Source organism: Arabidopsis lyrata (assembly GCF_000004255.2).
Source record: "Arabidopsis lyrata subsp. lyrata unplaced genomic scaffold ARALYscaffold_1, whole genome shotgun sequence".
Classification (NCBI taxonomy): Eukaryota; Viridiplantae; Streptophyta; class Magnoliopsida; order Brassicales; family Brassicaceae; genus Arabidopsis; species Arabidopsis lyrata.
This window is the reverse complement of record NW_003302555.1, coordinates 31755506-31826632: the sequence shown is the minus strand read 5'-3', so window position 1 is coordinate 31826632 and position 71127 is coordinate 31755506. Positions and strand designations below refer to the sequence as shown.

Here is a 71127-nt window from a genome sequence, read left to right as displayed (position 1 = left end):
TGGCTTCGTGAATGGCCAAAAGTTCTGCATGGTTTGATGAAGTGGTAGTGATTGTCTGCTTCATCGATCTCCAAGAGATAGCTGTTCCTCCATGCGTGAACACATAACCAGTTTGAGACTTGGCATTGTGCGGATCTGATAGATATCCTGCATCAGCAAAGCCAACTAGTCCATCCTTGTAGTGGTTAGTGTAAAACAGTCCTAAGTCTTTAGTACCTTGAAGATATCTTAGGAGGTGTTTGATACCGTTCTAGTGCCTCTGAGTTGGACATGAGCTGAAGCGAGCTAGGAGGTTCACGGCAAAGCAAATGTCTGGTCTAGTGTGACTAGCCAGGTACATTAACGCTCCTACAGCACTAAGGTATGGCTTTTCTGGACCGAGAATTTCTTCATCGTCTTTCTTGGGACCGAGTGGACACTGTCCAATCCTAGGCTCCGAACAACCATTGGGCTGGTCAATGGGTGGGCCTGGTCCATGTTGAATCGCTTGAGTACTTTTTCAGTATAAGCCGCTTGATGCACAAGGATTCCTCCTTTGACGTACTCAAGTTGTAAACCCAAACAGAATTTAATTTTACGTAGGTCTTTCATTTCGAATTCTGCTTTCAAGCAGTCGACTGTTTGGGAGATTTCACCAGATGTTCCGAGGATATTTAGATCATCCACGTAAACTGCTATGATTACAAATCCTTTGTTTGAGTATTTCGTGATGAAAATGCATGGACTGATGAGATATTCACTTAACCGGTTATACCACATACGTCCACTTTGTTTCAGTCCATACAAGGATTTGTTCAGCCTGATGCAGTATTGATCTCGAGATGCATGCTTATCTTTAAGCTCTATGCCATCTGGTAATCTCATGTATATTTCATTGTCCAAGGGCCCATAGAGATATGCGGTGGCAACATCCATTAATCGCAAATCTAGATTTTCTCTTATGGCCAGACTTATGAGGAATCGAAAAGTAGTTGCATCCACCAACGGAGAATAAGTCTCCTCATAATCGATTCCGGGTCTCTGTGAGAATCTTTGTGCTACAAGCCGTGCTTTATAACGAACGACTTCACCGAGTTCGTTTCTCTTACGCACAAAGACCCATTTATGGCCCACTGGTTTGACATTGAATGGTGTCCGGATGATCGGACCAAACACATTCCTGAGTTTGAGACTCTTTAACTCCACGTTTATGGCTTCTTTCCATTTTAGCCAGTCTGTTCTATGAGTGCACTGCGTGATAGACGTGGGTTCTAGATCCTCTTGCGTGTTCGCAATATCAAGTGCTACTTTGTATGCAAAGAGTGCATTCAGGTCGACTTCTTTTCTGTTCCATTGGGTTCCAGACATGTTGTAATTGATAAAGATCTCATCGTTATCGATCTCTTCAGAACCTAGAGATTCGGCGTCTCGAACCTCTTATGGTGTTCATTAGAGTGACTCTCAGCCGCGGCTATGTCTGTTATATTGGGAATCCCGGTTTCACTATTGCACATTTCTTTGATTTTCGTGGATTCTTGTCTTTGGAACCTAGAGGTCTGCAACGTTTATTTCGTGATGCAGACTCTGTAGCAACATGAACTTGTCCCGTTGGGACAGTTATTCGTACTGGTGCATTACAGGCTGGTATGTACGATTTGGTTACTTTGTTCGGGTCAGCAAAGGAATCTGGCAATTGATTAGCTAGCTTTTGATAGTCTTTTGGATCTCTGAATCACATTCTAGAGTCCGAGGATCTTGCCAATTTAAGGATGTTTGATTCCATGATAGCTCTTTGACCAGCTTGTGTTTCTCTCCACCCAATGTTGGATATACCGATTCATCAAATTGGCAATCCGCATATCTGGCCTTAAATAGGTCTCTCCAGTGGTCGGCTCGAGATATTTGATGATGGTGGGAGAATCAAAACCAACATATATTCCCATCCTCCTTTGAGGTCCCATTTTGGTTCTATGTGGTGGAGCAATGGGTACATAGACTGAGCACCCAAATGTTTTGAGATGGAAGATGTCTGGCTCATGACCCGTTAATAATTGGGATGGGGAATATCTATGCTCACTAGATAGTCGGATGCATATTAATTCAGCAGCATGTAATACTGCATGTCCCCAAGCTGAGACCGGGAGCTTCGACCTCATGAGTAATGGTCGAGCAATCCATTGGATTTGTTTAATGAATGATTCAGCAAGTCCATTCTGAGTATGGACATGTGCCACAGGATGTTCAACGGTCACCCCCATGGCCATACAGTAATCATTAAACGTTTGGGAAGTGAATTCATCAGCATTATCAAGACGTATAGTCTTTAGTGGGAAGTCTGGAAAGTGGGCTCGTAATCTGATGATTTGAGCCAATAACCTAGCAAAAGCTTGGTTCCGAGAAGACAATAGGCAGACATACGACCAACGGGTCGAAGCGTCTATTAGTACCATGAAGTACCGGAATGTCCCAGAAGGTGGGTGAATGGGACCACAGATGTCTCCTTGGATTCTTTCCAGAAAATGTAATGTCTCTTTGGACACTTTTACTGGTGAAGGCCGGGTGATCAACTTCCCTTGGGAGCAAGCTGTGCACGTGAGGTGCTGAGGGAAGACTCGGTTTTCTCGAAGGGTGTGTCCTTGAGAACTTTGGATTAATTTACACATCATGGTTGTACCGGGATGAATAAGCCGGTCGTGCCAAATAGTGTAGTCTTGGAACCGGGCTTTGAGAGCATTATTAGCCTCAATCATACTGACCTTAGCATAGTAAAGGCCAGTAGATAATGCGGGTATAGTCTCGAGGACTTGTTTATGGCCAAGTGTGATCTTAGTGATCAGTAGGGATTCTTTGTTCCCTTCACCCTGGGTTTCTATGTGGAAACCATTAAGTCTGATATCTTTAAAACTTAAAAGGTTTCTTTTTGAGCTGGGTGAGTATAATGCATTTGGAATGTCCAGATGTGTGACGTTTGATAACAACACATGGGCCTGGCCGTGGCCTTCTATTAAGTTCGAGGTACCCGCTATTGTGCTAATATTCGCGGTTTGCATGATTAAATTTATGAAATAACTCTTGTCTTTGAGGATAGTGTGGCTGGATCCACTATCCACCATTATGATATCCATTTGATTGTTCATATCTTTAATTAAACAAGAGGTATGATTTAAAATTGAGTAAATCATAAAATTCATAAATTAATAAAATATCAAAATGTCTGAAAATAAATAGCAAATGAAAAATAAAACAAATCCCCAAAATGAAAAGAAACAAAATCAAAATAAGCAAGTGTTCAGATGATAGAATTAATCGAGGAGATCTGAGATCTCGTAGTCCATGGGATCGATCGGCTCGGTGGTGGTGTCGTCAGCATCAACTTGCTGGGCCATGTTAGCTTCAGCAGGTGCTTTCCCATGTTTCTGATACAAATCGCAATGAAACTTGGGAGTACGACAGTTCTTTGTCCAGTGATTGAACATTCCGCATCTGGTGTAGGCAGACTGATTGGTTGGGTGGGCAGGGCGGTTTGGTTTAGAGATACCACGGCCCTTACCGGAACCATAACCGAGGTTATGTCGGTTGCCACGTCCATTTCCACGTCCACGCTTTCCACGTCCATTCCCACGTCCATTCCCATGTCCACGGCCACGATCTGAAGATCTGTCTTGCTGGACATTGTAGGATTCTTTGAGGGAATCTGGTACTGGAGCCGATCCCGGGGGCCTCTAGGCACTGTTCCTCATTAACAGCTCGTTGTTTTTCTCGGCCAAGAGCAAACAAGATAACAAATCTTCGTACAATGTATGTTTCATTGCACGATATTGCTTCTGAAGCACAATGTTTTGGGTATGGAAGGTGGATAATGTTTTCTCGAGGAGATCATTATCAAACACCTCTTCACCACATAGTTTCATGATTGAAACTATCCGAAAGATTTCGGAGTTGTAGTCATCCACAGATTTGTAATCTTGGAACCGGAGTTCCTTCCAGTCAAACTTGGCTTGTGGCAAGAGCACCGTTTTCTGGTGATCATACCGTTTTTTCAGGGCCACCCAAAGTTCGAGTGGGTTCTCAAGAGTGAGATATTGCTGTTTGATGCTCGCGGCCAAATGATGGCGGATATGAAATATCGCATGGGACCGGTCTTTATCAGATGCGGTGTTATCTGCTTTGATACACTCACCCAGTCCCTTTGAGTTGAGGAAAATCCTGGTGTCCAGGGCCCATTCGAGATAGTTTTCCCCGGAGACCTTGAGGGCCTCGAACTCGACTTTCTGAATGTTTGACATCTCAAAACATGAAATTGATTTTTGATGTCAAAAAAAAAAAAACATGAAATTGATTTCATTAGGGGTTTGTTAAAATTTATTTGAGGAAACTTTATATCTGAGGAAAGTTTCTAATTTGGGAAACTTTCTAAATGAGGAAAGTTTAGGAAACTTTCTATTTTTAGGAAAGTTTTCATTCCGGGTCATTTGCTATTTGAGGAAAGTTTCTAATTTGGGAAACTTTCTAAATGAGGAAAGTTTCTATTTTAGGAAACCTTCTAAATGAGGAAAGTTTATATTTGAGGAAACTTTATATTTGAGGAAAGTTTCTAATTTAGGAAACTTTCTATTTTTAGGAAAGTTTTCATTCCGGGTCATTTGCTATTTGAAGAAAGTTTCTAATTTGGGAAACTTTCTAAATGAGGAAAGTTTCTATTTTAGGAAACCTTCTAAATGAGGAAAGTTTCTATTTGAGGAAAGTTTCTATTTCGGGACACTTTCTAATTTAGGAAACTTTCTCGGGAATCGTAAATTTTAAGGATACGGTTTTTTGGTTTAATGGTTTAAAGTTGAACCGGAATATTATATTCCGGTTTAGGGATTTTTGGTTTTTGGGGTTGGGCCGAATTGATTTCCGGTTTAGAATAACCGGTTTGAACCGGTTTACCCAGATTGAGATCCGGTTATTATTTTCGGAACCGGTTTGATAATCGGTTTAGATATATAACCAAAATAAATTTTTTTGTTTAAATTTATGTTAACCGGGTTGAGATCCGGTTTATTAGTTAACCAAAAGTAAATTGATTTTGAGTCGGTTTAAATGATGAACCAAGTTAATATATGTTTTAATTGATAACTGGTTTAACCGATGAACCGAATTGATATTCGGGTTTAGGAGTTAACCGAGAATGATTTCCGGTTTAGGGGATACACGAAAATTGCGGTTTTGGACATAGAAGCGGTTGAGCCGCGATTTTACAAAAGTAAGCGGTTGAGCCGCTAGGTTTCAATCGGTTTTAGGGTTTATGTTTCGATGATGAGAACGATTTGAATTCGCGATTGTAGACATGCGGTTGAAAACGTTTGAAAAAACGCATTAGGGTTTTCGTTTCTCTTTGAGGAAAACGATTTGAATTTTGCGGTTATCAAACGCAAAACCGTTTTTAGGGTTTCATATGGCAAAATCGTGAATGGTATTGAAAGGGTTTTCAATACAAAAGCGATGAAAATGATTCGGTTTTCAATACAAAAGCAATCAAATCATATCAACGCCGAGCCGAGGTGCCTAGCAACTGGACTAGACCTTTCGACCGACCTAACGATGTGGTCACATTCGAAGAAAGTGAAACGAACGGGCTCGACATGCCTCACAACGATCCTCTTGTCATTACGTTAGCGATAGGAGACCACGACGTATGTCGAATATTGATCGACATCGGTTGCACCATCGACGTGATCTTCCGCGAAACACTCTTGCAAATGAACATCGATATGTCACAGGTAACTCCGACCCCGAGGCCTGTTCTCGGATTTTCAGGAGAAACTTTGATGACGCTTGGAACTATCCAATTACCAGTCCGAGCTGGCGGGGTAACAAAGATAGTCAACTTCTCAGTTACCGATCAACCTACCATCTATAACGTCATAATGGGGACGCCATGGCTGAATCTGATGCGAGCTGTCGCGTCGACGTATCATCTTTGTGTAAAATTCCCAACTCCCAATGGCATGAAAATAATCTGGGGCAGCCAAAAAAATTCAAAGATGTGTTACATGGCAGCGCACAAACTCCGGAACCCTGTCACTGAGTCAAAGGCCGAAACTGATCACAAGAAATTGAAACTTGGCCGGAATGAAGAGAAGGCTATATCTAAACAGTTATAGCAATTACAGATCGAGGAGGCACGCGAGGAGAAGAAGCCTACCTCGGATCCAGTAATCTCCATCAGCCTCGATGACGAACGACCTGAACGATGCGTGGAAGTAGATGCGCAGATGCTGTGAATGCCGAAGTAGAGAAACTCCTGAAGATCGGCTCGATCTCCGAAGCAAGATATCCGGACTGGTTAGCGAATCATGTCGTGGTAAAAAAGAAGAACGACAAGTGGAGAGTTTGCGTCGACTTCACTGATCTGAATAAAGCTTGCCCTAAAGATAGTTTCCCGCTCCCACACATCGATCGCTTAGTGGAAGCAACTGCGGGGAACAAGTTGCTATCGTTCATGGATGCTTTCGCAGGATACAACCAGATTCTCATGCACCCCGACGATCGCGAGAAGACAGCATTTATCCCAGACCGAGGTATCTACTGTTACAAAGTCATGCCCTTCGGACTCAAGAACGCTGGCGCAACGTATCAACGGCTCGTCAACAGAATGTTCTCCGAGCAGCTCGGGAAAACGATGGAAGTTTACATCGACGACATGCTAGTCAAATCCCTCGAAGAAAACGACCACATAGCCCATCTACGCGACTGTTTTCGCCAGCTCAACAAGCACAACATGAAGCTCAACCCGGCAAAATGTCGTTTTGCGGTAAAGTCGGGTGAGTTCCTAGGATATCTCGTAACCCACCGAGGCATCAAGGCGAACCCAAAGCAAATCGATGCCCTACTAAACATGCCCTCACCACAGAACAAACGTGAAGTTCAACACCTCACCGGGAGAGTCGCAGCCCTGAACCGATTTATCTCGCGGTCCACTGACAAATGCCTGGCTTTCTACGATACTCTGCGTGGAAACAAAAAATTCGAATAGACCGATCGTTGCGAAGAAGCTTTCCAGGAACTGAAGAAGTATATAGCTAATCCACCGGTGTTAGCGAAACTAGTCCCGGGCGAGCTGTTATTTCTGTACATCGCCGTCTCGGATACAGCAATAAGTGGAGTCATCGTTAGAGAAGATAGAGGAGAACAGAAGCCAATATTCTATGTCTCGCAAACCTTCACCGACGCAGAAACGCGCTACCCGCAAACCGAAAAGCTCGCCCTCGCCGTAGTGATGTCAGCTCGGAAGCTACGGCCGTATTTTCAGTCTCACTCAATTGTCGTCATGGCGCCCATATCACTCCGAGCCATCTTGCACAGTCCGAGCCAATCAGGACGCCTAGCCAAATGGGCAGTGGAACTCAGTGAGTACGACATCGAATACAGAAACAAGACGTGCGCAAAATCTCAAGTCTTGGCAGACTTTATCATCGAGCTTCCGTCAGAAAGTGCCCGAGAAGATTCACCCAATGCCGTCTGGATCCTCCACGTTGACGGTTCGTCCTCAAAACAAGGTTTTGGCATCGGGATCCGCTTAGCATCACCAGAAGGTGAAATTCTCGAGCAATCTTTTCGGCTAAACTTCAACGCAACTAACAACGTGGCAGAATACGAAGCGCTGATAGCCGGACTAAAGCTGGCTCGGGGACTTAAGATCAACAGGCTACGAGCCTTCTGCGATTCCCAGCTCGTGGCCAACAAATTCAACGGAGAATACGCAGCTCGAGATGAACGAATGGAAGCGTATCTTGCTCTCACGCAAGACTTAGCAAAACAATTCGGAGAGTTCGAGTTAACCAGAATCCCGCGAGGCGAGAACACATCGGCCGACGCCTTAGCAGCTCTAGCTTCAACCTCTGACCCAAATCTAAAAAGGATCATACAGGTTGAGTTCATCGAAAAACCGGGCATTGAAGACAGTGGCAACGATCAAATACTAACAGCTCGGGAAACGGAAGAACCGGAAGAAATGGACACCGAACTGCTAGACCAACAGACTAAAGACACAACTGAGCCCGAATACGGAAGCGATGCCAAATGGATCGGAGCCATCCGAAGTTATATAGCCGATGGAGAAGTTCCTACCGAAAAATGGGCAGCTCGGAAGCTTAAGACGAAAGCAGCTCGGTATACTCTGATCGACGGAGAACTCTTTAAGTGGCGGTTCTCCGGACCCCTGCTAATCTGTGTCGAAGGAAACGAAGCTCGAAGAGTCATGGAAGAAGTACACTGCGGATCTTGTGGAAGAGTCAAGACATCTTTACCTAGCCATAAAGATCAAACGCCACGGATATTTTTGGCCGACGATGGTCAAAGATTGCGAGAAGTTTTCTCAAAGATGCGACAAATGCCAGAGACACGCACCAACTATCCATCAACCCGCCGAGCTCCTCTCTTCCATCACCTCGCCTTATCCCTTCATGCGCTGGTCCATGGACATTATCGGACCTCTATACAACTCCAAGCAGAAGAAACTCGTCCTTGTACTAACAGATTACTTCTCCAAATGGATCGAGGCGGATTCCTATGCCAGCATCAAAGACGCACAGGTCGAGAACTTTGTCTGGAAGAACATCATATGCCGCCACGGGATACCTTACGAGATCGTTACGGACAATGGATCGCAGTTCATTTCGGCTCGGTTCGAAGGATTCTGTGAAAAATGGGGAATTCGCCTCAGCAAGTCTACGCCTCGGTATCCCCAGGGAAACGGACAGGCGGAAGCAGCAAACAAGACGATTCTCGACGGAATAAAGAAGCGCCTCGATGCAAAGAAAGGCCGCTGGGCCGACGAATTGGAAGGAGTACTATGGTCGCACAGAACCACGCCACAGCGGGCCAGAGAAGAAACACCTTTCGCCCTCGTCTACGGTACGGAGTGTGTGATTCCCACCGAAGCCGAGATCCCGGGAATAAGAAGACGTCTGCTCCCCGAGCAAGAAAATTCAAACACTCAGATGATGCTGGACGAACTGGACTTAATTGACGAAAGAAGAGATTCGGCTTTGGTCCGTATGCAGAACTATCGGAATGCTACAGCTCGGTACTACAATTCTCATGTTAAGCATCGCCGCTTCCACGAAGGAGATCTCGTACTGAGCAAAGGTTTCCAGAATACTGCCGAACAGAACGCCGGTAAGCTCGGCGCAAATTGGGAAGGACCTTACACGATCGCAAAGGTGATCCGTCCTGGCGTCTACGAACTCATCAACATGAACGGCAAAGCGGTACCTAGATTCTGGAACGCAATGCATCTAAGGAAATATTATCGCTAAGAACCTAAGGTACGCATGTACTTGAACTACGGGGTGGCTTGATCCCTGAAAAGGGTACGTAGGCAGCTCATCCTCGGATGAGTTCAGCTACCTCCCCTAATCAAAAACGGGGGGGGAGTGGCTCCGTATACATATACTCCCACTGAAAACTTTAACAGAATTTTTTCTAAGTTTTACCCTTCGGGTTTTCAATTTTATCCACCTCGACATCTATCCCGAAATTCATCTCGGAAACCTTTACGGTCTTCTTATCAACCCATAAAGCCGACAGTTCGTTCGGACGATGGCCACGTCCACGAACAGAGAGCTCATTTCACCGCTTCGGTTACAGCGCGCTATATAAGCATTCAAGACAATTCGGTCGGAGATATCTTGCCATAAAGAAATTGTCTTCAGAAAACCCGGTTGACTTCGACACTGGTACCCCAGTTCGCTTCTAAGCACTAGCAATCGACTATATCAGCTCGGGTCGCAACCGATAAAGATTAGTCCCACGTGACCGAAACTAGAGGTGTCAGACAGGCCGGCCCGCGCCCATCTAGCCCGCTCCGCCATGGGCTTTTTCTTTTCTGGACCGCCGCGGGCTGGCCCGCTTAGGACCGCGGGCAAAATATACATGTCCAAGCCCGCCCCGCAAAGCCCAGCGGGTATACGGGCCGGCCCGCGGGCATTTCTCTTTGTTAACAAAAAAACATTGATTATAATGTAAAAACAAGTTTGGTTTAAAGCTTTTGATTCATGTACAATGCGTTATCTCTATTACCTTTTACAAGTTGTGAATTGTGAATTTGTAATCAAAGATTCAATAAGTTATATAATCTCACTAGAAAACAAGATACATGAGAAATCAAACGGGAGCACTTACTTAAACTGAAACAATAACATTGATACATGAACTCAATCCTGAAACAAAACTAAAATATAAACTTAAATCAGAAACTAAAACTGAAACTCAAACCATAAACTACAACTGAACTCAAGCTAAGCAGAGAACCTGCAACTTAAACTCAAAATGAAATATGCAAGTCAAACGCAAACCTGAAACATCAATACAACAACCTAAAAATATACAAAAACGAAAACCAGTAACTTAGAAAACCAAAACTTGAAATTTCTCAAACCAAAACATGCGACTTAGATAACCTAAAGCTTAGAAAACGAGCAATTTTTTAACCAAAAACTTGAAAATTCACTAAAACTGCAGCTTAGAAAACCAAAAACTTGCTACTTAGACAACCAAAGCTTGCACATTCAAAAACCAAAACCTGAAAATTCCAAAACTAAAACCTGCAACAGGAAATCAAAACCTGCAGTCATCAATCTCAAAAGCTAAAATACACTTCCATAACAACCAAAATCCATAAAAATCAGACTCCAATCATGGATCAAGTATGAAACATTACCATTACAAATCTGTAGTTTTTGGATGAATGTGGCTCAGTTGTGACTCACAAAAGAATTCCCTGAAAATTCTTTTATGTTCTGACCAACATCGGCGGTAAAACACACAACTTCAGAGCTAATGAAAAATAAATTGAACAAAAGAGAAACAAGAACCTACTTAGTCACAGTTGGAATCAGTGATATTTGATTTGCCAGACCCATTCAAATTGGATACGTATCGAAACAAGACACCACCGTCCCCGTCGTGTGTGCTATGAAACCCAACTCCTCAACACCACCAATTTAGCTCGAAGCCAGAGATTCATAAAATCGAAGCCAGAGATCGTAGAAGAAAGGTCAACACTTAATTTTTGCGGGTCAACCCGCAAGCCCATAAATCCGCTACCAGTCAGTCCGCTTAACCCGTAATCCGCATGGGCCAAGCCCGCGAGGCCCGCTATTTTATGGGCTTCAATATAAGTGTCCAAGCCCGCCCCGCAGTGGTACTAATTGGGCCAGGCCCGCGGGTTTGTGGCCCGCTTGACACCTCTAACCGAAACCCAGTTACCTTAACACTGGTGAACGATCTATTTCACTTTCAGCTCGGAAGTTGAAACGGTTCGGGAGAATTAACTTCTTAACGTCACACTTGCAAAAACCCAGTTACCTTAACACTGGTACGCTATTCATCGTCACGGTTCGGGAGTTAAAATAGTCCTGAAAGTTAACCTCTACTGAACCGAAAGTCATTTTTACCAAAACCCAATTACATTGACATTGGTGCGTAATTCGTTTTCTCGGCTCAGAAGTTAAAACGGCTCGGAAAATATTAACTTCTCGATGAACAAGTCAGATTTACGAAAACCCAGTTACTCAACACTGGTATCGAATTTGGTTCGGAAACATCTCAAGATAAACGAAAACAAATCAGGCACTTGAAAGGAACATTCATATTAAATGGATAAAGCCATCCAGGCGTAAGTTTTTACCAAAAGAAACTTAAAAAAAAAAAAAAAAGAGGGAGCGCCTCGGGATCAATCTTCCTTCTCTGGAATCTGCGTGGCCTCGGAGGTCAAAATTGGCCCGACCGGATCGACAACTTCGGTCTTGACCACTTCGTCCTCTACCGACCTATCCCCAAGGACATTCTGAACAGAGTCGGGAGACATCGGAGCAACCTTCAAATCTCCAAGAAGCTCCGCCCCAAGTTTGGCGTATTGAGCCTCGGCATCCCCGAACTCTTCTTTCCATTTCATCACCTCCTCTTTCTCCTCCTCAATCTTCCCACCGGATTCAAGTGCCGCGATCAGCTCAGCATTGGCCTTGGCTTGCGAGAAATAGATGTATCGCTCGGAGACCTTGTCAAACAGCCCCAGCTTCGCCTCGGTCGCCTTAACCTTCTCAGCAAATTCTTCAGTGAGCTCTCTCTTGGCAGCCTTCTTGGCTCGGGCCACTTCAGCCTTACGAAGGGACTTCTCCTCGGTCAGCAGGCGGTTAAAGCTCTCAATCGCCGCCTCAGCCTCCCGCTGGGCACGAAGATGCTCCTCGGCCATTTTTCGCCTCGCGTCTTGCTCAGCTACGACCAACGCCTCGGCGCTCTGTATCGCCAAAGCCGCCTCAGCTGCCTTCGCCTCGGCCTCAACCCGGGTTAGTTCCAGTTGCTCTCTAGCCGCCTCGTACGCGCGAGCCGCATATCGTAGGAATGAACCATCGTATTCATCGAGGAGAAGGCCTGGAGGACTAAATAACGAAGACATATTAAGACATGAAACAAGATTATCTTATGCAAAAGGGACTCACACACGCACCTTTAAGAAATTGGCCGCGGTCTCACCGTACCGCTCCGCCTCGACTAAACCCTCTGGGGCGGGAAGCAGCGGCCAGGCGCAAGAAGCAATGAGGTTGGCAGAAGCAACCTTGTCTTTATAAATAGGCCGAGAGGAGCTGTGAGCTCTCTTCGACCTCTTGCGCGCATCCCCAGAATGTTCTCCTCGGGGACGTTTTCCCTTAGACTTGGTCTGCCCTCCAGCAAGCAGACCAACCACCAATGTATTCTCCACCTCGGGAGCTCGGCCGGCAGTATCCCCAATCGGGATACCCTCGGGCACCTCGAGGTGAGCCGCAGTAACGGCAAGGTCGACCCCCGATCCCACTGGATCGACTATCACCTCGGGGTCAACGGTTGTCTCGTTCCCCCCAATCGCCTCGGGCGTGTTACAGGCCCGAAAGCTGCTCTGATCATTCGCTCCTCTTCGCGCGCCTTCTTCTCGGCGTCCTTCTTTTCCCTCACAGACATCTTGACTCCTTGCATTTCTGTCAAATAACTGAGCCTCTGGTCGGAAGAAGATGAGGAAGTAGAACAGGACGCACCGTGAAGAATCCTCAACGCCTTTTCAACCCTTGCTTGAGAAAAATGCTTGATCCAATGACACTTCCGAGCAGCCAACTCCTCGCGTACACTGAAAAGGTCCTCGGGAATACGATCCAAGAAGCTCGGGCCTCGGTCTACAAAAAGAAAAATCAGGACGAATTAGTTGAAGCAGTCAAGCTATAACACAAAACAAGCAGAAATCTTGGATAAACTACTAATCTTTCTCCATTTCCCAATCATTTTCCCAAGGCAGCCCTCGGGAACACAGTCTTCGTCTAGGGCACCGAAGAAAAATGATCAATGTACTTCTCATCTTTGCTCGGGAAGCCGCCTATAACCCTCCGCTTCGAGCGATGAGAAATATAGTACCTCTCCATCTTGCAGCTCGGAACACGGCGAATCTCAAGCAAATTTCTCAGATGATCAAGGCCGAAGTTATTGTACGTCTTGAATCCATGTACTAGGATCCCAACCAAATGTCGAAGGCCTCGGGTTGTGATCTGGGCCAGAGCAAGCTTGTACGACCACAAGTACTCGATGATCGGCCTCGGGATTGGGAACCATAGGAAGCAGAAATAGAAGAATCCTTCGAACAAGGTGAAGAACCCCTCGGGAGGATTGTCGGCTCTCTCATTAGGGGTCGGTAATCGCAGAGTCACCCCTTCGCCGAAATTAAAACGTGACTTTAAATCGTGAAGCGAGTCTGAAGTCGACAGAGTGGAACCGGGGGGATCAGGTTTTTTCACTTTCTTGGCTCGGGTTTTCTTTCTTTGAGCCATTGCACCTTGAATTGCCAACTAAAGGAGCCTGGCACCCTCCGCGGGATCATAAGCAACCATTTCACCCTTCACCTCGGGTAAAATCGGCAGCTCGGGCACATCTTGCCAGCGAGAAACACCAGCCTCGTCCGAAGCCGGAGGATGCGTCCTCCTATTCAAAACTGCCTCGGGGTCGTTAAGGAGATCCTCATCCCAAGCTATATCAGCAATTGCATCTTCCCGAGCCACAAATTGGCTCAGATCTCCTCGTTGCTCAGATGACGACTCCGCTCCGCCGTCCGGCTCGGGTCGACCTAATGAACTGGCCTCGGATCCATCTGAGCTGCTCCAAACCATCTTGCGTTTATGAACAGGAATACTTTTGCCTCGGGTTGAAGCACTTGAATCTGAAAGCGACATTTTCTGGCTCGGGAAAATCAGAGGATGATCGGAAAAACAAGATCTAGGAGATCGGCAAAATCAACCTAAATCTAGCAACGGTGGCGCAACGACGAAAATAAATCGGAAAAGAAGAAACGTAAAGGAAATCAAGATCAGAGCGAAAGAAACAAACCTTGAGATTTTTGCTCGAGAATTGCAGAACTGAAGAAATGAATCGCGAGAGGAGTATTTATAAAACGCTTCGGCACGTCGGGCGCGCGTAGACTCAGAGATAGTTTCACGTCCGCCGAAATTCTCGGGAATAAGCGAAAAACTTTTCCACTTCTCGAGAGGGAAATTCAATCGTCATACGCAAGAAGAAGATGAAGCGTCAAAGGGATTCGAATCGTCAAGAAAATTCAGATCACCAAAGGATTCAAACTTTTTGATAGCCTCGGCGTACAAGGGTAAGCTCGGGACAAAGTTTAAACTGCTCGGACTAATGATCATGAAGCTCATCACTTGCTCCTCAAGACAACGAGCTGGGGGGCTAACTGTTGGGGTCGGATTCCACCCGCATTAAGTCCGAGCTAAGACATAACACCTCGGGACGTATCACCAAACCGGCTCGGGGTACTGCCAAAACAGCTTGGGATCAGTCACTGAACTAGCTCGGAGAATGCCGATTGATACGGCTCGGGTCATCCTATACCGGCTCGGGGACGTTTGCCGTGACAGCTCGGGAACCCATATGTCACCATTCCCGAGTTGAGTTTTCCTTTCACCCCGAGCCGACTTCGCAGAATTGCCCGAGGCAAAAGGACTACACCATCATATCCGAGCTGGGTTCTCCCTTCGTCCGAGCCAACTTCACAAGTCGCCCGAGCCGCCTCCCCTCAAGTACCCGAGCTCAGTCGACGAGAGTATCCGAGCCCAATCTTCTCAAAGTCTCCTCAACTCGGGTCGAGCGTCATGACATCGTCCATGCTGCCCGAGCCGAAATCATCAAGACACCCGAGGCAAGTACTTAGTAAATATTCGCCTTCAAAAGTATCATTTCTAAGCAAGACATCATTTCCGATATACCCGGAAATGATAAGAGAGAATCTAGAAGGATCGACTCAAATCAGGAAATCTCCCAAAGACTCCAAAGAATAAGGAAATTATCCTAATCCGCGATATTCTAGCCGACTTCAAGATAAATGGAAATCTTTCGAGAATATCGCTGGAGAGGCGGTTTACCATCCCTATATAAAGAGGCTCAAGGCTCTCACAGAGGGGACAAGCAATAACGCTCTAGATTTTAGACTACACAAAGCTCTTAAGCAAAAACACTTTTCTTTTACGATCTAATTCTTTTACGATCAAAGCTATTATTTTCCTTAATAAAGTCAAGAACACCATCATCGGTTACAACTCTTTCTGTTGTTCTTTGAGAATTCTTGCATATTATATCCCTAAATTAAAACCCTAGACAAATCTCGATTGTGTTAGTTTCGACTTCCACAGTTATGCAGAACTATGTGTAACCCATAAGCCCTTAACGACCCATAGCATCCATACGATCGGAGATCACCAAACCGGCGTTATCCTACGGATAGCCTACCTCCGATGAATCTCAAGTCTCAAATAGGAAACTTCTTATGATCGTTTTTTTCTCCAAGATGGCCTGGAGATTATGCGGTATGTTTCGGTGTTTCCGTGTGTGCTAAAAATGCGACCCAAGACTTGTATTTATAGAGTTTTCGGTGGAAAACCGTTTCCAACCGTTTTTCCCTAAGGTGTCTCTTCGCTTATGACCGTTCCTTGACACCCATTCGGTCACGTGTGGTAACCATCACCCTCGGCAACCGTTCGGCTAGTAGTCACTCGGTTAGCTGACCTTCACTCCGTTCAGTCTAGCTGAGCTTCCGAGTAGCTGGTCCAGCTGACCCGAGCTACCGAATAACCGTCCCAGCTGGTTAGCTCACTTACTTCAGCTCAATATACTTATCCGAGATTCCTACTTTCTTTCCCGGACTAAGTCTCATCCGGCGATCCTATTAAGGATCGCGGACGCTACAAGTTTGGCAGTAACTTCTCTCCTCTCGTTCTCGAACAAAACTCTTCCATTCTCTAGTTCCCTAATCAGGTCTAGGTTACTCTTCAGCTCGGCTCGATCGGTTTGAAGTTTAGTCCAGACCTCTTTGTCTTCGACAAACCTCACGATACCTCTTTGTCTTCGACAAACCTCACGATAGACTGAATAAGTTGCCTACCAAAGCACCTTATCTCTTCTCGTGCATTATGCTCGGCTTCGGCGATCTCGCGAGCCCTAGTCTTAACTAAAAAATCGGTCTTGTGGCTCGCTTCTTCGGACAAAGCCGTGGCCTCTTCTAACTGAGCCTTCAAGCGAAGAGCGTCGGACCTCGCAGAATCCCTTTCAGCATTCGTAATTATAAGGCGTTGCTCGTTAGCCGCCAAAGTCTTCCTCATATCTTCAAAAGACGACTCGAAGGTTTTCGCCTGATCGAGTCGGTCAGGTTGATTGACAGATTTAAGTTCGTCAATCTCCTTCTTTGCCTTTGCGGTTTCTTTCATTGCTTGGTCAAGGAGGTTCTCGTAATGGAAGATCATTCCATTAGTCTCCAAAAACGCCTTCGAAGTAAAAAAAATGTCATTCAAACAAAAATTTACTTAACAAGGAAGGTTTATTGTAGTAAAAAACCTAAAGTTCCAAACCTGAGATAGGTAGCAAGCTCGATTGACATACATCTGACGGATGTTCGGCCTCCAAACTGAAAAAGGGGAAAGGAATGCACCTGCCCTGGTTTGGAAACTTCGGAAGATGTCTCCGATCTCTTCTCCGCCTACGAAACAAAGGGGAATAGTAGGTCAATAAAACAGCTGCAGTCTGTAACAATTTTGCTAAGGCTCGCGTTCTAAAAAAAAAAAAACAACTTACCTGTTTCTGAAATCGAAGCTGGTGAAGGGTTTTGAGTACTAACGCCCAATCCTTGAGACGGAGGAACCTCCAATCTCAATTCAGCGACTTCTTTTGGAATTGCTCTGTCACTCGGAAGAGGGAGTTCAGGGTCTAAAGGTTCCGAAGAAGGGAGAACAGAATGCGAAGGGCTAGGAGCTTGTAACGAAGAACTAAATCTAACAGTTTTGAGTTTCTCGTTTGACAAAGTATCTGAGTCTGGAACCTTCCTCTTTGTGTGGGGAGAAGAAGTTACTTCTCTCTCTCTCTCTTGTGCAGAAAGGCAAGTAGCGGAAGCGACTAGAGGGTCGTTAGGAATCTCGGCTCCGTGAGAATCCACCGCCATTGACAAAGCTGCTTCTAAAGAACCGTCGTCGACGAAGAGGGTCTTCCTATAGAAGTTACCAACCTTGGAGATTGCAGCGATCCGTTTCTTTTCCCAATTTTGGATAATTGATCCTTAAGAGCTTTAGTCTCGGCTAGGATTTTTCTCTTGTCGCGAGCATTCAGGCTCGAGCCATCTTTCTCTTCAGGAGGAGGATCGAGGGGGCGAGTTTGACCATTTTTGATAGCGAGCCCCGCATCATGAATGCGTTGAAGGGTGAAGGAATTCCAATTTGTTTTACCCTCGGAAACGATTCGAAAGAAAGATAAAAAATCAACAGTTGGAGGGGGAATAGTTTGGTTCCCTGAAATAAAATGTTGAGTTAAGAATTCTATTTCTTTCAAACAATACAGTGATAAATAATAAAGGTTGATTCTAACCAAGTTTAGATGACCATTTTGGGAGAAAAAGACCGGAAAGACCTTGAACGGAATAAGGATTAACTCGGAAAAAAGAACCAGTATTTCCTCCAGGGCCCATCATGCGAGGGCATTCCGTCAATCAGGTTACGGTCAAAGATAGGATTCATAGAAAAAATACCTGCTGCTTTGGACTCACGGGCTCGAAATAGCCCTAAGAGTTCGCTAGTGGTGAGAGAAAACCCTGCTTCTGCCGAAACGGTCAGGGTGCTCAGGACATATCGGAGAAAGTTGGGAGCCATTTGGGGAAAAGCGATCCCTAAATGTAGGAGATACAGCGTAAAACATGGAGAAATTCCAGAATATTAAAGATCTCGATTCATTAATTACTATTTACTTAAGTCTTCCAAGCCGAACACTCAGCTCGCAAGACTTGGGGGGCTAAATGTTGGGGTCGGATCCCACACATTTTCGGTATGATCCACTTAGATCTGTCCACGTCATTATTACATAATAATCTTCTCGGAATTCAAGATATTTTATTGAACTTAACCGGTCGGGAGTTCGATTCAGTCCAATAGGAGAGTTCGATCTTTGCCAGTATGGAGTTCTCTCTTATTCGATATATAGTTCGCATAGAGAAAGGCCGAAGCGAGGAGAATATTGTTCGAGGCTCGCAGTAGCATCAAAGCGCGGGAGTTCGGAGTCAGCAAGAAAGAGTTCGGAAGGCCCATGTGAACCCCAAGATAGTTCATTCGAGCCGTTTCGGTCAAAATTGTAACTTACATGATTAATGCCGATCAATATAATTATGAGCAGTGAATGACCGCATTAATCATGTTTTCTCTATAAAAACAACCTCAAACGTATGTGTTTGAGGGACAAACTTCTCACAGATTATTACACCATACAACTAAGCAATACAACATACTTTCTCTCTTACTATTTCGCAAGGCTTTGCATACTTTGTTCTTATCAAATTTCTTTACTTTTTATTCTTGGTTAAATTTCCTTTCAAATTCCTATATTCTTTTGTTGATTTTAAGAGTTTTTCTCCACTGAAATACTTAAAAACAATTGAGTGTGAATCCTACATCCACATATGCTTGATTTTTTTTTTTTAAAAGAATCTATAATTAGAGTTATATGTGGCAAGTATAATAACTGTTGTGATATGATTTCGTAAACTAAGATTTGATTTAATCGTAAACAGTTGTATTTTTCTATTTTTATTATTTCGAATTTATTTTTGTCAATTGTTATGAAAATCTTATTAAATCATAATAGTTAAAATTTAGTTTGTTTGAGTTTTGGATAGAAAAAACAAAAAAATCTTTTTGAATTTGTATTGTTAATGCTCCAACGAAATAAACATATATACTTTTTGAATATATATTTTTGCCAAAAGAAAAATGCTCAACAAAATATATATATATATTTTGCCAAAATATATTTTGCTCAACAAAATATTTTTGCCAAAAGAAAAAAATTCGAAAAAAATAATATATATATATATATATATATATATATATATATATTATTTTTTTCGAATTTTTTTCTTTTGTTTTTTAAATTCAATAATTCTAATGGCATTCATTGTAATTAATCTACCAAAATAAGGTTTGTTAGTTTTGAGTGATTCCCAATTAATAATATAGATAGAAAACTTAATATGAGGTGTTGCTATTATGAGATACATCATCATCCACCGAATCTTTTTCTCATAGACATCCGACCAGATGACTATTCCAACCAGAATACATTTTTCCTGTTTTTTCGAATTTTGAAAACTCCAGAAATGACTGCAGCTGTGTGAAAATCAGTTAACATTCACTAGAATTTAATCCGCGGTATACCGCGAGGCTATATTTTTTTAAAAAATGTAATGTTATTTTTTAAAAGATTAACTCAAGATATATCATATTAATTTGTATTTTTAAATATAGATATCTATCTATCAATTTTTGAAGTATAGATACGAAAACATACATTTTTTTTAAGTAACGATGTATGGTGGATTTTAAAATTTTGAATATTTTACTCTAAAGTATACCGTGGGTCGGTTTTTTTATAACTAAAAATTTTAAATTTAAGTTGGATTTGTTTTGTTAATATTGTTTCTTTTGTTTTGTGTTTAAGATTGTATAATTGTATTTTGATTGTTAATTTTAGGATTTCATCCGTGATATACCGTTATTTATTAATATCGACCCAAACCCGTCATCCCATATAAACCCGTATATATTATATCGTTAGCTAAATTATTAGTATTATAAAATCCAAGAAAATAAATTATTATTGTTATAAAATCTAATAATTTTAGGATCTCACCCGTAGTATACCGTTCTTTGAACGATTTTAAATTTATACTACTAATATATATTTTAAATTTATCATATAAAGTATATGATTTCAAGTTTTTGTGTTTTTTTTTTTTAATTTAAATTAAGAAACGGCTTAAATGATGATAGATATAGTTCTTTTTCCTGTATGTGTATTTGATTTTTCTATGTGAATATTTGATTATTATAAATTAGTATTTTTATTGCTATGCAAAATATTAATATATATATTTGCTATAAATTTTTTTGAAGATATATGGAAAGATTGTGTAGAGATTTTTAGAAATAAATTAGGCAAGATATTGTTTGGTTAATATCTTTTATTTAAATTTTGTAAAAGTAATAATAAATGCCAATGGCATTCTTTGTAAATACTGCCCAACCCCAGGATTTATTTGCTAAAAGTGTTCCAAAAATGTATATATAGACTAGATGTTAACCCGCGGTACACCGCGGGCCTATAATTTTACTAAATAATTAAAGTAAATTTTTTAAAGATGATCTATAGATATATACTATTGTTTTGTTTGATTTAAATGTATGGTACACCGCATGACGATATTTTATAACTAAAAAATTAAAATAAAATTTTTATTTGTTTTGTTAATATTGTTTGTTTAGTTTTGTTTAGTGTTTAAGATTGTATAGTTATATTTTGATTGTCAATTCTAGGATTTCACCCGTGGTATATCATACAATATTAATATCTACCCAAAATTCAAATAGTCTTTTGATTGTTATATCTAGGATTTCAACCGTAATATACCGTTCCGTATTAATATATTTTGTAAATATTTATAATTTTTAAATTTCTGATAAATTCTTAAAAATTCAAATATTTATTTTATTTGAAAGTTTATAAAATTCTTAATATTATAAATATTTAAAATGAAAAAGAAAATTAACAATATGGAATATTTATTCATATTTGTAGATAAAGTTTTTTTTATATTAACTAATAGATAAAAAATTGTAGTAATGGCATTCTCTATGATTTAACCCGTAGTAGAACACAAACAACATTATATTTTATGCATTTTGTATCATAAAGAACATCTCTTTACGATGTTGTTTACTTTACTATGATTATGCAATCATTACTCTAATATGAAGTTTGGTTTGTGTTCGATTGCTACCAAACCTTATCGAGATTCATTTCTTACTTATGCGGAGTCAGATGTTGAAACTGTTATAGTTTCAGATGGAAGCTTGGGACAAAAATCATAAATGTGATCAGCCAACAATTATACATGAACTCCACCCTCGAATGGTTTCTAGATAGAAAATTGTATAGTTAAAAAATTTATATAATTAGCTTTGTAAAAGTATTGATGCTGGATTCTTTCGTATTAAACAAAAATCAAACTTAATACAAAAAAAAAAAAATTGAAACTTTACTTAGACAATGTCTCCAACACCCATTTTCGAAAGAAGCGCATTGACTGTAGTGGAGGATAGAAATAGGAGGAGACTGAAAAGCCGAAGAAGAGCAAGCCTCCAACAGTTGCAACCGTCCGTTGTGAGATCCTTAAAGCCAGCATGCTTCCTCCAACAACCGCTGGTGAAGTACACAACGCATTTGTCCAATAGTTGCCCCGATGGACAATCCTATAGCGTTCTTGTGAGTCGCCAACTTCAAAAAAGATAAAAGTCATTCACTGGTCAATTTTTTTAAGAAGCTAGATTTGAAAGATGACTCTTACATCTATTGTAGCGATCTTGTTACGGTCACCCCATTCAGCTAGAAAGGTTAAGTTGAAGGACTGCAAGAAAATACAACATAAAGGACTTTTTAAACAGTTTACGGCTAAATTACAAACTGAAAGCATCACTATGCCCAATAGACAATTACCTCTAGAAATATTGGGGTACAAAATCTTGAGAATAAGCGACGGAAGGCTGTCTTCCCTTGGCATGACTTGAGCTTCTCTTAAACCTTTACCAATGAAGATGGGAAGTCAGATAACTTTGAATGTTAATAACAAATAAGAACGTCAGACATAATCTTTTTTAATTATAAAAATGCAAACAACTACCAAATTGAAGCCCGTTGACGTTTGGTATTTATAGATGCATTGTTCATGTAGGGTTAAGGTTGAGTCGGTTTTAGAATATCCTGGAAATCAAGTAGAAAATCTATTTCTTCAACAGATTTTTGGATTATATGATCAATCACGATTAATGATAGAATTTTTTGTAAGGTAACAATATAGTTACGATGGAATATTGTAAAAGATTGTAGACCCCTTGATTTAGGCAATATTTTTATTTTGGAATATGTAAAGAATATGCTTAAGATTAATATTTTAGGGAGTAACAGTGGATTGATTTGAGGGAGAAAATCTTTCGAATTAAATATGGCTAATTATAAGAAAGTGAAGAGATATAGTCATATGAACTAGGCTAAGATAATGGATTATTGCATATATTCTTATTTCCTAAATCTTTTGGTTAATATTTCCTAACTATATATGCGATAAGGTATGTGGAGAGTAATTAGTTTAGATTGTGCAAATATTCGTAATCAATTTGATATAAAAACGATCCGGAGCCGATTAATGTGGCAAATATTTTAGGTAATATCATTAAACCGAATTGTTAGAGTAATTAAAAGATAAATATTCGTTTGTTTTAAGACAACATTCCTAAAAATCCTTATCCAAGATCCGGATAGAGTTAAACCCGGATAAAACCCGGATCCAAAAAAATTAATGCAAAAAAAACCCTGTAAAAATGTATATGTAGATTAGTTTTTTTTTTCTGGGCAAATACATTCATTAGTTCTATATATTACATTTCATATATAGTCATATTCACTACCTCATGGTAATAGAATTAGACGGAAAATAGTAATTACACTAATCTAAAAAGATTATAAATAAATATACTATTGACGAGAGGTTACTTAATTACTGCAATCATTTGGGATAATACTTTTGTCCATAGAACTTAAAAGCCGGGCAAATTTTAGCTTTTGACCTGAAATATTCAAATTAACATTATCCACCACATCACCAATCTCTAACGAATGGCACACATCCCAAATCATTCACGTCATATTTTTCTCATGCAACATCACTCCATTCTTATAAGACCCAAATACACACACAAACATGACCGACCTGTTTCCGAGTTCTTACCTTTTATATTAGACAACCTTTGAAGCCTTTCTTTAGAATGGTCTCATCTAAGTTTCTTCCAACAAACACAAGTTTGTTTATCCGCTTCTCTTGGGTCCCCATGATTTTCCTGGACATCCGTCAAACGTCGAATGGACTCCCTGCAATGGATTCCCAAATCTCCATTGTCAACTCACATTTTTAGGTTTGATGAGAATGGAATATTTAGTTTCAGTTGTAAGAATATGCTCCAAATATTTCATTAGCTTATAAATAAAGAATTATATTTAATGCGTATATTCAAAAGATTTCAAATCCAAATTAGGTAATTTGCAAAATCAATCTATTAATCGTTTTCCTTTTTTGTATGAATAATTAAATAAACAATAATTAAGGTTGTTATAAAATTAGTTCCAAAAATGAATTAAATTAAGATATATCTACATATACATTTTTGGAGGGGATTTTGGTTTTTAATTCAATTAGGTCGGGTTTTGATCCGGTTTTAATTTGTTCGGATCCTTGATAAGAGATTTAAGGAAATTTGTAATAAAAACAATCCCATATTTGGCCAATATTAATTTGAAGAATTCAGTTTGTTATTATTACCTAAACTAAGTGCTACATTAATCGTAACTTAATAACTTTATTCTCTAATTGATTTCGAAGATATTCACAATCTAAACTAATTAAGATCACATATCTTATCTCATCGATTGTTCCTTTAAATTCTACTATACAATCTTTTAAGGGCTTGACTGGTTTAAACACAGCGATTGCGGTTGTGGGAGTTTGCGGAAGTGGGCGGTTGCGGTTTCAAGCGTTATTTAGCGTTTTGACCGACTGGTTTAGCGGTTGAAAACGGGTGCGTTTGCGGGAGATTTACGACTGGTTGATCAGCGGGTACAATAGCGGTTAAACCAAAGTTTACTAAAATAAATTTAATATATGATTATAAAAAATTATAAAACACCAGAAACTATAATTATGAAAAGTATAAAATTTTTAAACATGATTAATGATTAAAAACCATAAATAATTATTCAAATAAATTTTTATATTGAAAACAAAAATAATTATTATTATTAGAAAATTAAAGTTAGATAATTATTATTTTTTTATAATTAACGTGAATATAAATAAGACATGATAATATATATTTTAATTTATTTATTTTCTTTTTTTAGTTTCTTTCCTTTTTTAAACCAACCGCAACCGCCCGCAACCGCAAACGCTTGCGGGAAGGAGCTTTTGAAATCCAGCGATTTCGAGCGGTTCGAAGCGGTGTGGAGCGATTTCTGTGATTGGTACCAACCGCTAATAACCGCAACCGACCGCTAACAACCGCTAGGCGGGTGCTAACGGGAGAACCAATCAAGCCCTAAATTCGTCAATATGGCTCTAACAATTAAAATCCAAACTAAAAACAAAACAAAATCACAAAAATCATTTTAAATCTTTTCGTATTAACTTTACATAAAACACAAACATTCCTTTTTAACGGGTCAATTCGCAATAATCACGTTGATCTTAATCCATTAATTATTTGCCTAAACAATTAACTGAATTTTATACAACTGTTATAGAAATTTTAGGAAAAATTAATCTACTATACATTTTTGCAGCAGTTTTTGGGGTACCCAAATCGGGTCAAATTTGTTTAATTTTGACCCGGAAATCTTCAATCGGATCTTTCCTTAAATTTTGGCAAAATTAAAAAACGAAAATAATTAATAAAATCTAAAATATATATACTTTCTCAACTAATTACTATATTTAAACGCTTTATTTATGGTATATTCTCCACGATTTTTATAGATAAAGAAATCAAATATGATGATTTAATGCTAATATAACAAATTTGCACTAATTTCCTAAAACCTCTCTACCTAATTTAAACATAAATATATGATTCTTATTTCACTTTTATTTGATCTTATATTTATATTATTTTAAATTATTATAAAATATATAAATAGTTAGTAAATTTTTGTTTTTTTTTTTCTGCATATGTTACAATTCAAATTTTTTAAAACGGACATATATTACTCAATCGATGAATAAAAATATGTGTGTAATCTATATTAACATTTTTAAGAACAAATTGAGCATTTAATCATGTCGTTATTTTATTCAGACCCGAAATTGAGTCATTCGGATCTTTCTTTAATTTTTACAATTATCTAAAATGGGACAGTATATCACGGGTGAAATCCTAATTAGTATTTTAAGATACAATTATAAATTGTTTTTACGGGTTGGTCCAAAAACACACACTAATTTAAAAATATACATGGAAACTATTTGAAAGCAACTTTCAAATTAACTCGAATTATATGACATTTAAATAAAAGTGTTATTAAAAAAATAACAAAATGATGTTTAATTTCATTTTAGATTATATGGTTGGACGGGTTTGGGTCAATATTAATACGAGACAATATACCACAGGTGAAATCCTATAAATAACAAATCAAAATACAATTATACAATCTTAAACACTAAACAAAACAAATACAACTTAAAATTTTTTATTTTAGATACAACGCATGTGACCCGCGGTATACAACAAAAAATATTATACACAATAAATTCATCAATTTATAAAAATAAAAAAATCAAATAATTAACCCGCGGTGTACCGCGGGTCATATCCTAGTCACTTATTATAAATACATTTTAAAAACGTTTAATGCTCAAATCTTTAGTTAAGATTTTGGAAAGAATAATAATTTGAAAATCAATTTCGAATCAGTTTAGCAAATAATTAATTTTTATTCATTGACATAAATATAGATTACTTAAAATAGATCGTAACAATAAATATATAAAAGTAATGAATATACAATAGAAAGATAGTCTCATAAATATCTTTATGATTTGAGTATTAAAAATTCTTCGACAAGTTTGCAAAAAAAATTAATTATAAAATTTTCTTAAAAGGTAAATAATTAAACAAATTTAAAGCAAGATAAACAGAATAATTCTCTTGAAAACCCTAAACCAGCACGGTCTACTTCACTATATATTTAAGATCATGCTATTCCACTAATTAAAATATTCATTCCGCCAAACCTCTAATTTCGTTTTTAGTTCATATTTCTTTATATTGTTATTGTTTATAATTTTATGAAGCTTTGTCGTTTCTAACATATTATTATTTGTCTATTTATGCATGTATGTATGAGAGACAATCATGAGGATGTATCACTACCATTGACTTGATCGAAATTTGTTTCAGTTTCATCGAAATTTTGGAAAACTATGGAGATCATCAACTTCATCTCTTATAAACTATTAAAGAAGGTATGCAATAAAAGGTTAGTTAGTCCTTTTCTAATCATCAGGTATACTATTTTTGTTTTTAGTGTTCAGTATTTTTTTTACATTTTCATGTTAATTTCTTCATGATGTTTGTTAATGATTTTATTTTGTAGGCTAACAAGTTCACTCTTTTAATTCATTTTCTTTAAGGTAGGAAGAAAAAGAAATTTTCAATAAAATAAAATTCTAATTCTTAACTTTAATTATTCTAATGTTATTGGTTTTAATTGTTTTTATGATATAAGCCTTTACAAAACTCTGGATACGGATTTTGGTTGGTAAGTATAATATTTCTAATCTCAAAATATTTTCTAACAATTACGGGGTTTTCTATGGCTAATAATGACATCATATAATATTTTTTTTTTAAGGGGGTGTTATTGGTTTGTGACTGTTTATGACTTTTAATGACTTGAAATGTTATGAAGAATCTTTTGTTATTCAATTAAGATTGTTTAAGATTCTCTTAAAGTTTGGTGTTATTCGTTAGTGGATATTAATAGAGTCTAACTCTAACTCAAATCTAATGTTATTCAATCACTGATTGTAAATACAGATTTCAAATCAAGTGTTATTGGTTCTCAGATTTCTAATTACTATATTAAAAGAGTTAAAATCAAGTGTTATTGGTTCTCATATTTCTAATATCTCTATTAAAAGAGTTTAAAATCTAGTATTATTGGTTATCATATTTACAATGATCAATTAAAGTTCCAATTTATTGGTTGTTTGACAGATTTTCACAAATGTTTTGATTTGAAAAGATATGAAGGAATCTGAAGCTGATTTCGTGTGTATATTATAGCAATCAAAATCCTACCTTCTACTCAAGATTTTCACAATCATATTTTTATAATTATAAAATCTCATTTATGAGAATAACCAAAAATCTTTTTTTTTTCATTTCACGTCTTTGGAGTACTTTCTTCTCTCCTTCTTCTTGAGATAAATTACAATTTTATATGTACCATATACAATTCACGTGAAACAAACATTTCTCCTCTCACGTCTACGTCACGTTCCGCTGCATCACAAGGAGAAATTGTGAGGAATAACTGGACTTTCTTCTCTCCTTTTTTTTAATTTCTTCTTCCCTTTCACGGTAAAGTCTATCTCTCTTTATCATTATAGTCATGGCTAGTTACTTTGATTGAGAACAAATTTATTTTTATCACTTTTGATCTTACTATTACTATAGTTTTATTGTAGGCTTTTATATAATGGAACAAAATCTTTATGAGGAAGATGAATCAGATGTAGATATTATGTTATTGATGGTGGTTGGATCCGTTGATGCTTATGAAAGTCAAATCCCACGTCCGATGCGACGACAAATGAAAGATGATCCTATTCATTTTCGGCAACTATATCGTATGAATCCAGAGGTCTTTGCGGATTTATGTTATCTTCTCCAAATGAAGACATGTTTGAAAGGTACACCACATGTGTGTGTCGAAGAGATGGTTGCTACTTTTTTGATGACAGTGGGCCAAAATTCAAGATATTGTCACACTATGGACACTTTCAAGAGATCAAAATTCTCAACAAGTATTAATTTTCATAAGGTTCTTAGAGCTTTAAACATGCTTGCACCGACATTGATGGCTAAGCTACAAATACAGTCCCTGCGAAAATAAGCAAAAGCACAAGATTTTATCCTTACTTCAAGGTACGTATCTTTCTTGTGTGAATACTATTTGTTGAAGTTTTATATAAACAATTTTGAATACATGTTAGGATTGTGTTGGAGCTATTGATGGCACGCACATAAATGCAATGGTACAAGGTCCTGATAAGGCTAGCTACCGTAATCGAATAGGAGTCATTTCGCAAAACGTATTAGCTGCTTGTAACTTTGATCTTGAGTTCATATATGTTCTGAGTGGATGGGAGGGTTCTGCTCACGACTATAAAGTTCTACAAGATGCTTTAACAAGAAGAACTAATAGATTGCAAGTTCCAGATGGTAATAGATTGCAAGTTCCAAAAGGTAATTTATCATATGATAATTTATTTTTAATAGTATATTTCCATGTTTCAGGAAAATATTATTTAGCGGATTGTGAGTTTCCAAACCGACGTAATTTCTTAGCTCCACTACGAAATACACGTTATCATCTACAAGATTTTCGTGGTGAAGGATGTGACCCAACAAATCAGAATGAATTGTTTAACCTTCGCCATGCATCTTTAATAAACGTTATCGAGAGAATTTTTGGTATATTTAAATCAAGGTTCTTGATTTTTAAATCTGCACCACTGTTAGGGTCGGATTTCATCCCATAGCACCGAGCCGAACTTCGAAAGCCTCAGGGAACTTCTGAAGACACCTCGGTGCAAACTGTCATTCACCTCGGGTCAAACTGCCATTCACCTCGGGTAAGACTGCCATTCACCTCGGGTCAGACTGCCATTCACCTCGGGTCACTGCATTGGTTGCCTCGGGGAACACCCGTAGTCTGCTCGGGGTCCGTCAGCAAGCTTGTGAACCCGAGCCGGCTCCCTTCAAGTGCCCGAGCCGGTTGCACAAGTTCCCCGAGGCGAAGTCTTCATCATCGCCCGAAGCAAAGACTTAGTAAATATTCTTCTTTAAAGGTATCATTTCCAAGCAAGTTGTCATTTCCGAAAAAGAAGGATCATTTCCGATAAACTCGGAAATGATAAGGAAGAATCGCGAAGGATCAACTCAAATCAGGAAATCTTCCGAAAACTCCAAAGAATAAGGAAATTGTCCTAATCCGCGATATTCTGGCCGACTTCAAGATAAATGGAAATCTTCCGAGAATATCGCTGGAGAAGCGGTTTATCATCCCTATATAAAGAGATTCAAGGCTCAAACGAAAGGGCAAGCAATATCGCTCTAGAATTTACACTACGCAAAGCTCTCACAGCACAAACATCTTTTTCCTTTTACGATCAAACTCTTGTACGATCAAAGTCATCTTTTTCTTAATAATATCAAGAACACCATCTTTGGTTACAATCGTTTCTGTTGTTCTTTGAGAATTCACGATTATCGTATCCCTAAAATAAAACCTTAGACAAATCTTGATTGTGTTAGTTTCGACTTCCACAGTTTGGCGCCGTCTGTGGGGATTACTTTAGAATTCTCTTACCCTAAGAACGCAAGACTCGAATATCAGAGAGGATGGTGAACGAAGACGATCGTCAGACACCACCAGCCGGAGGAGGGAACCCGAACCCTCCGAACCCTCTTTCTAGCGCCACTCAAGCCGATCCGACGATCATAGCAACTCTAGCCGAACTAAAAGATCTAATGGTTAAATTCCAGAAGAAAGCTGACGACCAAGAGAAAGCTAACAAAACCTTGGCGCAGCGAGTCGACGAAATCGCAACACGTGGGCAACAAAAAACCACACGTTTCCAGACTCGGCCGCCACGAGCTCGGAGGGACTTGCCTGGCATCAACCCAACGAGACTCACGTTCGCGACACCAACCGGCAACACCAGAGTCGCAGTCCGAGCCGACCCTACCAGACGCGAGAACCAAGATGATCCCACCGAGCCAAACGCAGTGGACTTGACGGACGAGCCAGATGATCTGCAAGATGAGCGTACCCGAGCCGGAGCTAACTCCGCCGAGCGAACAGATCTCACTGACGATGAAGAAACTGAGGAGAACATAAGGTGGGCCAAAGAATCCGAAAGAGAAGACGAGCTAAGCAAGATCCGAGCCTCCCTAGCCAAGGCGGAAGCCGATATGAAGCTCGTCAAAACCCAGATACATAGCGTCTCATCCTCCGCGCCGAACATCGACCGAATTTTGGAAGAATCTCGGAATACGCCTTTCACCAAAAGAATTTATGAGACGACGATGTCCAACCTGGGAAAGTTCAAAATCGACTCCTACAACGGATCAACCGACCCGAAGTGCCACATTAAATTGTTCGTGATATCTGTGGCCCGAGCCAGGTTCAAGCCCGGGGAAAAGGATGCGGGTCTGTGCTTACTGTTTGTGGAACACCTCAAAGGACCCGCATTAGAGTGGTTTTCAAGATTGGAACGAAACTCGATTGATAGTTTCGACGAGCTGTCGACATTGTTCCTCAAACAATACTCCGTGCTCATCGACCCCGGAACTTCCGACGCGGATCTGTGGTCTTTGTCCCAACAGCCCACCGAGCCATTGAGGGATTTCCTCAAGACCTTCAAATCGACGCTAGCCAAGGTCGAAGGAATTACAGATGTAGCAGCTCTCTCGGCTTTGAAGAAAGCTCTCTGGTACAAGTCAGAATTCAGGAAAGAGTTGAACCTGTCTAAACCAACAACAATTCGCGACGCGCTGCATCGAGCCTCGGATTTCGTCGCCCACGAAGAAGAAATGGCGCTACTAGCAAAGAGGCACGAGCCAACAAAACAGGCGCCCCGAACCGAGAAAACCGAGAAAGCCCAAGCGACGCCTCCGGTCCAGAAAAAGACACGTGAGAGCAGTACGTATACGCATCACGAAGGGCGTAATTTCTCAAGATACCATAGCTACCAGATTGACACGCCCCGAGGCCGTGGCCGCGGCAGAGGCCGAGGCCGTGGGCGAGGAAGAGAGTCCTTCACCTGGACAAGGGATCAGCCACCGAGCAATGATCAAGAATATTGCGAACACCACAAAATTTTCGGCCATCATACCTCGAGATGCCGAAGCCTCGGAGCCAAGTTAGCAACCAAATTCCTAGCTGGAGAGCTCGGGACAAACGTTACTCTTAAGGACCTCGAGCCAGAACCGGAGCCCGAGCAGACCAACCCAGGAAGAGACCCCGAACCAAGGAACCAGGAGTCTCAGAAAAGAACCCGGGGGTCAGAAGACGAAGACCGGGATGGTACGCGGCAGAAGGTTCTTACCATAATGGGCGGATCGCCATACTGTCCTGACACCGTAGCGGCAATCAAAGCTTATCAACGCCGAGCCGAAACGCCTAGCAACTGGACAAGACGCTTCGATCGACCTAACGACGTGATCACATTTGAAGAAAGCGAGACAAACGGGCTCGACATGCCTCATAACGATCCAATCGTCGTCACATTAGCGATAGGAGACCATGATATCTACCGAGTATTAATTGACACCGGCAGCACCATCGACGTAATCTTTCGCGAAACGCTCCGACAAATGAACATCGACATGTCACAGGTGATTCCGACCCCGAGGCATGTCCTCGGATTTTCAGGGGAAACTTTGATGACGCTTGGAACCATCCAACTACCAGTCCGAGCCGGCGGGGTAACAAAGATAGTCAACTTCTCAGTCACCGATCGACCTACCATCTACAACGTCATAATGGGAACCCCGTGGTTAAATCTAATGCGAGCTGTCGCATCAACATATCACCTGTGTGTCAAATTCCCGACCCCTAATGGCGTGAAAACGATATGGGGCAGTCAGAAAAATTCTCGGATGTGTTTCATGGCAGCACACAAACTCCGAAACCCTGTCACTGAAGCGAAGGCTGAAACCGATCACAAGAAATCAAAACTTGGCCGGAGCGAAGAGAAGGCTATATCTAAACAGTTATAGCAATTACAGATCGAGGAGGCGCGCGAGGAGAAGAAGCCTACCTCGGATCCTGTGATCTCCATTAGCCTCGACGACGAACGGCCCGAACGATGCGTGGAAATTGGCAGCGATTTAACCGAAGAAATCAAGACCGAGCTCATCTCTTTCCTCAAAGAGAACATCGATACCTTCGCCTGGTCGGCTGAAGATCTACCTGGGGTAAGCATCGACGTAATCTGCCACGAGCTGAATGTTGACCCATCTTTCAAGCCCATCAAGCAGAAGCGAAGAAAATTGGGTCGGGATCGCGCAGATGCAGTGAACGCCGAAGTAGAAAAGCTCCTGAAGATCGGCTCGATCTTTGAAGCAAGATATCCGGACTGGTTAGCAAATCCTGTCGTGGTTAAAAAGAAGAACGGCAAGTGGAGAGTCTGCGTCGATTTCACCGATCTGAACAAAGCTTGTCCTAAAGACAGTTTTCCACTCCCACATATCGATCGTTTAGTGGAAGCAACCGCGGGAAATAAGTTGCTATCATTCATGGATGCTTTCGCAGGATACAATCAGATTCTCATGCACCCCGACGATCGCGAGAAGACAGCATTCATCACAGACCGAGGTATCTACTGTTACAAAGTCATGCCCTTCGGACTCAAGAACGCTGGCGCAACGTATCAACGGCTCGTCAACAGGATGTTCTCCGAACAGCTCGGGAAGACGATGGAAGTTTATATCGACGACATGTTAGTCAAATCCCTTGAAGAAAGCGATCACATAGCCCATCTACGCGACTGTTTTCGCCAGCTCAACAAGCACAACATGAAGCTTAACCCGGCAAAATGTCGTTTCGCGGTAAAGTCTGGAGAATTCTTGGGATATCTCGTAACTCACCGAGGCATTGAGGCAAACCCGAAGCAAATCGATGCTCTACTAAATATGCCCTCACCACAGAACAAGCGCGAAGTCCAACGTCTCACCGGGAGAGTCGCAGCCTTGAACCGATTCATCTCGCGGTCCACTGACAAATGCCTTGCTTTCTACGATACTCTGCGCGGGAACAAGAAATTCGAATGGACCGATCGCTGCGAAGAAGCTTTCCAGGAACTGAAGTCATAGTCAGGGAAGACAGAGGGGAGCAGAAGCCGATATTTTATGTCTCGCAAACTTTCACCGACGCGGAAACACGCTACCTGCAAACTGAAAAGCTCGCCCTCGCCGTAGTAATGTCAGCTCGGAAGCTACGGCCATATTTCCAGTCTCACTCAATTGTCGTCATGGCGCCCGTATCACTCCGAACCATCCTGCACAGTCCGAGCCAATCCGGACGCTTGGCCAAGTGGGCAGTAGAACTCAGCGAGTATGACATCGAATACAGAAACAAAACATGCGCGAAATCTCAAGTCCTGGCCGATTTCATCATCGAGCTGCCAACAGAGAACGTCCGAGAAGAGTCACCCAACGCTGTTTGGATCCTCCACGTCGACGGCTCATCCTCAAAACAAGGTTCTGGCGTCGGAATCCGCCTCGCATCACCAGAGGGTGAAATCCTTGAACAATCCTTTCGGCTAAATTTCGACGCGACTAACAACGTGGCTGAGTACGAAGCGCTGATAGCAGGACTTAAGCTGGCTCGGGGACTTAAGATCAACAAGCTGCGACTCCCAGCTCGTGGCTAATCAATTCAATGGAGAATACGCGGCTCGCGACGAACGAATGGAAGCGTATCTTACTCTCACGCAAGACTTGGCGAAACAGTTCGGAGAATTTGAGTTAACCAGAATCCCACGAGGTGAGAACACATCGGCCGATGCCTTAGCGGCTCTAGCTTCAACCTCCGACCCAAATCTGAAAAGGATCATACCGGTTGAGTTCATCGAAAAGCCGAGCATAGAAGATAATAGCAAGGATCAAGTTCTAATAGCTCGGGAGACAGAAGAACCGGAAGAAATGGACATCGAACAGCTAGACCAGCAAACTACGGACGCAACCGAGCCCGAATACGGAAGCGACGCCAAATGGATCGGAGCCATCCGAAGCTACATCGCCGATGGAGAAGTTCCTACTGAAAAGTGGGCAGCTCGGAAGCTTAAGGCCAAAGCGGCTCGGTATACTCTGATCGACGGAGAGCTCTTTAAATGGCGATTTTCTGGCCCCCTCCTTATCTGTGTCGAAGGAAATGAAGCTCGGAGAGTCATGGAAGAAGTACACGGCGGATCATGTGGAAACCATTCTGGCGGGAGATCCCTGGCTATAAAGATCAAACGCCACGGATATTTTTGGCCGACGATGGTCAAAGACTGCGAGAAATTTTCTCAACGATGTGATAAATGCCAGAGGCACGCACCAACCATTCATCAACCCGCCGAGCTCCTCTCTTCTATAACTTCGCCTTATCCATTCATGCGATGGTCCATGGACATCATCGGACCTCTGCACAACTCCAAGCAGAAGAAACTCGTCCTCGTACTGACAGACTATTTCTCCAAATGGATCGAGGCGGACTCTTACGCCAGCATCAAAGATGCGCAGGTCGAGAACTTCGTCTGGAAGAACATCATATGCCGCCATGGGATACCTTACGAGATCGTTACAGACAATGGATCGCAGTTTATTTCGTCTCGGTTCGAAGGATTCTGCGAGAAATGGGGAATTCGCCTCAGCAAGTCTACGCCTCGGTACCCTCAGGGAAACGGTCAAGCCGAAGCAGCCAACAAGACGATTCTCGACGGAATAAAAAAGCGTCTCGACGCGAAGAAAGGCCGCTGGGCCGACGAATTGGAAGGAGTATTATGGTCGCACAGAACCACGCCGTGGCAGGCCACGGGAGAAACACCTTTCGCCCTTGTCTACGGCACGGAATTTGTGATTCCCACCGAAGCCGAGATCCCGGGACTGAGAAGACGTTTTCTCCCCGAGCAGGAAAATTCCAACACTCAGATGATGCTGGACGAGCTAGACTTAATTGACGAGAGAAGAGATTCAGCTTTGATCCGTATGCAGAACTATCAGAATGCAACGGCTCGGTACTACAATTCTCACGTGAAGCATCGCCGCTTCCACGAAGGAGAGCTCGTACTGCGCAAAGTTTTCCAGAATACCGCCGAGCAGAACGCAGGTAAGCTCGGTACGAATTGGGAGGGACCTTACACGATCGCAAAGGTAATCCGTCCCGGCGTCTACGAACTCATCAACATGAACGGCAAAGGGGTACCTAGATCCTGGAACGCAATGCATCTAAGGAAATATTACCGCTAAAAACCTAAGGTACGCATGTACTTGAACTACGGGGTGGCTTGATCCCTGAAAAGGGTACGTAGGCAGCTCGTCATCGGACGAGTTCAGCTACCCCCCCTAATTAAAAAAGGGGGGGAGTGGGTCCGTATACATATATACTCCCACTAAATTTTTCAAATTCTCTTAAGTTTTTCCCCTTCGGATTATCAATCTTATCCACCTCGGAGATTTTAACGGTCATCTTATCGACCTATAAAGCTAAAAGTTCGTTCGGACGATGGCCACGTCCTCGGACAGAAAAAGCTCTTTTCACCTCCTCGGTTACAGCGCGCTATATAAACAGTCGAGACGATTTGGTCGGAGATATCTTGCCATAAAGAAATTGTCTTCAGAAAACCCAGTTGACTTCGACACTGGTACCCCAGTTCGCTTCTAAGCACTGGTATCGACTATATCAGCTCGGGTCGCAACCGATAAAGATTAGTCCCATATGACCAAAACCCAGTTACCTTAACACTGGTAAACGATCCTTTTCACTTTCAGTTCGGAAGTTGAAACGGTTCGGGAGAAATTAACTTTTTGTGGTCTCACTTACAAAAACCCAGTTATCTTAACACTGGTTCGCTATTCCGAAAGTTAACTTCTACTGAACCAAAACTCATTCTTACCAAAACCCAATTACGTTGACATCGGTGTATAATTCGGTTCGGAGGTTAAAACGTTTGAATTGACACTGGCGCACGATTCTTTTCGTTTTCGGCTCGGAAGTTAATACTATTGGGAAGAAATAACTTCTCGACGGGCATATCATAAACCCAGTTACTCACCACTGGTATCGGATTCAAGAAACATGCATTCAGATGGATAAAGCCGTCCAGGCATACGTTTTACAAAAGAAATAAAAAAAAAAAAAACAGAAGAAAAAGGAGACAAGAGACGCCTCGGGCTTATTCGTCTCGCTCCTCGGCATGTGCTGCCGCAGGATCCAGAAACGTTCCTGCTTGATCGATAACTCCGATTTCGGTCGCGTCGCCTTCCACCGACCTATTCCCGAGGCTATCATGAGCAGAGTCGGGTGATACCTGAGGAACTTTCAAAGTTCCGAGCAGTTCAACCGCAAGCCGAGAATACTCCGCTTCAACATCCCCGAACTCTTCTTTCCATGCCTCTACCTCTTTCTTCTCGTCCTCGATCGACTTGCCCCCTTCGAGCTCGGCAATCAGCTCGGCGTTTGCTTTGGCCTGGGAGAAGTACATGTAACGGTCGGCAACTTGGTCAAACTGTTCCAGTTTCGCCTCGATCGTCCTGATCTGTTTGGCGAACTCTTCAGTGACCGCCCTTTTCGCAGCTTTCCTGGCTCGGGCTACCTCGACCTCCCGAAGAGACTTCTCCTCGGCGAGCAGGCGTTTGAGGCGCTCAACCTCTGCTTCGGTTTTTTGCCGAATTCGAGCATTCTCCTCGGCCTCTTTCCGCCTCGCCTCTTGCTCAGCTGCGACAAGGGCCTCCGCACTTTCTTTCGCTGTAGCCGCCTCGGCTATTCTCCTCTCCGATTCTGCACGAGCTATCTCAAACTGCTCGCTGGCAGCTTCATGCTGACGGTTCATGGATTCGTAAGAACGAACCAGCGTGTTCATTGAGGAGAAAGCCTGGGGATAAAATGACATGTTAGGAACGGAAAAGAACTTCAAAACAAGAGGTTCAACAAAAAAAATTATTACCTTCAGAAAGTTGGCCGAAGTCTCGGCGTATCTCTCCGCCTCGGCCAAATTCTCAGGGGCCGTCAACAAAGGCCACGCACACGAAGCAACAAGGTTGGCCGAAGCCACCTTGTCCTTGTAAATTGGTCGAGAGCTGCCGTGATCGCTCTTCGACCTCTTCCTCCTATCGGTAGAGTGGTCGCCCCGAGGACGTTTTCCCTTAGACTTGGCCTGTCTACCAGCAGCCAAGCCGACCACAACTTCAGTGTGTTCGACCTCGGGAGCTCGAACTCCACTGTCCCCAACTGGGACATCGTCGACCGCTTCGGGAGGAACCGAAGCAACAGCTAGATCAACCCCGGATCCTTCGGGGCCCTTAACCACTTCGGGCCTGCCAGACGCCTCGGGAAGATCGGACGCCTCGGGCCTTCTAGACTCCTCGGTCAAAGGTTTGAAGACCGCCTCGAGGGCTCTTTTCTGCTCGGCCGCTTCCTTCTCAGCAGCCTTTTTCTCCCTCAGCGTCATCTTCGCCTTCTGCATCTCCATATAGCCGCTCAATCGGTGATCCAAAGAGGATGATGATGATGAACAGGACACGCCTCGGAGTAATCTCAGCGCTTTCTCGACTCTTCTGAGCGTAAAATGCTTGGTCCAGTTACACTTCCGGGAAGTCAACTCCTCGTGAGTTTCTAAAAGATCTTCGGGAACAAGCTCGAGGAACGTCGGGTTACGATCTGAAAACGAAAACAAAACTGGTCAGAACAAATCGATCAAATCACGACAGAAAGAAAAACTCAAACGCTTCGGGTAAACTACCGATTTTGCCCCATTTCGCAACAATTTTATCAAGGCATCCCTCGGGGACGGAGTCCTCGTCAATCGAGACGAAGAAGAAATGATCAGTGTATTTCTCGTCCTTGCTCGGGAACCCGCCAATGATCTTTTTATTTTTGCTCGGCGAGATGTAGTATCTTTCCAGAGGACCCGGGCTACGACGAACCTCCAGAAAATTCCTTAGATGCCCGAGGGACAAAACTTTATCCGCCTCGAAACTCCTTACTAAGATTCCAATAAGATGCCGCAGTCCACGAGTTGAGATCTGAGCCAACGCAATCTTGTACGACCACAAATACTCAACGATCAGCCTCGGGAGAGGGAACCACAGGAAACAAAAACTGAAAAACCCCTCGTACAACGTGAAGAACCCCTCGGGAGGATTATCGGCTCGTTCACTCGGGGTCGGGAGCCTCATCGTGACTCCTTCACTGAAACCGAACCGAACTCTCAACTCTTTGAGGGAGTCCTCGGTGGATAGCGTAGAACCAGGGGGGTCGGGCCTTCTTACTTTTCTGGCTCGCTTCGTCTTTTGCTGCAGAGCCTTAGCCGCTTGCATCCTGGCCTGAAGCATTCTCGCCTCCGCGTCGGAATTATAGTGAATCGCCTCGGCCTTTACAGGGAGCAAAGACGGCTCGGGCGCTTTTTGCCAACGAGAGCCCCCAGCTTCGTCCTTAGACGGAGGATGCGTTCTCCCCGTATTTAAAGCTGCCTCGGGGTCATCGGGAAGATCCTCATCCCGAGCCACATTCGCAACTGTATCTTCCCGAGCCACAAATTGGCTCGGATCTCGGTCCACGAATGACGATTTTGCTTCACTATCGCCGTTCCGCTCGGAGCAATCTGAAAAACTAGCCTCGGTTCCTTCCGAGGGACTGCTCCAGACCATTTTCCTTTCGTGAACAAGAATGTTTCTGCCTCGGGACGAATCACTTGAATCAGAGAGTGACATCTTCGGCTCGGGTGAATCAAAAAGAATCGGAAAAACAAGATTCGAAATCGGAAAAACCAAATCTAAGATCTGGCACGGCGGAGGAACGACGGAAAATAAAGCAAAGCAGAGGAAATTAAAGAGATCAAGATCAGAGAGAAAAGAAGCCTTAGAAATTTTCCTTGCAGATTGCGAAATGAGAAAATGAAGCAGGAGTCGGATATTTATGGAACGCTTCGGCGCGTCGGGTACACACGAGTTTAATAATTTTTCGCATCCGCCCAAGTCTCGGGCGCGTCGGGTGCGCGTGACCAATATTAAGATACTTCGCATCCGCACGGTTCTCGGGAATCAGCAGAGGACTCTTCCACTTCTCGAGGTAGAATCTCAACCGTCACACGCGCTAGAAGAAGATGAAGCGCCAAAGAGATTTGAATCGTCAAGAATCAGAATCACCGAAGGATACTAACCATCTTTGAAGCATTGAAAATTTCGCGGCATACAAGGATGGGCTCGGAACAAAGTTAAAACGGCTCGGACTAACAGTCGTGAAGCTCATCGGTTGCTCTTCGAACCAACGAGCTGGGGGGCTAACTGTTGGGGTCGGATTTCATCCCATAGCACCGAGCCGAACTTCGAACGCCTCAGGGAACTTCTGAAGACACCTCGGTGCAAACTGTCATTCACCTCGGGTCAAACTGCCATTCACCTCGGGTCAGACTGCCATTCACCTCGGGTCAGACTGCCATTCACCTCGGGTCACTGCATTGGTTGCCTCGGGGAACACCCGTAGTCTGCTCGGGGTCCGTCAGCAAGCTTGTGAACCCGAGCCGGCTCCCTTCAAGTGCCCGAGCCGGTTGCACAAGTTCCCCGAGGCGAAGTCTTCATCATCGCCCGAAGCAAAGACTTAGTAAATATTCTTCTTTAAAGGTATCATTTCCAAGCAAGTTGTCATTTCCGAAAAAGAAGGATCATTTCCGATAAACTCGGAAATGATAAGGAAGAATCGCGAAGGATCAACTCAAATCAGGAAATCTTCCGAAAACTCCAAAGAATAAGGAAATTGTCCTAATCCGCGATATTCTGGCCGACTTCAAGATAAATGGAAATCTTCCGAGAATATCGCTGGAGAGGCGGTTTATCATCCCTATATAAAGAGATTCAAGGCTCAAACGAAAGGGCAAGCAATATCGCTCTAGAATTTACACTACGCAAAGCTCTCACAGCACAAACATCTTTTTCCTTTTACGATCAAACTCTTGTACGATCAAAGTCATCTTTTTCTTAATAATATCAAGAACACCATCTTTGGTTACAATCGTTTCTGTTGTTCTTTGAGAATTCACGATTATCGTATCCCTAAAATAAAACCCTAGACAAATCTCGATTGTGTTAGTTTCGACTTCCACAACCACCGTTTTCTTTTAAGACCCAAGCAAAGATAGTTCTTGCATTTGCTGCCTTACATAACTTTCTTCGCCAGAAATGTCGGTCAGATGAATTTTCAAGTGATGAAGAAGATGAAACAGATGTTGACAATGCAAATCAAAATTCTGAAGAAAATGGTGGTGAAGAAAATGTTGAAACCCAAGAGCAAGAAAGAGAGTATGCAAGACATTGGCGAGCAACCATAGCTGCAGATATGTGGAGAGATGCTACTAATATTGGTAGCCAAAGATAATTACTTTTTATAAAGTTCATGTTTTTTTGTCTTTCTTCGGTCTCGATGGAAAAGTTATATTCTCGTGTTTGGGCTGAAAGATTTATTTTTGAACCCTTTACAGTTTTTTTTTATTTTTATGAACGAGTTATTTTCTATGACTGTGGAAGTCGAAACTAACACAATCAAGATTTGTCTAGGGTTTTATTTTAGGGATACGATAATCGTGAATTCTCAAAGAACAACAGAAACGATTGTGACCAAAGATGGTGTTCTTGATATTATTAAGAAAAAGATGACTTTGATCGTACAAGAGTTTGATCGTAAAAGGAAAAAGATGTTTGTGCTATGAGAGCTTTGCGTAGTGTAAATTCTAGAGCGATATTGCTTGCCTTTGATCGAGCCTTGAGTCTCTTTATGTAGGGGTGATAAACCGCCTCTCCAGCGATATTCTCGGAAGATTTCCATTTATCTTGAAGTCGGCTCAGAATATCGCGGATTAGGATAATTTCCTTATTTTTCGGAGTCTTTGGGGGATTTCCTGATTTGAGTCGATCCTTCTAGATTCTCTCTTATCATTTCCGGGTATATCGGAAATGATCCTTCTTGTTCGGAAATGATACCTTGCTTGGAAATGGTACTTTGAAAGCGAATATTTACCAAGTCTTTACCTCGGGCGATGATGAAGACTTCACCTCGTGGAACTTGTGCAACCGGCTCGGGTACACAGGAAGGACTGGCTCGGGCACTCTAGGATGACTTCTTCGGGTGCTTTCGACGTCTTGTTCAGGATATCCCCGAGGCGATGGGCTCGGGTACCACCGAGGCAATTGGGCTCGGGTGCTTCCGATGTCTTGTTCAGGATATCCCCGAGGCGATGGGCTCGGGTACCCCTGAGGCAATTGGGCTCGGGTGCTTTCGACGTCTTGTTTAAGTATCCCCGAGGCGATGGGCTCGGGTACCCCCGAGGCAATTGGGCTCGGGTGCTTCCGATGTCTTGTTCAGGATATCCCCGAGGCGATGGGCTTGGGTACCCCCGAGGCAATTGGGCTCGGGTGCTTTCGACGTCTTGTTTAAGTATCCCCGAGGCGATGGGCTCGGGTATACTAAATCGATTAGACAGATATCCCGAGGTGAATGATGCGATGCCCCGAGATGATCTCTGAAAGACTCCCGAAGTGTTCTAAGTCTGGCTCGGCGCCAAAGGGTGGAACCCGACCCCAACAGTTAGCCCCCCAGCTCGTTAGTTTGGAGAACCAAGCGTGATGAGCTTTATGACATTTAGGCCGAGCCGTTTACTTCGATCAGTTCGGTCCCTTTAAAGTTTTTGGCGATTCGAATTCCTGTCGTTTCATCTTCTCTTGGCGTGTGACGGTTGGGATTCCTTCTCGAGAAGTGGAAAGGTCCTTTCGCTGATTCCCGAGACTCGTGCGGATGCGAAGTATCCTATTCACTTCGTTTGTGCCCGACGCGCCTCAGACGCGGATTCGATGTGTTTTATTTGGCTCGTTCGTACCCGACGTGCCCCAAATCTCTATAAATGCTAAGCCTTCGATTCATTTTTTCATTTCGCAATTGCAAAGGAAAATTTTCAAGGTTCGTTCTCTTCTCTCTGATCTTGATTTCTTGCGTTTTCTACTTTTTCCGTTAATACTTCCGTCATAGCGCCACCGTCATTAGATCTAGGTTGATTTCTCCAATCTGTCAAACTTTATTCCTCCGATCAACTTCTTCAATCTCCCGAGCCAGAAAATGTCTTTCTCTGATTCCAGCGACTCGCCCCGAGGCGACACTCTTCTCCCCGTCTACAAGAGGAAGATGGTCTGGAGTTCCTCGAGCGACCCCGAGGCGGATACCACGGACAATCAGATCGTGTTGTACCGTGGTAGTGATGCAGAGTTGGCTTCACGGGAAGAAGACCCGAGCCGTTTCATCGTTCGGGAAGACGCGATTGCGAATGTGGCTCGGGATCAGGATTTGCCTGATGATCCCGAGGCGACTTTGAGTAGGAGGAGGATCCATCCACCGGCAGCTGGTGAAGCTGGAGTATCGTGCTGGCGAAATGCCCCCGAGGCGCCTCTACTTCCTATTAAGGCCGAGGAAGTTTACTACGATTCTGACGAGGCGGCTAGGTTGCTTCAATCTAAAGTCCAAGCAGCCAAGGGTCAACAGAAGAGAAAACGAGCCAAGAAGACCAGGAAACCTGATCCCCCGGGTTTTACTTTATGCACGGAGGATTCCCTTCGGGATCTCAAGGCTCGGATTGGTTTTAGCGAGGGGGTTGAACTGAGACTTCCAACTCCAAATGAGCGAGCCGATGATCCACCCGAGGGGTTTTTTACCCTTTACGAGGGGTTCTTCTATCATTGCTACCTTTGGCTTCCAATCCCGAGGCCGATTTTGGCGTTTCTGTGGTCGTACAAGATTGCTTTATCCCAGATAACGACCCGAGGCTTGCGGCATCTAGTGGGGATTTTAGTCCGAAGTATTGAGACGGTCAATCTGGTTGACCTAAGCCACTTGAGGAATCTCCTAGAGATCCGGCGCATACCGGGCCCTGTCGAGAGATTTTACATATCTCCGAGGCCAAATAGGAGGGTTATCGGCGGTTTCCCGAGCAAGGATGAAAAATATACCGACCATTTCTTCTTCGTAGCCTTGAATTAATATAGTGTCCACGAGGACTACTTAGGGAAAGTCGTTGGAAAGTGGAGACAAATCGGTACTGCGCCCGAAGCCGTATTTGCTGCCTTGTTTTGCTTTAAACTTTTCACTAACCGTTTTTCTTGTTCATGCAGATCGGAACCCGTCGTTTCTCGAAGACATTCCCGAAGGTTTTCTAGATCTCCACGACGAACTAATTGCTCGGAAGTGCGATTGGACAAAACACTTCTCCCAGGAGAGAATCGAGAGAGCCTTGCGTTTGTTGCACGGAGCTCCCTGCCAGTCTTCTTCAGAATCATCTGATCACCGTCTAGATCACCTCATCGAAATGCAAGGCGCTGCGCAATCTCTGAGAGCCAGGAAGGCTGCTGAAAAGAAGGCGGCTAAGGAAAAAGCCGTTTTGGAGGCAAACTTCAGACCTCCTACTCCTCCCGAGGCCAACCCTGAGGTCGTTATTGGTGCCGAGGCAACTGATGAGGCTCGGGATGTGGTTTCGATCGTCCCCGAGATGGCCGGACACATCTCCCCTACGACCGACGTCCCCGAGGTGGTAGGGGCTCTGGTCGCTGCTGCTCCAGCCGCCGAGGCGAAATCCAAATCTAGGGGAAAAAGACCCCGAGGTGATGGCTCGGGAGTTTCTAGGAAGGAGAAAAGGAGTCGTAGCGAAACTCCTCCAGTGTACAAGGACAAGATCGCTTCGGCGAATTTTGTCGCTTCTTGCTCGGGTCCACCACTGCCTGCTCCCGAGGCCTTGTTGGAGGCTCAAAACTACCGCGAAACCGCTGCGGGATTCCTGAAGGTATTGGTTCATTTCCGAGGCATCCTCGGTCGTTCAAAATTTAGAATTTTTTGTACTAACTTAAACTTCTGCATCCCAGGCTTTTCATTCGATGAACAGCATGGTTCGAGCCTACGACTCTTCGAACCGGAAATACGAGACCTTCCGAGCCGAGGCGGACGCCAGGGCTGCTGAGGCTGATGCCAGGATAGTCGAGGCGGATGCCAAGAGTGCCGAGGCTGAGGCCAAAATTGCCGAGGCGGCGACCATGATTGCCGAGGCAGATGAGGCCAGGCGGAAAGCCGAAGCGTTGGCCAAAGCAGAGAAGGTCGAGCGTTTAAAGACGGCCGAGGATGGTCTTCGCCTTCGTCGGAAGTTGGAGGCTGAAGTCGAACGCTTGAACCGACTATTTACCGAGGAGAAATCTCTTCGGGAGAAGGAGGTAGGTCGGGAGAGGAAAGCGGCCAAGAAGGAGTTCGCCAAGAAGATCGAGGCGATAGAGGCGAAGATGGACCTATACGGGAAGGCGTCCGAGCGCTACATGTTCCTGGTCCAGGCTAGGGCTAATGCCGAACTGATTGCCGATCTTGAAGGCGGCAAAAACGTCGAAGATGAGAAGGAGGAGGTGCTCCAGTGGAAAGCGGAGTACGGAGATGCCGAGGAAGAGTTCGTGCGGATTGGAACCGAGCTGCGAGAGGATCTGAGGCTTCCTCCGGCTTCTCCAGATTCTGTTGAAGATAATTTCGGAAACAGATCAATCGAGGGAGTTGCCGCGGGGATTGGCATTACGGATCAGGCGGGCACATTTTTGCCGCCCGTGGCAGCACATGTCGAGGAGCGGGACGAATAAGTCCGAGGCGTTTCTTTTTCTCTTTTTTTTTGTTTCGAGTCTTTTGTAAAAACTTATGCCTGGATGGCTTTATCCACCTGAATACATGTTTTTTGAATCCGATACCAGTGTTGAGTAACTGGGTTTACGACATGCCCAATAGTATTAACTTCCGAGCCGAAAACGAAAAGAATCGTGCGCCAGTGTCAATTCAAACGTTTTAACATCCGAACTGAATTATACACCGATGTTAACGTAATTGGATTTTGGTAAGGATGAATTTTGGTTCAGTAGAAGTTATCTTTCGGAATAGCGAACCAGTGTTAAGATAGCTGGGTTTTTGTAAGTGAGACCACAAGGTTAATTTCTCCCGAACCGTTTCAACTTCCGAACTGAAAGTGAAAAGGATCGTTTTACCAGTGTTAAAGTAACTGGGTTTTGGTTATATGAGACTAATCTTTATCGGTTGCGACCCGAGCTGATATAGTCGGTACCAGTGCTTAGAAGCGAACTGGGGTACCAGTGTTGAGGTCAACTGGGTTTTCTGAAGACAATTTCTTTATGGCAAGATATCTCCGACCGAATTATCTCGACTGTTTATATAGCGCGCTGTAACCGAGGCGGTGAAAAGAGCTTTTTCTGTCCGAGGACGTGGCCATCGTCCGAACGAACTTTTAGCTTTAAGTCGATAAGATGACCGTTAAAATCTCCGAGGTGGATAAGATTGATAATCGGAAGATAAAAACTTAGAGAATTTGAAAAATTTAGTGGGAGTATATATGTATATGGACCCACTCCCCCCTTTTTTTAATTAGGGGGTAGCTGAACTCGTCCGAGGACGAGCTGCCTACGTACCCTTTTCAGGGATCAAGCCACCCCGTAGTTCAAGTACATGCGTACCTTAGGTTTTTAGCGGTAATATTTCCTTAGATGCATTGCGTTCCAGGATCTAGGTACCGCTTTGTCGTTCATGTTGACGAGTTCGTAGACGCCGGGACGGATTACCTTTGCGATCGTGTAAGGTCCCTCCCAATTCGCGCCGAGCTTACCTGCGTTCTGCTCGGCGGTGTTCTGGAAAACTTTGCGCAGTACGAGATCTCCTTCGTGGAAACGGCGATGCTTAACGTGAGAATTATAGTATCGAGCCGTTGCGTTCTGATAATTCTGCATACGGATCAAAGCCGAATCTCTTCTTTCATCGATTAAGTCCAGCTCGTCCAGCATCATCTGAGTGTTGGAATTTTCCTGCTCGGGGAGAAAACGTCTTCTTAGTCCCGGGATCTCGGCTTCGGTGGGAATCACACACTCCGTGCCGTAGACAAGGGCGAAAGGTGTTTCTCCCGTGGCCCGCTGCGGCGTGGTTCTGTGCGACCATAATACTCCTTCCAATTCGTCGGCCCAGCGGCCTTTCTTTGCGTCGAGGCGCTTTTTTATTCCGTCGAGAATCGTCTTGTTTGCCGCCTCGGCCTGTCCATTTCCCTGAGGGTACCGAGGCGTAGACTTGCTGAGGCGAATTCCCCATTTCTCGCAGAATCCTTCGAACCGAGCCGAGATAAACTGCGATCCGTTGTCTGTAACGATCTCGTAAGGTATCCCATGGCGGCATATGATATTCTTCCAGATGAAGTTCTCGACCTGCGCATCTTTGATGCTGGCGTAAGAATCCGCCTCGATCCATTTGGAGAAATAGTCTGTCAGTACGAGGACGAGTTTCTTCTGCTTGGAGTTGTGTAGAGGTCCGATGATGTCCATGGACCATCGCATGAATGGATAAGGCGAAGTTATAGAAGAGAGGAGCTCGGCGGGTTGATGAATTGTTGGTGCGTGCCTCTGGCATTTATCACATCGTTGAGAAAATTTTTCGCAGTCTTTGACCATCGTCGGCCAAAAATATCCGTGGCGTTTGATCTTTATAGCCAGAGCTCTTCCGCCAGAATGGTTTCCACAAGATCCGCCGTGAACTTCTTCCATGACTCTGCGAGCTTCATTTCCTTCGACACAGATAAGGAGGGGACCGGAAAATTGCCATTTAAAGAGTTCTCCGTCGATCAAAGTATATCGAGCCGCTTTGGCCTTAAGCTTCCGAGCTGCCCATTTTTTGGTAGGAACTTCTCCGTCGGCGATGTAGCTTCGGATGGCTCCGATCCATTTGGCGTCGCTTCCGTATTCGGGCTCGGTTGCGTCCGTAGTTTGCTGGTCCAGCTGTTCGATGTCCATTTCTTCCGGTTCTTCCGTCTCCCGAGCTGTTAGAACTTGATCTTTGCTATTATCTTCTATGCTCGGCTTTTCGATGAACTCAACCGGTATGATCCTCTTCAGATTTGGGTCGGAGGTTGAAGCTAGAGCTGCTAAGGCATCGGCCGATGTGTTCTCACCTCGTGGGATTCTGGTTAACTCAAACTCTCCGAACTGTTACGCCAAGTCTTGCGTGAGAGCAAGATACGCTTCCATTCGTTCGTCGCGAGCTGCGTATTCTCCATTGAATTGATTTGCCACGAGCTGGGAGTCGCAAAAGGCTCGCAGCTTGTTGATCTTAAGTCCCCGAGCCAGCTTAAGTCCTGCTATCAGCGCTTCGTACTCAGCCACGTTGTTGGTCGCGTCGAAATTAAGCCGGAAGGATTGTTCAAGGATTTCACCCTCTGGTGATGCGAGGCGGATTCCGACGCCAGAACCTTGTTTTGAGGATGAGCCGTCGACGTGGAGGATCCAAACAGCGTTGGGTGACTCTTCTCGGACGTTCTCCGTTGGCAGCTCGATGATAAAATCGGCCAGGACTTGAGATTTTGCGCATGTTTTGTTCCTGTATTCGATGTCATACTCGCTGAGTTCTACTGCCCACTTGGCTAGGCGTCCTGATTGACTCGGACTGTGCAAGATGGTTCGGAGTGATATGGGCGCCATGACGACAATCGAGTGAGACTGGAAATATGGCCGTAGCTTCCGAGCTGACATTACTACGGCGAGGGCGAGCTTTTCAGTTTGCGGGTAGCGTGTTTCCGCGTCGGTGAAAGTTTGCGAGACATAGAATATCGGCTTCTGCTCCCCTCTGTCTTCCCTGACTATCACTCCACTTATAGCCGTATCAGAGACTGCGATGTATAGGAATAACGGCTCGCCCGGGATTGGTTTCGCTAGAACCGGTGGATTGGCCAAATACTTTTTTAGTTCTTGGAAAGCTTCTTCGCAGCGATCGGTCCATTCGAATTTCTTGTTTCCGCGCAGAGTATCATAGAAAGCCAGGCATTTGTCAGTGGATCGCGAGATGAATCGGTTCAAGGCTGCGACTCTCCCGGTGAGACGTTGGACTTCGCGCTTGTTCTACGGTGAGGGCATGTTTAGTAGAGCATCGATCTGCTTCGGGTTTGCCTCGATGCCTCGGTGAGTTACGAGATATCCCAAGAATTCTCCAGACTTTACCGCGAAACGACATTTTGCCGGGTTAAGCTTCATGTTATGCTTGTTGAGCTGACGAAAACAGTCGCGTAGATGGGCTATGTGATCGCTTTCTTCAAGGGATTTGACTAACATATCGTCGATATAAACTTCCATCGTCTTCCCGAGCTGTTCTGAGAACATCCTGTTGACGAGTCGCTGATACGTCGCGCCGGCGTTCTTGAGTCCGAAGGGCATGACTTTGTAACAGTAGATACCTCGGTCTGTGATGAATGCTGTCTTCTCGCGATCGTCGGGGTGCATGAGAATCTGATTGTATCCTGCGAAAGCATCCATGAATGATAGCAACTTATTTCCCGCGGTTGCTTCCACTAAACGATCGATATGTGGGAGCGGAAAACTGTCTTTAGGGCAAGCTTTGTTCAGATCGGTGAAATCGACGCAGACTCTCCACTTGCCGTTCTTCTTTTTAACCACGACAGGATTTGCTAACCAGTCCGGATATCTTGCTTCAGAGATCGAGCCGATCTTCAGGAGCTTTTCTACTTCAGCGTTCACTGCATCTGCGCGATCCCGACCCAATTTTCTTCGCTTCTGCTTGATGGGCTTGAAAGATGGGTCAACATTCAGCTCGTGGCAGATTACATCGATGCTTACCCCAGGTAGATCCTCAGCCGACCAGGCGAAGGTGTCGATGTTCTCTTTGAGGAATGAGATGAGCTCGATCTTGATCTCCTCGGTTAAGTCGCTGCCAATTTCCACGCATCGTTCAGGCCGTTTGTCGTCGAGGCTAATAGAGATTACAGGATCCGAGGTAGGCTTCTTCTCCTCGCGCGCCTCCTCGATCTGTAATTGCTATAACTGTTTAGATATAGCCTTCTCTTCACTCCGGCCAAGTTTTGATTTCTTGTGATCCGTTTCAGCCTTCACTTCAGTGACAGGGTTTCGGAGTTTGTGTGCTGCCATGAAACACATCCGAGAATTTTTCTGACTGCCCCATATCGTTTTCACGCCATTAGGGGTCGGGAACTTGACACATAGATGGTATGTTGATGCGACAGCTCGCATTAGATTTAACCACGGGGTTCCCATTATGACGTTGTAGATGGTAGGTCGATCGGTGACTGAGAAGTTGACTATCTTTGTTACCCCGCCGGCTCGGACTGGTAGTTGAATGGTTCCAAGCGTCATCAAAGTTTCCCCTGAAAATCCGAGGACAGGCCTCGGGGTCGGAACCACCTGTGACATGTCGATGTTCATTCGTTGGAGCGTTTCGCGAAAGATCACGTCAATGGTGCTGCCGGTGTCAATTAATACTCGGTAAATATCGTGGTCTCCTATTGCTAGAGTGACGACGATTGGATCGTTATGAGGCATATCGAGCCCGTTTGTTTCGCTTACTTCGAATGTGATCACGTCGTTAGGTCGATCGAAGCGTCTTGTCCAGTTGCTAGGCGTCTCGGCTCGGCGTTGATAAGCTTTGATTGCCGCTACGGTGTCAGGACAGTAAGGTGATCCACCCATTATGGTAAGAACCTTCTGCCGCGTACCATCTCGGTCTTCGTCTTCCGACCCCCGGGTTCTTTTCTGAGACTCCTGGTTCCTTGGTTCGGGGTCTCTTCCTGGGTTGGTCTGCTCGGGCTCTGGTTCTGGCTCGAGGTCCTTAAGGGTTACGTTTGTCCCGAGCTCTCCAGCTAGGAATTTGGTTGCTAACTTGGCTCCGAAGCTTCGGCATCTCGAGGTATGATGGCCGAAAATTTTGTGGTGTTCGCAATATTCTTGATCATTGCTCGGTGGCTGATCCCTCGTCCAAGTGAAGGACTCTCTTCCACGCCCACGGCCTCGGCCTCTGCCGCGGCCACGGCCTCGGGGCGTGTCAATTTGGTAGCTATGGTATCCTGAGAAATTGCGCCCTTCGTGATGCGTATACGTACCGCTCTCACGAGTTTTCTTCTGGACCGGAAGTGTCGCTTGGGCTTTCTCGGTTTTCTCGGTTCGGGGCGCCTGTTTTGTTGGCTCGTGCCTCTTTGCTAGTAGCGCCATTTCTTCTTCGTGGGCGACGAAATCCGAGGCTCGATGCAGCGCGTCGCGAATTGTTGTTGGTTTAGACAGGTTCAACTCTTTCCTGAATTCTGACTTGTACCAGAGAGCTTTCTTCAAAGCCGAGAGAGCTGCTACATCTGTAATTCCTTCGACTTTGGCTAGCGTCGATTTGAAGGTCTTGAGGAAATCCCTTAATGGCTCGGTGGGCTGTTGAGACAAGTACCACAGATCCGCGTCAGAAGTTCCGGGGTCGATGAGCACGGAGTATTGTTTGAGGAACAATGTCGACAGCTCGTCGAAACTATCAATCGAGTTTCGTTCCAATCTCGAAAACCACTCTAATGCGGGTCCTTTGAGGTGTTCCACGAACAGTAGGCACAGACCTGCATCCTTTTCCCCGGGTTTGAATCTGGCTCGGGCCACAGATATCACGAACGATTTAATGTGGCACTTTGGATCGGTTGATCCGTTGTAAGAGTCGATTTTGAACTTTCCCAGATTGGACATCGTCGTTTCGGAAATCCTTTTGGTGAAAGGCGTATTCCGAGATTCTTCCAAAATTTGGTCGATGTTCGGTGCGGAGGACGAAACGCTATGTATTTGGGTTTTGACGAGCTTCATATCGGCTTCCGCCTTGGCTAGGGAGGCTCGGATCTTGCTTAGCTCGTCTTCTCTTTCGGATTCTTCGGCCCACCTTATGTTTTCCTCAGTTTCTTCATCGTCAGTGAGATCTGTTCGCTCGGCGGAGTTAGCTCCGGCTCGGGTACGCTCATCTTGCAGATCATCTGGCTCGTCCGTCAAGTCCACTGCGTCCGGCTCGGTGGGATCATCTTGGTTCTCGCGTCTGGCAGGGTCGGCTTGGGTTGCGACTCTTGTGTTGCCGGTTGGTGTCGCGAACGTAAGTCTTGTTGGGTTGATGCCAGGCAAGTCCCGCCGAGCTCGTGGCGGCCGAGTCTGGAAACGTGTGGTTTTTTGTTGCCCGCGTGTTGCGATTTCGTCGACTCGCTGCGCCAAGGTTTTGTTGGCTTTCTCTTGGTCGTCAGCTTTCTTCTGGAATTTAACCATCAGGTCTTTCAGTTCGGCTAGGGTCGCTAGGATCGTCGGATCGGCTTGAGGATTCTGAGGGTTCGGAGGGTTCGGGATCCCTCCTCCAGCTGGTGGTGTCTGACGACCGTCTTCGTTCATCGTCCTTTTCAGTAATCGAGTTCTGCGTCTTAGGGTAAGAGAATTCTAAAGTATCCCCACAGACGGCGCCAAACTGTGGAAGTCGAAACTAACACAATCAAGATTTGTCTAGGGTTTTATTTTAGGGATACGATAATCGTGAATTCTCAAAGAACAACAGAAACGATTGTGACCAAAGATGGTGTTCTTGATATTATTAAGAAAAAGATGACTTTGATCGTACAAGAGTTTGATCGTAAAAGGAAAAAGATGTTTGTGCTATGAGAGCTTTGCGTAGTGTAAATTCTAGAGCGATATTGCTTGCCTTTGATCGAGCCTTGAGTCTCTTTATGTAGGGGTGATAAACCGCCTCTCCAGCGATATTCTCGGAAGATTTCCATTTATCTTGAAGTCGGCTCAGAATATCGCGGATTAGGATAATTTCCTTATTTTTCGGAGTCTTTGGGGGATTTCCTGATTTGAGTCGATCCTTCTAGATTCTCTCTTATCATTTCCGGGTATATCGGAAATGATCCTTCTTGTTCGGAAATGATACCTTGCTTGGAAATGGTACTTTGAAAGCGAATATTTACCAAGTCTTTACCTCGGGCGATGATGAAGACTTCACCTCGGGGAACTTGTGCAACCGGCTCGGGTACACAGGAAGGACTGGCTCGGGCACTCTAGGATGACTTCTTCGGGTGCTTTCGACGTCTTGTTCAGGATATCCCCGAGGCGATGGGCTCGGGTACCCCCGAGGCAATTGGGCTCGGGTGCTTCCGATGTCTTGTTCAGGATATCCCCGAGGCGATGGGCTCGGGTACCCCCGAGGCAATTGGGCTCGGGTGCTTTCGACGTCTTGTTTAAGTATCTCCGAGGCGATGGGCTCGGGTACCCCCGAGGCAATTGGGCTCGGGTGCTTCCGATGTCTTGTTCAGGATATCCCCGAGGCGATGGGCTCGGGTACCCCCGAGGCAATTGGGCTCGGGTGCTTTCGACGTCTTGTTTAAGTATCCCCGAGGCGATGGGCTCGGGTATACTAAATCGATTAGACAGATATCCCGAGGTGAATGATGCGATGCCCCGAAATGATCTCTGAAAGACTCCCGAAGTGTTCTAAGTCTGGCTCGGCGCCAAAGGGTGGAACCCGACCCCAACAATGACGTTTACCTTTTCAATTTTTTTATAGTTTAAAAATAATAATTCATTGGCATTACGATGATGGAATCATATCAAACAGAATATTGCACATGATCATCATAATATTCTAATTGCTACTAACGATAGAATCATATCAATTAGAATATTAACATGATCATCATAATATTATCACAAAATATTAATCTAATCTTCATCTCTACGATAGCACTATCTCTATAAATGTCACATATGTCTCTCCTCTCAAAGCATAAGAGCTCATTAGACTCCATAGAAAAAGGTACTCTTGTTCTTATGTGTTTTTTTTTGTTACGTTCTTATGTTTTTATGTTGGAAGTGTGATATTGATTAACTTTTGTTTCCCATCAGACTTTATCTTTGCGTTTTGCATTGACGTATGGTTATTTCTAATTGTTATTTGTTCATTAATATATTGTAACTTTTTCATGTTTTAACGTATACTGTATTTGGTTTTGAAATTTGATGTACCCATAGATATCACTATGGGAGATGCAGAACCAAAGAAAAAAAAGGGGAATTACAATCCGTGGTCGCCAGAGGAGACTAAGCTGTTGGATTGTGTGATAGTACGGATGCACGTACGTACAAAGCTGGGAAGAATTCAAGAGAAGAATATGTGAGTGATTTTGACAACGGGTATGAGTATGATACAACAACTCATCATGAGTCATCAGAGCATTACGCACCATTCATGTCTCATGGAACTTCAGAAAGTCCAACGGAGAAGCTTCCCCCACGTAAAAGAACAAGATCTGAGAGAAGTACTTCACAAAAAGAAGAAAGTCCTATGATGGTTCTTAGCAGTAAAATTTTGGATATAATACAACAAAGAGAAGAGAGGCAACAAAAAGAAGTGGCACAAAAAAAAAATAACGTTTGGGATGCTCTAAAAGAAATTTCTGATTTGGATAAACGTATTCGTTTCAAGGCACTTACCAAGATTTATCATTTGGGAATACAAGACGTTTTCGTGAGCATGTCGGTGGAAGAGAGGCTAGGATGGATTCAAACCAGTATGGAATAAACCAGTAGCATTTTTTTTTTAAGATTGTTTTCACGTTGCATTTTTTGAACTTTGTTTTCATTTTATTTATTTTTAAAGTTTTAATTTGAAATCACCAAAGGTTTATGAATAAATTCTTTAGCATATGTATCTTTTGTTAAAACTTCGAAACATTAGAACAACTTGAAATAAGAAAAGAAAAAAATGGTCAAAAGTTTTGTTGGATTTCGATTAGATTATAAAAATCATCTGTTATTGAATTCAGTTATGTTATAGAAAACCAAATGACATCACGTATCATTGAAAATGCACCTCCATATATTTGACAAAATGAATAGTGGTTCACTTTGAATGAACCCAAAATATTTGAAATCTGATAGACTTTAACTCTAATGGAGTTGATTTTAACTTCACTAACCAATAACACCACCTTAAAATCTTTATAAATCTGGAGTTATTGGATTCATACTTTAATAAAGTCATTGAAAATTCTGTGTTATTCAACTAAAACAAAAGTATTTCTGATTGTTAATGATTTAAACTATTGTGTTATTGGTTTATGATTTTATACACTTTTCTTCAGAAACTAAAATCATGAAAAGTATCACAAAAAAAAGAGAGATTGTGAATCATATGAGTATATTTTACTTTGTATATACAATTTTTAGAAAACAACATATATTAACATGGATCATCTTCCTACCCATTAAACAAAGACCAATGATAACAAAGACCCATGAACATAACTTGTTTACGACCTCTCTCTAATCTCTCTAACAAAGATCTATTGCCTACGTAAACACTATTCAACCAAAAATCTATTTATGTGTGTTGCTTTTTGACCCAAAAACAAGAACTGTGAAAAACCAAATTGTAGTATTATGCTGAAAAAATCTAACACACGAACAATGTTTAAAACAAAATATTACTCCAACACATGAAAAGTATATTCAACAAAATATTTGAAAATAAAACTTCAGGTTCTTCATGGATGGCTCCCGGTTCCTGTAGCTTCGGCCCACATATTAGCAGCTATTGTGTCTCTCCAATTATTAGCATATTCTCTTTGCTGAGATTGGAGAATTCCCATATCTCCATTTTCCTCGTAAGTGTTTTCTTCGTTATTCTCATTGTTTTCTTCGATGTTCTCACTGTATTCTTCGGGAAGAAACTCATCGGACCGACATTCTCTACGAAGAAAATTATGTAATCCAGCACAAGCTAATACGAGTTCTGCTTGTACCTTAAAAACGGGATTTGAAGATGCATGCCGCAAGTTGAATAACTCATTTTGATTACTAGGGTCACAACCTTGACCTCTAAAGTCTTGTAGATGATACTTTGTACCTCTGTATGGAGCTAAAAAGTTGCGCCGAATTGCAAATCCACAATCAACTAGGTAATATTTTCCTGAAATTCATATATGATAATATTTTAAAAAATTTATATTAACCAAATAATTATCTATGTAATGTATATGTATATACCTTCGGGAACAGGTAGCTTGCTCGTACTTCTTGTTAGAGCATCATTTAATACTTTTGAATTGTGAGCTGTACCTTCCCATCCACTAAGGACATATATGAATTCTAGATCAAAGTTACAAGCAACAAGAACATTTTGTGATGTATATCCTTTCCGATTACGATAGCTTGGTGCATCAGAAGCAGGCACTGTTGCATGAATGTGTGTACCGTCGATAGCTCCAACGCAATCCTGTAAAAATCATGAATATTTAAATTGTGTTGAAATGTACCTTGAAATAGATTTTGTAGTAAACATACCTTGAAATAAGGATAATAGCGTGTGCTTTCTCTTATTTTTGTAGGAACTGTGAGTGCAGGTTTGGCCATCAAACTTGGTGCAATAGTGTTTAATGCCTTTAAAACCTTGTGAAAATTGGTACTTGCAGCAAATTTTGATCTCCTAAATGTGTCCATTGTATAATTATATCTTGAATTTTGACCAATGGTGAGCAAAAATGTAGCCACCATTTCTTCAAGACAAGTTTGGTTGGTACCTCTTAAAGATGTTTGTTCTGTGATAAGATGACATAACTTCAAAAAGACTTCCGGGTACATACGGTATACCTGTCGAAAGTGTTCCTGATCTTCCTTAAGAGCTTTCTGGATGTAAATGTAGCCAATTCTTGTGATAGGCTTACGCATCGGACGCTCAATACGTCTATTCATAAAGTAAGCTCTGGTCGTATTTTCTAGTAGTAATAGCAAAACGTCCATTTCCGATTCGTCATCTTCAAGTTGAAATTCATCCTCTCTCAAAATTGTGTGCTCCATGATATACAAACGCTTTCCTGCAAATATTATTTAATCAGTTAAATGAAAAATATGAACAAAAATAATTTGACGTGTTTATGTTTGTTAGACGTACGGTACGTTCTAGTCCACTATGCATCAAACGTATACACACAAAGGATATATTTGGGAATGAAAATAAAAATCAATTTCAATAGAACTTGTATGAAACTAAATTCATTAACCAACAAAAAAATATTGTCTTGCCAAACAAGAGATCCAAAAAAAAAAAAAAAAAAAAAAAAAAAAAAAAAAAGCAATAATCAAAAACAAAAAACAAAAAAGAAAATTCAAAAGCCAACATTGCTCTGAATCCAACCAAAACGTTCTTCTACCGACATGTCGATGAAGACATTTTTCATTCCAAGCGAATGAATCAAGGTAACTGCTTTGTAGCGAATATGATTCTCTAAATTAGGAATTTCCTTCATCGCTTCCCAGACATTGTTTTTTTCTTTTCAGCTTCTTTTTCCTCAGCTTCCCGCCTTAGATTTTCTTCTCTTTTCTCGGCTTCTCTTCGTTGTCTTTTTTCTCTTTGTTGTATGACATTAAGGATCCTATTACTAACTATGATCATAGGATCCTCCTCATCAGTTTTCAGTTTATCTGCATTGCTAGTAGCTAAGGTTCTAGACCTCTTCCTTGGACGAAGTTTTTCTACCCGTCCTTTTGGATTTGTGCCTGGAAAGGGTGGCGTATCACATTCTGGCGATGCAGCTGGCTCTTGAGATGATAGTTCAAAAACTTCATCATCAATTTTGTTATCTTTCACTCTTTTACTCCCCCCACTTCTAAAGGTTCGAGCATCAGTGGTTTCACCCATTCCAATTGCGGAACCACTAGTAGCTAAGCCACATCCAAATATGAGTTGAAGATCCTCAAATTGTTCATTTGACTCATGTCGTAGATGTTTATGTTTAGGATGTTTCTGTAGATTAAAAAATATATAAATATATATCACTCATAAGATCTGTTTGAAAAATAATGTTATATGCTTAAACATATATAATGAAAATATACCTTTAAATACTCATCCCACACTTCATCCGGAGCGGTAAACCTTTTCATTTCAAGATCCCATCCAAATCCAGAATTAAAGCGTTGAAGGTCTAAATAATTTTGGTATAGGGTTCTCAAGTACTTCCATCTACTTAGATACTGATTGTGATTTTTTTGGCATCCAAGTCTTTCATTGAGAACTGGTAGAATCTTTTGCTCCACCGTTAGCTTGCTAAAGTTACCGCTATTGTCACGCCAGTTTCGGTGAACTGCATCAACAAGTAGCTCTACTAGCACTTGTGTCTCATCTGGTCCCCACAGATTGTATGGACCCTTTTCCTTACTCTTTTGGGAATCCCCCATTAACTAAGCAAAGAAACATAATATATAAAGAAAACAGTTATAAATCTAATAGATAGCTTGAAAGTTGTTTCTATAAATAATTGATACGGTTATAATCCTCGTTAATGGTCATCGAAAGATCTATAGTTTATTTATTTTCTATGAAACGTTGTTTTTAGCACACTCATTAACCCATTATACACTGAAATAATATATGAAAAATTTTGATAATCACTAGAATCTCAATCAGTCAAAGAACACAAAATCAAAACATCCAAATAGAAAGAAAATAATAATATATAGACACACAAGTTAAAAGATGAATTAGAGAAAATTTGAGAACGTACGTACCTCTTAACTTTTGACAAAAGCGTAGAAGGATATTTGGGGAGAGTACACTTTTCACAAAACCAAAACCTACGTTTTTGTTAGAGATAATTATATAGAAGATGAGACAAGCAATAATAACCACAATACAATATTATGCAATATTTTGGAAATATGTTATAATAAAAGTTTGAGATACTATCAAAGTTTATAATTATATTTAGGAAGACTTTACAAGATTCTAAAAATTATGAGAGAGACTTTACAAGATTATGGAAAAGCTAATCAAAGAGATTATACAAAACTCTCTAGTAATCATTTAAAATCTTTAATTTTATCTACTCTCTATATTCTTTAAAGTCATTAAAACTCTTTCAAAGTTGCAAACCAATAACACCCCCTTAATGTATTTCATATTTAGTGATTCCTAATACTTCTTTTCTATGTATGTTTTAGTTTTAACTAATTATATATATATATATATATGCTCTTAATTTAATTTGTTTATTTTTGCTTTCAGGAAAATAGAAGTTTATAGCAATCGTCTTTTGATTTGATCTCATTTTTAAGCGTGAAAGTATTATTGGAAAAAGAGTAATGTGGTGTACTACTTAAACAAGGATCAAAAATAAGAATTTTTTTAAAAAAAAATATATATGTAATTTGATCACATTTATCATATAATAATTTTATGAATTAGAGTTAGTTTTGATCCGTTTTAATTTCTTATTATGTAAAACAAAAATATTAATGAAAAGAGGTTAATGACAAAATCAAACAAAAAATCGAGTAATGGAAAGATATTCCAAGATTTTTTCATATTTCCATTAATTATAACAAAATCCCTTAATTATCGCACACATGAGACCATTACAATATCATCAACAATAGAAAATCTTCAAGAATATTGTTTCATGCGGATTGATTTTTTTTTTGATAAACAATAGGTTATATCAATAGATAATCTTTAAAAATATATATATAAATTTTGATTTTTTTAAAAGAAACATAGCCCTTGAGTTTACTACTATTTACGATGGCATCTCATTGGCATTTATTATTTAGATTTTCAAAATTAAATCAAAGATATTAACCTAAACAATCATTGCCAAAAAATCTTTAGAAAATATATTTATTAGCCAGAACTATCCTTGCTACAATTACATCCATACTGCATTGTTATAATATTTATTTACTCAAAAAAATTACAAACCAAAAATATCATTTTTGACATATATAAAATTACTTATATTATTTAAAAATCTTATAATAAAATGCAAACAACAAAAGAAATTAAATTTAAATCCGCCATACATCGTTAGTTAATGAATTGTATGTTTTCATTTCTATATTTTAAAAATTGAAAACTAAAACATACTAATCGTACACTCACACTGAATAATATATAGATATATATGTACATTTTTCTATAAAAAAAACTATAGGTTATATATGTAGATAGCCTTCAAAAGATTTAAATTTTGACTCTTAAAAATAATATATAGCCCCGCGGTGTACCGCGGGTCAATTTCTAGTATTGAAATTAATATCGGATGTAAATAGAAATTTGATTTAATTTTTCAATAACTTTCCAAAAATATATTAAAATAAGATATTTTCGAAAATTAATATATGATTATTTAAGGAATATGCTTTAAATTTGTTACTATAATTGATGATTGATTTTCTCATTAAATTTTTTTCATTAATGATTTAAGTCGTTTTTGGTAAATCTTATCAAAGATCCGATTTAATTATTTTTGGGTCAAAATCAGAATATTAAATAAATTGGATCCTCGTGTAAACAATTGATCCATGTTTTATTATGTGCATTAATTCGGAAACCAGTTAGATTCTGGAAACTAACGTTTAAATTAGGATAATTTAAACAATCGAATTAATGATTTATATTGTATTAGTTGTTTATGATAAGGTATGTGGAAAAATCATTAGAAATTTAGATTTGATTTTGATTTTATTGTTTAAGTAGTTTCCATTTGCTAGATATTCTCGATATAATGTTTAATAGTATTTAAATTTAAATATTTGATTTTCATATCTTTGAATATCAAATCTCATTATCACAATGTTAGAAGTTTTGTGAGTTAATTTATTGTTTTGTAAAATTTGCTTAAGACAATATTTTTGTCAGATTGTTTTTGCAGGGGCTAAATGTACAAATACAAAATTTTAAAAGGATTTTTGCCCAAAATCTTCTCCAAAAATGTATATATATCTAGGATTTCACCCGTAGTATACCGTCCCGTATTAATATTTTTTTTTTTTTAACTTTTAATAAATTTAAATATTTATAATATTTTAAAATAATTCTTTAAAATAAAGAACTAGAGTAAACCGGATAACACTTTTAATTTTGGATGCATTAAATCAAGCTTCTTGTTTATCGTATTTAGAATCATTTTAGTCCTTTTTATAGTATGACACTAAACCATTGCCCAATTTTTTAAGCAATGTGGGACATTGTACACATATTTTTTGCTTCATCGATTGAGTAATATAAGTCCGTTTTTAAAATTTTTAATCACATCATATGCAGAAAAAAATCTAATATTTTATTAACTATATGTATTTTATATAAATTCAAAATAATTTAAATATAAGATCAAATAAATGTGAAAGAAGAATCATATATTTATGTTTAAATTAAATATAGAGATTTTAGGAAATTAGCAATTAAAATTTGGTTAAGACAATATATTTGTCAGATAGATTTCGTTGTTGGATAATTCCAACTAACTTGAGGAGCAAGTTATTTCCTTCTAGAAGATGCTAGAAGGAATAGAAAAAGAAAATACAAATAATGTCAAGTTGGATAAAGTATGTAAGATTTCCTTATCATAATAGGATTAGGAGAAGCTTGGATCTAGTATAAATAAGAGCCTTATGAAGAAGAAGAAGAATAGCTCGAGAAGCTCGAATAGCTCAAGCAGCTCAAAAGAGAGAAAGCTCATAGGAGAGAGCTCAAGAAAAGAGTCGAGACTCAAGAGAATCGACACACATGAGAGTCGAAAAGGATCTCATGAGAGTCTAGAGGAAGAGACTCATATAGAATTAGTGTAGCTAAGTTCTATATAAGAAGAGTCTATGGAGAGTATAGTTTCATAAGACTAGATTAAGAGGCTTATGGAGAAGAAAAGGCTTATGGAGAGTTGTTCCATAAGACCTAAGAGAGAGAGAGAGAGAAAAAAGGCTTTGGAGAGTTGTTCCAAAAGACCTAAGATCTTGAGAGAGATTTAGTTTTTGAGTAGTTTCTAAATCAATAAAAACAATTCATTCTTTAATCTTTCAAGTTCTAGTGTTGCTGAATTACGTTCTGAATTATTCAGTGACTAATTCAGGGTAAAAGACGATCATGATTAGAATCGGTATCAGATAGACTAAGTCAAGATAAGGATTGATTTGATTCGTAGGGACTAAGAGTACAAATAAGAAATGGAATAAGGTTTTTTGGCCAAAAACTCTACCAAAAATGTATATATAGATATAAGGAATTCGACAAGACCATTAATCTTTTACGGACTAAAAAACCACAAACTCAAAGACCTTATATCTAGATGGTTTCAGTTCCTAAATTAGTAGCTTCTATCAAAGTGACTCTCATTTTCAAACACTCTCCATTTGTGATTTCCGTCGAAACCTCATCTTTCAAAGACATGGATGGCTTTCAAATCAATTCGATATGACGTCTAAATGGGCTAAACACTTTGTATGAGTCGTTGTTGTTAAATAAAACTATATGTGGAAGATTTTTCTCTAGTTGATTAAGGGAAAAAGGTTTTTTTTTTTCATACCCGTACAATCCGTTAAGTGTGTTTCTAGACCTGAACAAATACGGAAGATTAATTCATACCCAAACTCCAAATAAATTTGAATTTCATATCCAACTTTATATTTAGTGTCTAAAGTTGCACCGCTCCATCACTCAAACAAGGACCAAGGCGACCATCTTCAAAACCGCAGCTAATGTTGCGCCGATCGGGACCATGGAGATACTCTTCTCCTGGATCGGGACAATTGTCCAAACTCTGGCGGTGAAGGCACTAAGAAATCATGAATCTGTGACGAACCATCTTCCTAATGTGGGCCGCATCTCTTGCCACATTAACAGTTAAGTAGACCCACCAACGAGGCTTGTCATGCGCGAACTCTGCACACCTGAAGTAAACAAAGTAGGACACATGGTGTCAGAATCGCACATGTCCGTTTTGGTCCAAACCTCCTAGAGGGTTCAGAACCTCCTATGTACTGCAGCATAGTCGTTATGTTCTTCAGCTGTTCTCGTTCCTAAAAAGAAAACAAAATTAAGCATTAGCCTAATTGGGATGAAGCGAAAGTATTCGTCTAATTAAGCTAGCACAATTAAGTATTAGCCTAATTAAGCTAGCACAATTGCATATATACACACACATAATGATTAAGATCCAAACCACAATCTATGGTTCCTGATTCTATCATATCTCTTAACCAAAAATGGATATGTGAGATTCCTACACCATGTGTCCTACTTTGTTTACTTCGGGTGCGCAGAGTTCGCGTTCATGACAAGCCTCGTCGGCGGTGTCTACTTGACCGAACAAGCCTCGTCGGCGCGGTTTATTAGGAAGGGCAGGTGCCACTCTTAAAATTTTGAAGATTAGTGTTAGTTTACTACAGTTTTTTAATTATGCCCTTTTTTATTTATTATTTAATACCCTTATAACTCTGTTTTTCTTTATACACACATTTCAAAAGTTTATATCATACAATTCAAAAACAAAAACCCAATATTTTTATTTTTTTTTATTAAAAACCATATTTTTTTAATAAAACTACTTGAAATCACTTTCGTTTTTCCATTTACTTTTTTCTAAGATATGATTTTAAATATTTTATTTAATTTGGAGTCGTAATTAACAGATGTTAGTCAACCGTTACGGTTGCTGAAATGATAGGTGATTGATACCATGGCTCAAAACGATGTAGTTTTAAGTGTCAGAGTTAAGATATATAAAATTTTGTAAAAATCGGGTCTCGAACCCATAACGTTTTACTCATTTGCGCAGTCCATTAGCATTTGTTCAACGAGTATAGTAAAACGTCATGAGTTCGAGAACCGATTATTTCTAAATTTTATAAAATTTTAACTCCAACGCTTAAAACGACGTTGTTTTAAGCCACATCATCAAACATATGTCATTTGATTCAGTAACTGTAATGGTTGACTTTGAATAAGACATTAAAGTAAAGTTTACGTATGAAATTCAATTTTTTTAAAAATTTGGATATGAATTAGTTCTACATATTTGTTAGGTCGGAAAACACATCCCCTATATATTAATAGAGAAACATTTTTTAAAAAAAACCTTACCATCACGTGTTTTTAACAAGATTGCCACGCTGATGTGTCGCTCTCACAATGATTTGACTTCTATTTAAATAATTACCCAAGATTTATTAGACTATTTACAGAATTTGCCATTAGTCTTATACATCCATATATCCCATTAATAATTAAAAACAAACACTTTTTGTTTATCTTATATTACTATATTTTTATATTTATATTTTTCTTTATATATATTTATATAAATTTGTTTAGCGGATGGGTAAACAATCTTTTTATTTATATTTATATTTATGTTTATATTTAAATGATAAAATATATACATTTGGTTCAAGAATCTCGAATTCAAAACTACAAAATTTTTACATCTTTCATAATTTTTTTACTTAAATAAATAAGATAATCTCCTTTCTAGCTATATATGTTACGAATACTTAAAATCCTATTTTTTGGAGGAGTTCTAACTTTTCGAAGAAAAACATTATAACCACATTTGTATATAAACCAAAATATGGCCATATTATAAACATTTCGTAAATAATCCATTCATAATCTAAGAATCTTAGATTTGGAACACTACAAAATCATAGCTTGGAAACTATCAAATCTCATATTTGCTAAATTTTGGATTTCTTATACTTATTATAAAAAAAAAAAATTCTTTTTATACTACAAAACTAGGGGAGGTCCCCGCGCCGGGCGCGGGGTTGTATGTTGATTAAAACCAGATTTAGTCATTTAGGGTTATAAGTTTTAGATAATTATTGATTTAATTTTGTCAAGAGTATAATTTTTATAACGACATTAATATAGAATTATGGTAAAACGCCATAACGTTTGATATATTATTGCGAGAAAATAGTGATTATTATCCTCTGAATATAGTAAAATGCAAAACGGAAAACTAAAATCATTAGAACCAGAAAGTATAAATTTAGTAGTCTTAGTTTGCTCATCAACAACCAAAGATAATCAAAAGATCAAAATTGGATGTGTGACATTTGTCCTTTCTTCTTGTTGGAAAAGATATCTCCCATCCTCGTTACATCATGACAAGAGTGATTGAATAGAATCTGCGAACACTTGTATGAAGCAGTACCTCTTCGTGTACCTTAATTATCAAAGGAATATAGTTTCAATGTCTCAAACCCCAACAATACATGTTAAATAACAAAACCAAAACAAAATACTTTCACTCATTTCAGTTCTTGCAAATCTGAATATACATATGGTAATGTCATCAATACATTGCCTCCACTCAGCGAAAAATTTATTGACATAAAACCACGGTAGTCGATACCGGAGACGCTCACAACTACAAACAACAGAAATTTCGAAGGTACCAATAGTTCTTGACTTCGAATTTAATAATGTGACAATGAGAATAATGTGACATCGACAATATTATGTTAACTTACAAAATCCTTCAATTTTTACAAGACATTGAAGTTTAAAGATTATGTTCATTTGGAAACTCCTTCCATTATCCTAAAGATATTGATGTCAAAACTCTTACGTTAATTTTGATATCATGCTCTTCCTCTCCAGACTATTTTAAATAATTGCCCACTCGTCAATGACTGGCTTCTTGGGAGCAAATTCAATCTGATGAGTGTTGTTTTTGTACTTTTGTAACAGAGTATGGGATCACCTCCTGCTCCTCTGTGAGATCTTTCGAGGTATGAAATTTGGTTTTCTCTAGGATTTATCCTCGACAAAGATTGTTTTGATTTTGGACTGAGATACTTCTTGGACCGACACTCTTCTACCCATGAGATACTTAAATAATTGTCAACTCGTCAAAGATTGGGTTCTTGGGAGCAAATTCAATCAAATGAGTGTTGTCTATGCACTTTTTCAGCGGAGTCTCGGGATCACCTCATGCTCCTCTGTGAGCTCTTCCTAGGTGTGGAATTTAGTTTTCGCTAGGTTTTATCCTCGACAAAGGTTGTTGTGCTCCTGGACTAAGCTACTTTCTTGGACCCGGAACTCTTTCTCTCTAGAGTCACTTAAATAATTGCCGACTCGTGAAAGACTGGCTTCTTGGGGACAAATTTAATCCGATGAGTGTTGTCTTTGTACTTTTGTAACGGAGTCCCGAGATCACCTCTTGCTCCTCTGTGAGCTCTTCCCAGGTGTGAAATTTAGTTTTCTATAGGTTTTTTCCTCGACAAAGGTTGTTTTGCTCTTGGCCTGAGCTACTTTCATGGACCGTCGAGAGTCACTTAAATAATTGCCCACTCATCAAAGACTGGCTTCTTGGGGCCAAGTGCTGTATTTTCACTTTTGCAACAGAGTCTCGGGATCACCTCGTGTTCTTCTGTGAGATTTTTCAAGGTGTGGAATTTGGTTTTCTCTAGGATTTATCCTCCACAAAGGTTGTTTTGCTCTTGGGTTGAGCTACTTTTTGGCACCTGACGCTCTTTTTCTGTTGAGACACTTAAATAAATCTCGCTCCAATCGTCCTCTTCAGTCGTTAAAGACTGGTTTCCTGGGGACAAATTCAATTCGAGGAGTGTTGTCTACGCACTTTTGCAACGGAGTCTCAGGATCACCTCATGCTCCTCTGTGAGCTCTTTCGAGGTGGGAAATTTGATTTTCTCTAGGCCTTATCCTTAACAAAGGTTGTTTTAATCTTGGGATGAGCTACTTTATTGGACCCAACGCTCTTCCTCTCCTTACACTTTTAAATAATTGCCGACTCGTAAAAGACTGGCTTCTTGGAGATAAATTCAATCCGATGAGTGTTGTCTTTGTACTTTTGCAACAGAGTCTCGAGATCACCTCTTGCTCCTCTGTGAGCTCTTCCCAGGTGTGTAATTTAGTTTTCTCTAGGCTTTGTCCTCGACAAAGGTTGTTTTGCTCTTGGCTTGAGCTACTTTCTTGAACCGTCGAGAGTCACTTAAATAATTGTCCACTCATCAAAGACTGGCTTCTTGGGGGCAAGTGTTGTATTTGCACTTTTGCAACGGAGTCTCGGGATCACCTCGTGTTCCTCTGTGAGCTTTTTCAAGGTGTGGAATTTGGTTTTCTCTAGGATTTATCCTCCACAAAGGTTGTTTTGCTCTTGGGTTGAGCTACTTTCTGGCACCTGACGCTCTTCTTCTATTGAGACACTTAAATAAATCTCCAATCATCCTCTCCAGTCGTTAAAGACTGGTTTCCTAGGGAAAAATTCAATCCGATGAGTGTTGTCTATGCACTTTTGCTACGGAGTCTCAGGATCACATCCTGCTCCTCTATGAACTTTTCTGAGGTGGGAAATTTGATTTTCTCTAGGCCTTATCCTCAACAAAGGTTGTTATACTCTTGGGTTGAGCTACTTTATTGGACCCAACGCTCTTCCTCTCCTTACACTTTTAAAGAATTGCCCACTCATCAAAGACTGGCTTCTTGGGAACAAATTCAATCTGATGAGTGTTGTCTTTACACTTTTGCAACAGAGTCTCGGTATAACCTCATGCTCCTCTGTGAGCTCTTCCCAGGTGTGGAATTTAGTTTTCTCTAGGCTTTGTTCTTGACAAAAGTTGTTTTGCTCTTAGGCTGAGTTACTTTCTTTGTCCTAACGCTCTTCCTCTCCAGAGTCACTTAAATAATTGCCCACTCGTCAAAGACTGGCTTCTTGAGGACAAATTCAATCTGATGAGTGTCGTCTTTGCATTTTTGTAACGAAGTCTCATGATCACCTTCTGCTGCTTTGTGAGCTCTTTCCAGGTGTGGAATTTAGTTTTCTCTAGGATTTTTCCGCAACAAAGGTTGTTTTGCTCTTGGATTGAGCTATTTTCTTGGACCTGGCGCTCTTCCAGTCATGTGCCTTCTAATTGCTTAGAAAAGTAGCATCTCAAGTGGTGGTTTATAAGTTCTGGCGACAGCGTAATAACATTCTCCATAACTCCTTGCGGCAAATCATTTTCAAGATGGTGGAGTGGAGCTACGAAACATCTTCACTTCGAGATGAACAAAGCTTATGCTTATTTGGATTCGTTATCTATTTCCAAATCTTTCTTTACTCTACTGTAGTCTTGTTTTTATCTCTTTTTTTGCCAAGGTTGCTTTTGTGTAATTATTTATCTTTTGTAAAGCCTCAAACTTCATTTTAGATCATATTTACATGTTTAGGAAAAAATTAATTTGGAAAAATGGAAACAAAAAAAATAGATAAGCTTAGTAACTAATAAAAATTTCTGTGATCCTTAGCACAAAACAACTCTGCATTCCTGCAACTTTCAGCACACATATTTTTTAGCATCATTTGGGTGCCATTGCAAACAATAGTAGCCAAAACCATAAGAAACAATATCATAGAAACGTGATCGACTAATAAATATTCAGAAATTATATATACATGAAAAACAACAATATTCGAATACCTCGAGTGACTTCTATTCTAGTGAATCTCATGATTAATATGGTGATATTATCACATTGTTTACTCCGTTCTCTCAAAAATTTACAACAGTATCCACCATGTAGTCGACATTATAGACGTAAATTTATTATAAAATTAAGTTTTTAGCATACTACCCAAATTAAACTATAACAAATCTAATTTTGATTAAATTAATAACTTACAATTCATCTTCTAATTCCACATAAACTTGATCCCACACTTTATTATTGGTTTTCCGTCTTCAATATTGCTAACACTCACGACCCAACCAATTAAATATAATTATTTAAATTAATAGATCAAACCATAACAATGCAAAGAATAAAATATCCAAACAAAAGATATTATGGGACCAGGGAAATAAACATACTCAAAACTAAGTATCAATTTTCCTAAAAGATGCGAATGCGCAGTAATCAATCGCACCCAAGGAAGGTATATGTGAAACAAAGATTGATAAATTCCAATGAATTTTAAAATCATAAAAAGTATGACTAAGCAAACCGATAACATGAATCAAAATCTCTAAGTGTTATCCATCCAGGGCCTGCCCTGAGATTTGAAGGGCCAAATACTCAAAAAAAAGTTTTTGGTTATTGTGAAAGGTTTTAAAATTTAGGGCCAATTATAGTAAAATAAATAAAATTAGGTCCGTTTCATAAATAATTTTTGTTGAAGAATTTCAGAAACAAAATTTGGGCTACAGCAAAAGTTTCTTGTTGATGTCTATAGGGCCGGCCATGTATCTATCGCCCTTGGAAAAACCTGAATCCACGATGACGATAATACTCTCTATCAATTATAGTATGTATGTCGTGACCCTAACAAACAAAATAAAATTGTAAAGGTATAGCAATCTTTCAGCAAACAATTTATTTTATTAGAAAAACCAAAAATCTGTATAACCTCTGTATCAGTATAAGTTGGAACATATCGTCCAAGATCGAAGAACACTTAAATCTATTAAGTATCTATACTCAGATACTCTGATTTTACAAGGGAGCACTGAAGGGTGCAGATATGACACTCATGCTACGATAAAATCTTTCAAAGCATTTCTTGCTCATCTTCGGGGTTTTGTCCCATATTACGAGCCTATCTAATCTAATCAAATATACATGATGAGAATATGTCTTTATCAAGTAAGTAGTGGATTGATTAGGGTTAAGTGGTATACCAAACCTCCTTAATTAAGACTCTTGGTCTCTTAGTCTCTGTTTCTATACCCTCTGTTTTACCTCTTTTTAAAGGAAGAATCTAGATTATTCCACTTCATGACGTATTAATTAAATTTTCCAACATGCTATTTTTACATTTCACTGAATCGTTTGCTTCGCGGAACAGTTTCCTTCAAACATTGAGAAAAAAAAATCATCATTATTTGATGTTCTAAAACTGAACAACAGAGCAGATGCAGGTATATCATGGATATTGAGGCTTAGAGTTGATACAAAGTTGTTTCTGAAAGATTTACCTTGCTTTGATTTTAGTCTTTTCTCTCTGTCACATTTCCCCTTAGCACTGTCTGTTTTCTAGAAGTAGCAGACACAGTCAAAGGTGTCTGTTTCCTTTGAGCGGCAGAGCATAATCATTTCCCTACAAACCATGCGATACAATAATTAGCATTTTTCATATATAGTATCATGTCTGATAATCAATACCTTAATGGGATTGCTTTCAATACATGTATGAGATATGTTTTTCCGCAATTTCTTGCTCCGTGGGCGATGACATTAGCATCTTTACCCTCAAAGACAGTAGAGATAAGAGGCTTTATCTCCTTTGATAGAATTAAACCTGTGATTCTGTTTTTTTGTAGCAATAGTCCAATTTATATGAATCTTTCGAACTGCCACAACACAATAGTTAATATGGCTTGAAACGTTGCTAATCCACAACAGACTGTGAAAGATTTAACTCAAAACTCAAAAGTATATTCTACTCGGTGAGAACATTTTTGTAAAATTAGAAAATCGATAAATGAAAGATAAAAGATCAATTGAAACATCACCTGAATCTTCTTCATGCATCGTGGTTGCTTTCATTCATCCAAAACATACAATCGTTTAAAAAAACAAACACTATTAGAATTTATAGTAACGAAAATAATATGTATAGCCAAAAAACAAGAAGATGAGCATACCAAGGCTCCTCGGAGGCAACGATTGGTGTCTGAAAATTTTAGCAGTGTTGTGCCTCTTGTTGGTTGGAATTGGAACAACCAGCTGGTGTATAAGGATCACACATAACCTGCATGTATCAATAATCAATAATTTCATGGATCTGATATAGTTCCAATTGAATTTGGTACACTAATCAGATAAAACAAACCAACCAAGATGTTGTTGCCTTTATTGAAGTTTAATATAATAATTGATGATTAAGCGTTACATAGATGGATAAAGACGTGACAATAAAAAAAGATAGATAAAAGCAAGCTTTACATTTTTACACGCCTTGATTCAAGGCAAGACACCGAAACACCCCGTGAAACAAACCATGTTCATACCTAAATGAAAAATCCATAAAGAGATCAATATTTAAAAAGAGATAAAACTTCTGATCGCATCAATACAAAGAAATAATAATAATTGAGACTCCTGGTGAAAGATAATCAGAGAGAAGCAAGAGAAAAAGAAGAGTTCCCAACGATTATAGTGTATTGGGGTTGTTGAGAGGCCGTAATTTGCATCATGATGGAACCAATAATCAAACTGATATCAAATTATGTAAATACAAAATCAAAGCTTCTTTTTTTTTAGTGAAGAATATGGTAAATACAAAATCAAAGCTTCTTTTTTTTTTTTAGTGAAGAATATGAAATCTAAGCTGCTCGCAAAATATTATGGGAAAGCTTATAGATTTCTCAATACATCCAAGCATAATTTAAATATTAAACATGAAAGTACTAAAGTGAAAAACTCACCATATGTTCGATTGAATCAACAATTTAATTGTCCTGGAATTGTTTAACGACGTTGCATCCGTAACCTATAACCATACATAAACACCGTGAATTCATATGTGTAAAGCCAAATAAAATAAAACGCAAAAAAAAAAAAAATAGAAAGCAAAAAAAATGGGGTTAGTTATGATTTGAAAGTGAAACCTAGAGAAGGTATTTATATTAAACTGAAAGGCGGTGTACGATCTAAATTTTTTTAATTTTTGAAGATAATTACAACAACAAGAAATGAAGATTTATATATTGTGTTAGATCAAATCTTTATCAAAACAATTAATATTCCTAAAAACAATTAATAACTACTATGGATATTAATTATAAAAAAATATTCCTTATTTTATTTGTTAAAAAATGGAACAATAACATAATTTTTTTTAGATTTACAATTATATTTGACATTTATTTAGATACACCATCATTATCGGTATAAAATATAAAAGAAAGTTTCTTTTATTTTATCAGATTTGTGAATTTAAAGAATATATGATAGTTGTTTTGATATTATCGGCAATATCTATATATTTTAGAAAAGTAAATTTTACTTTTAAAAACAATTGGCTCGTAATTATCACAACATAAATTTATCATTAATATATCAAAAATATAATTAAACGATTAATTATGAGACACATCTTTTGTTGAAAAAAAAAAGAACCAAAAAGGAAAAAAAAACACGGAAAAGGAAGAGAAAAGAAGAAGACACGACCAATCCTTTCTCCGACGTAATTGTATGTGACTCACGACCATAATTAGATTGGTGGAGATTAATCATTGGATGTTCTTGGTCGAACGATAAACCGTCATAAAAAGGTATGTAAACTACATTTGATCCAAATTTATTTATTTTTTTCATTTTTTC

General features: G+C 40.7%; 5 protein-coding genes and 2 long non-coding RNA genes across 10 annotated transcripts; 3 read left to right on the top strand and 4 right to left on the bottom strand.

The window, feature by feature from the left end:
* Window positions 1–16379: 16379 nt before the first annotated feature.
* LOC110224498 lies at window positions 16380–17485 on the bottom strand. Its single transcript, XM_021010592.1, has 3 exons — window positions 17122–17485; window positions 16899–17026; window positions 16380–16814 (listed from the first exon to the last, which is right to left on the bottom strand). Exons 1-3 carry the CDS (start codon window positions 17483–17485, stop codon window positions 16380–16382), a joined length of 927 nt encoding a protein of 308 aa, XP_020866251.1.
* A 4059-nt stretch (window positions 17486–21544) lies between these two features.
* Window positions 21545–22238, bottom strand: LOC9330691. The gene is made up of 3 exons (XR_002329370.1): window positions 22078–22238; window positions 21929–21988; window positions 21545–21858 (listed from the first exon to the last, which is right to left on the bottom strand). It is a non-coding gene; the product is annotated as an uncharacterized LOC9330691 (long non-coding RNA).
* Window positions 22239–28305: 6067 nt separating this feature from the next.
* On the top strand, window positions 28306–40582 carry LOC110224892. Its single transcript, XM_021012643.1, has 3 exons — window positions 28306–28601; window positions 28710–28923; window positions 40284–40582. Exons 1-3 carry the CDS (start codon window positions 28445–28447, stop codon window positions 40552–40554), a joined length of 642 nt encoding a protein of 213 aa, XP_020868302.1. The 5' UTR covers window positions 28306–28444; the 3' UTR covers window positions 40555–40582.
* A 3123-nt stretch (window positions 40583–43705) lies between these two features.
* Window positions 43706–44825, top strand: LOC110224497 (uncharacterized protein At3g60930, chloroplastic-like). The gene is made up of 2 exons (XM_021010591.1): window positions 43706–43996; window positions 44076–44825. The coding sequence occupies exons 1-2, from the start codon at window positions 43706–43708 to the stop codon at window positions 44823–44825; spliced, it is 1041 nt and encodes a 346-aa protein (XP_020866250.1).
* Window positions 44826–52784: 7959 nt separating this feature from the next.
* LOC9328009 (uncharacterized protein At2g29880) lies at window positions 52785–53715 on the top strand. Its single transcript, XM_021010590.1, has 2 exons — window positions 52785–52842; window positions 53132–53715. The coding sequence occupies exons 1-2, from the start codon at window positions 52785–52787 to the stop codon at window positions 53605–53607; spliced, it is 534 nt and encodes a 177-aa protein (XP_020866249.1). The 3' UTR covers window positions 53608–53715.
* An 856-nt stretch (window positions 53716–54571) lies between these two features.
* Window positions 54572–57263, bottom strand: LOC9328008. The gene is made up of 5 exons (XM_021010589.1): window positions 56922–57263; window positions 56466–56829; window positions 55677–55900; window positions 55074–55302; window positions 54572–54996 (listed from the first exon to the last, which is right to left on the bottom strand). The coding sequence occupies exons 1-5, from the start codon at window positions 57261–57263 to the stop codon at window positions 54572–54574; spliced, it is 1584 nt and encodes a 527-aa protein (XP_020866248.1).
* Window positions 57264–67939: 10676 nt separating this feature from the next.
* Window positions 67940–69531, bottom strand: LOC110224901. Of its 4 annotated transcripts, none has more exons than XR_002329363.1 (5): window positions 69447–69531; window positions 68965–69341; window positions 68778–68899; window positions 68210–68651; window positions 67940–68124 (listed from the first exon to the last, which is right to left on the bottom strand). It is a non-coding gene; the product is annotated as an uncharacterized LOC110224901 (long non-coding RNA). The 4 variants fall into 4 exon arrangements; XR_002329362.1 differs by having other exon boundaries at window positions 68965–69152; window positions 69315–69515; XR_002329360.1 differs by having other exon boundaries at window positions 68965–69513.
* Between the last annotated feature and the right edge of the window lie 1596 nt (window positions 69532–71127).

Excerpts from the sequence above, each read along its gene's own strand:
- LOC110224498 (XM_021010592.1), bottom strand. The coding sequence starts at position 17,485 with ATGGCGGTGGATTCTCACGGAGCCGAGATTCCTAACGACCCTCTAGTC. Across the intron at positions 17,027-17,121 it reads AGCTTCGATTTCAGAAACAG|GCGGAGAAGAGATCGGAGAC; the intron begins GTAAGTTGTTTT and ends TTTGTTTCGTAG. Across the intron at positions 16,815-16,898 it reads GAGCTTGCTACCTATCTCAG|GCGTTTTTGGAGACTAATGG; the intron begins GTTTGGAACTTT and ends TTTACTTCGAAG.
- LOC110224892 (XM_021012643.1), top strand. The coding sequence starts at position 28,445 with ATGGTACAAGGTCCTGATAAGGCTAGCTACCGTAATCGAATAGGAGTC. Across the intron at positions 28,602-28,709 it reads AGTTCTACAAGATGCTTTAA|GAAAATATTATTTAGCGGAT; the intron begins CAAGAAGAACTA and ends TCCATGTTTCAG. Across the intron at positions 28,924-40,283 it reads TTCTTGATTTTTAAATCTGC|ACCACCGTTTTCTTTTAAGA; the intron begins ACCACTGTTAGG and ends TCGACTTCCACA.
- LOC110224497 (XM_021010591.1), top strand. The coding sequence starts at position 43,706 with ATGGCCGGACACATCTCCCCTACGACCGACGTCCCCGAGGTGGTAGGG. Across the intron at positions 43,997-44,075 it reads CCGCTGCGGGATTCCTGAAG|GCTTTTCATTCGATGAACAG; the intron begins GTATTGGTTCAT and ends TCTGCATCCCAG.
- LOC9328009 (XM_021010590.1), top strand. The coding sequence starts at position 52,785 with ATGTCACATATGTCTCTCCTCTCAAAGCATAAGAGCTCATTAGACTCC. Across the intron at positions 52,843-53,131 it reads ATTAGACTCCATAGAAAAAG|CTGTTGGATTGTGTGATAGT; the intron begins GTACTCTTGTTC and ends GAGGAGACTAAG.
- LOC9328008 (XM_021010589.1), bottom strand. The coding sequence starts at position 57,263 with ATGGGGGATTCCCAAAAGAGTAAGGAAAAGGGTCCATACAATCTGTGG. Across the intron at positions 55,303-55,676 it reads ATCAGGAACACTTTCGACAG|GATTGCGTTGGAGCTATCGA; the intron begins GTATACCGTATG and ends TGATTTTTACAG. Across the intron at positions 54,997-55,073 it reads CAAGCTACCTGTTCCCGAAG|GAAAATATTACCTAGTTGAT; the intron begins GTATATACATAT and ends TATGAATTTCAG.